Below are 72,089 nucleotides of genomic sequence, written 5' to 3' on the forward strand. Positions count from 1 at the left end.
AAGATAGGTTCACTATCTAGTCTAATCTAGCTGGATGGAGGCGGATGTGTAGGAGACACATCCTCTCCCTAGGCATGGTGAAGGTAAGAGTAAAAATGGAGAGGGTCTCCGAGAAGAAGGCGGAAGCAAGGGAGGAAGTCCCTAAGAGTATCAGTCTACATCAAAGGGATAGACTCAGCATGATAGAGTAAAGGTGACAAATTCCTAAGTCCCTATCTAGCCACTAGCTCGCTAGTAAAAAACCCCTCTGCAGGATGAGGCAGGAAACAGCGTAAAGTCCCTTTCTTCCAACAAGACTGATATTCTCTGAGCAATCCTTAGTGAAGTTACACTGCACTAGGCCCATTGATGTCCATGGATTTGTAAAGGTGTAACCCTGCACAGGATTGTACTGTAAGTATGTGAGAGCCATTATGGTATAGTGGTTAAGAATTATAGTCTACTGCTAGAGAAATCAAAGTTCAAATGCTCACGGTGGCATCACTGGGTGATCTCAGGGAAGGTGCCGTGGTTCAGTAGCAGAACATCTATTTAGCATGCAGAAGGTCCCAGGCTCAATCCCCTGGCAGCTCCAGTTGAAAGAAACAGGTGATAGATGACACAAAAGACCTTAGCTGGAGACTGCAGAGCTGCTACCACACTAAGTAGACAATGCTGATCTTGATGGAGAAATGGTTTGATTCAGCATAAAGCAGTATCCAATTCACGTGTCAGTCAATCTCTTCGCACTGGTCTTGTGGGGATTTTTGTTGTGAGGGTAAAATAGGGAGGAAATAACATGGTATCCTTGGAGGAAGGGTGCATTAAGTACAGAGCAGCATGGTCTGTCTCCTTGGAATATCCTGAGTAAGCAAATGCAATCCCGCTTGACTCTGATTTCAGAGGATCATCTGAAGATGCCAGCCACAGATGCAGGCAAAACATCAGGAGAAAATGCTACTAGAGCACGGCCATACAGCCTGGAAACCACACAACACCCCAGTGATTCCGGCTATGAAAGCCTTTGACTATAGTATCAATATTTGTGGTTGGATTCACAAAGACTGGACAAGAAACTGTGAATAAGGAACTAAGAACCAACTGTAGCCTAGGCTTAGATGATCTCTTGTAGGGTTGCCAACAGACTTAGATAAAAAGTCAGACTCCTTTCATAAAGGTTTGGTGCACAGACATGGGAAGCTGAAGGTTATCATGGCATGGAGGGAAATAACATCACCTGGTAAATAATGGGGCAAGACATTTTTTGCTCCAGATGATTGGCAGCCTCATTCTTTTAGCAGCTGATGGCATGAACTTCCTAGCCGGGGGTCCCCTTTTTTCCATCAAGGAGGTGGAAAGGCTATAGCCAGCATACTGATGCTGGTTTTTACCACACATTCTACTGCTTCTGAAGCAGTCAAAGAAGGGGAATAAAAACAGCTCCACTATCCATCACATGCAAACATACATCTTCAAAAACATCTTGGTTCCTTCTCAAAAACATATTCTCCATTTTGTCTGGATTCAGCTGATTGGTCCTCCTCCATTTGGTATCGTTCTTTAGACCCTTTAGACTGCTTCAGTACTTTAGACTGCTTCAGTACAAAGTTGACTTCTCTCAGTTATCAAAACACAGTTGCATGGCATAAGCATTCTATTGGCACAACTAAACAGAAACACTTCACTTCTCACTTTTTAATTTTTGCTGTCAAGTCACATCTGGCTTATGTTGACCTTGTAGGGTTATCAAGGCAAGATACATTGGGAAGTAGTTTGCTGTTGTCTACCTCTGTGTCACAACTCTGGCATTCCTTGGAGATCTCCCATCCAAATACTTGCCAAGATCAAGGCTGAAAATGTGACTGGCCCAAGGTCATTGAACAGGTTTTCATGGTGCAAGCAGGGATTTGAACCTAGTCCAGCATCTTAACCACTACACCATAATGGCTCTCCACATTTTGTAGGAGAACAAAAGAAAGCCTAAAACAATCTAGGGGAGAAAGTTATGTTTGACATATTTAGAATATTTTTTAAAGGTGTGTAAAATGTTTTCAAGTTCACTTTTTTAGTCTATTTTACACTGCTGTTAAAGACATGCAAAGTTCTCTGCCTGCGTGAGAATAAAATTCAGACTAGGCCGGAGAATATTGGCTCCCTCACATATAACATCTGAGGTTCCTGAAAGCCAAGCAGATGCAAGTTGGGTTTATTGATAGGAGTATAACACTATATCCTCATGGACTTTGTTGCTGAGATTACTAGGGCTTTTTAAAAACAAGGGCTTCACTTGCATAGACACTTAGGTAGTGTTGATAACTGCAAACACTGAAGCCGTACAGCCATCTGTGTAAATCAAGTGGTAGATTCAAATTCAGTAGCACCTTACAATCCAACTCAGGGTATCAGCTTCAAAAGTCAAAGCTCTCTTTCACTGCATCTCTTCTACTGCAGACCAAAATGGCTATCCTCTGAAATTCTGAAAATAATATTTTTGAAGGGAGAAACAGCACCTTGTAATGTGTTTTCCTGCTGCACAACAAGCAGAGCGCACTGGTGGCTAAACACAGCGTAAGCTTACCTGCGCACGTGGATGTGAGCTTGCAAGTGAGCTTTGGCACAAAAGAAAGTCGGAGTCGTTTGTCGTTTCTAATCTAATAAAAAGAGTGTTTATTAGTGAACTCCATTCTGGATGATGATAGATCGATAGATCGATCGATAGGTTCACTACTCTATCCTATTCTAGCTGGATGGAGACAGATTCCTAGAGGACCCATCCTCCTTCTAGGCATGGTGAAAGTAAAATGGAGAAGTGTGCGAGAAGAAGGCGGAAGGAAGTCCCTGAGAGTAGCAATCTAATATCAAAGGGATAGAGCCAGCATGATAAAGGTGCCAGTTCCTAGGTCCCTATCTAGCTACTGGCTATCTAGTAAAAACCCCTCTGTGGGTTGAGGCAGGAAACAATGTAAAGTCCTTTTTTTTAGTTGGCTTTTTTACCCCGTTCTTTTCTTGGCCTTAAGGAGTCTCAAAGCAGCTTAAAATCACAATCCCTTCCCCTCCCCACAATAGGCACCTTGTGAGGTAGGTGAGATTGAGAGAGTTCTGAGAGAATTGTGACTGGCCCAAGATCAACCTGCAGGCTTCATGTGGAGGAGTGGGGAATCAAACCTGGTTCTCCAAATTAAAGTCCACTACTCTTAACCACTACACCACTGCTGGTTCTCAGGTCAGAGCAAACATTTCAAATTTTGTTGAGAAAAATATTACTTTAACCTCCAGATTAAATCATTGTGAAGTTGATTGACATCCTAGTGCTGAATATTTTCTCAGAAGAAAGGAGCACTTTATCCCAACTAAATGTACACAGGAGTGCAATCAAGTTGCAAGTAGTAAAGGGTTCCACGTTTCACTTCAGTCATGCCGTCACTGATGACATTTTTGAAGGACTTCTTGTTGCTGTTGGTTGCCATGCAATCCTGAGCAGTTAGACTGACTTCAGTAGACTTAGAAACATGTAACTGTTGGTAACTTAATTCCTGACAAAAATTGTGTGTGTGTGTTTTTTTGTCGTTTTTTGTCGTTCATTAAACAAGAGACAAGAATGGACAAATTGACAACTTTCAGTTGCCTTTCAGTTTGCTTCTTTTTATGGCAAGGATTTTATGGCAGAAAGAGTTTGGGCGAGGAACAGGCATGTTCCCTTTCAGTCTCTCCCTCCTCGCTTCATTCCTTTATGTAGTAGCGGAAAGAGGAGCCATCAGCACAGCCTCAGAAAAGGAACCAAGTTCCATTCCCCGTAAGGTTGCGGGAGGATTGAGCTGGTCCCGCTACATAGTTTACAGAGTGCTTTAAATCGTCTCCTTTTTTGTGTGTGTGTTATTCTTCTGAACCATTCAAATTCCTCTAAACCGCCTGCTTCTCGAGCCCTTCTCTGCCTTCAAAATACGACCCGTCTTGCTTGCCGTAGTTAGTTGCTCAGAACGGCGGCTTGGATACTTCTGCGTCTTGTTTCCATAGTAACACTGGGGTGTTTCGAGTTTTGCGGCAACCTCGAGCCCGTTTTATCACGCCTCTGCCTTCCAGGTTTTCCTGTTTTGAGGAGGGAAGGAGAATTAGGTAGGAACAGCAGAACGTGCAGTTTTCCCCCCTGCCCCCTGCACAGCCCTAACCTGGCGACAGGCTTCTGTTCCACCCCCTAACTTGCCCCCTCTCAAAGCTCCTCTGACCTAAGAGGAAGACTGTGCCTGCCTTCTCATCCACTTCACCTTTCCCTTGCGTTGCCCAATGTTGATTGTGCATTGGTTGATATTTTATCCTGTTTTCCAGACCCAAACGAACAAGTGTTTTGTGGCGCCTTCAACACTAACGGATTTATTGTGGCATAATCTTTTGTGGGCTCACTTGTCTGGTGAGGACTTTGGAATGTCAAACCACATGCCACAGTTTTATATATGTCACAGTTTATATATTTTCCTGTTTGTTTGTTTGTTTGTTTGTTTTATTCAATTTATATACTGCCCTCCCCCTTGGGGCTCAGGGTTTATATATTTACCAGTATTTATGCTCAGCTCTTCACTCCAACAGAGGGAGTAGAAAATGATTTTGTTTTTTTCTCCTCCATTTTCTCCTCACAACCACCCTGTGAGGTAGGTTAGACTGAGGGTGATTGGTGCAATCAAGCTTTCATGCCAGGGTAGGAACTCAAGACTCACAAAGGAAGACAAGTGTCACAAACCCAGCCTATAAAATAAGCCAGGATCTAAAAGATTAAGAAAAACTGAGGGAATATTAAAACTTTAAGTATATTAAAATATTTGTATTACACTGCACTCACAAGAACTATATTAAAAACATTTACAACCATTTAAAATTGGGGAAATTCAATGGAAATATAAATCCAGGAGTTGCATCTCCAATAATACCCCCCCACACACAATAATAACACATAAACTATTACAAAGATTGATGAAATAGCACATAAGCTCTTGCCAAGATTGATTGACCTGACACATTTTGACCCAAAGGTCTTCTTCAGATATCAGAATTTATAAATATACACACAAGTATATGGTATGACATAATGTAATTTAAAAAATAAATATTAGTATTTATAGTAAATTAATTTCAAAACCCACTGTCCATACTGAATCAGTTTTCACAGTGTGTGCGTGTATGTCAGTGCTAAGTCAAATAAGGAATTAAAATAGTTATCTAAGTGCTGGGTTTTTAATGGAGTTTTACAAACTAGCAAAAGATACTAATGAAGGAAAAGGAGGAAGAGGAAAAAGGAGTATGAAAAACTGCTGACTCATACATTCCTTTCTGCATCAATTTGCAAAAAGGAAAGGAAAAAAAATATTTGACTACAATATGCCAAAGTCATTACCAATTTTAAATGGTGGTAAACTTTTAAAATATAATTCTTGTGAGTGCAATGTAATACAAATATTTTGTATATACTTAAGGTCACGTGTAATTTGGCTTTTACTTCCCTGGCCAGAATGACACTCCCTGTTATAATACAGATTCAGGCAACTGATTTACAGTGTATATACATATTAACTGCAATCTTATTTCTGTTTATCCTGAAAATCCAGAAATATCACACTTATTTGGGAGAAAGTTTCCTTTTATGCAGAGACAACTGCCTGGGGTTTTCTGGGTAAGCATTGTTAAGAAGATCATGCCAGATGTTCTAGGGAGTTTTATGCAGTTAGGGCATTCTGTCTTGAAATAAAAATCTTTCACAGTGTAGAAAGTGTCACAGAAAAAAACCCACCCCTCTTTTCAGCTTTGGGGAGTAATCAGCTCAATAATTTCAGTGTGACTGGATGTTAGAAGGCTGTCTTCTGCCACCAGCAACTGAGATTGTTTGTCATTTTCTAAACAGCTATCATGTTTTTGATTTTCCCAGGTGCAAAGATGCTTGCTCAAGTACACAGATGTACATCCAGCTCTGACCCCTTTCAGAGATTCTGTCATGGTGGTACCACTCAGGTGTGTAGTCTTTGTGGCTAAGATGGCAAAAGAGTTATCTTGCCCAATTTGAAGACATGAGTATTTTTCCACTGGCATTGTTCTGACCATTCTATCATGTTTCATTGTAACCCTGGTTTCTTTTGTTAATTCTTAGGAGCACTTAGATAACTTTTTATTCTGATGAACTAATGAGTATATATCTCAAATTTCCTTGTTCCTTCAAAAGGTAACAGTGCCCATACAAAGGCCTTTCATCTCTTCCCTGAGGAAAATGAAGGAGAGGAGTACTTTCTGGGGCATTGAAGTAGTTGAAGCTCTTTACTGGCATCGATGGTGTCTGGGAAAAGAATTCATCAAACATTTAACTCTGAAAAACGTTTGTCTGAAAACCCAGAAGTTGAGGTTCAGGTGGGTAGGCCATATGAAAGGCAACAGAGCCTGTGCTTTTTCCATTTTGCACCAGCTTCTTTCTACAAGAGCGCCAACACTAGTGCTCTTTTGAATCTCCCTAGCCAACCCAGTTTTAGTTTGCAAAACACTGTTAAAACAAGTTGATGTTCACTTGAAACTGTAGCTGTTTAAAATGTACACAAATGCATTCAAATAGAATAAGCTGTTGCTCAATCCACACGTTGCATAGCTGATCCTATGTGTGCTTTACCTACAAATGGTTTCAGTGGGACTTATTCTTGCAAGGTGCAGCAAGACGATTAGTTGCTGGAGTCATTTACAGAGAACATATCCTGCCAGTTTTGAAGTACTATTGTACTGGTTGCCAGTTTACTTCTGTATCCAATTCATCGTAGTGGTTGTTATTCATAAAACCCTAAATTGTTGCAAGCTAGGATGCAAGGCTACTGTTTCCTCCCCCTCCCCCCAATTCTGTGTTAATTTTTATTGCCTGTGTTGAGAATGATTTATGGTTTTCTTTGATCATTTATATTGTCTTGATCTATTTGTATAATATTATATCATGTTTGTTATATTGTTTTGGGGCATAATTTATTCAGGTTTGTTCACTGTTATTGCTGATAGGATTTTTTAAAAAGGAAAACAGGTGCTAATTTTAATGATGTTATCCTTTTAAACATTTGGTTTTGTTAGATGTTATTGCTACAAACTGTCTCTTATGCATTTTGCAGGGGAGTGGGAAATAATGTATTAACTAAAACATGTGTTAAAAATACTGAAGAATGTTGGCATACCATTGATTTAATGTAGCTGTAATAGTATAGTTTTCCAGTTTGCTTGAGTACTGTTAGCATCCATTGATTTTTGTGTATTGTGTTATTTTTCAGTTATGCAGAAACTTAAGGTTTCTTCATCATTTTAATATTCTTTACACAGGATTATTTTTAATATAAATAAACATAAATAATATAAGTATGTGGTGTAACCTTTGTTAATCTGTTTGTTTCATACATGAGTAGAACAGAACATCTTGAAATTTCATTCCTTTGTTTTTTGTTTTTACTTAGCACATCACTTAGCATATCCTCTTTACTTGATGCCTTTGTTTTTTCAGACCGCCGACTACACGTTTCTTTACCACCATCTTCCCACAGCCAATTATTCTGAGCCCTGGGATGTCCTTAACTCTGCCTATCATCTTCCGACCTTTGGAAAAGGTTTGCCAGATATGTAGTCTTTTCTTTTCTAACACCACCAGAACAACTGTGTATAGGAACAGCATTCCCTACAAAGCGGGGGTGGGGGTGGGGGGGAGACTTTTGAACTGGCTAGTATGTGTGTGTGGATGAAGGTGATATATTTATCCCTGCTGCAACTTATGACACTATATATTCTGCTGTTTGTTTAAAGTGTGGTTGTCACAGATGTACTAACTCAAGTTAGGACTTTCTTCCTAACTGGAAGAGAACTAATTTTAGAAAAGGGAGGGTATAACTTGTTGGGCACAGTCAAAATAGTAGTGGTGTCAATAGCCTGTAGGTGATAGTCACACAAATGTCTCTAGAAAAGATAAAGTAATGACCTTACCCATCTGATATTTAAAACATTGCAGTGAATGAACTGATGGAGAAACAGACCTTTCTGCTGGCATAGTTTCATGTGCAGTCAGTCCTTTCTTTTCTGCTGGGGGCCATGAATGTGTGAAGCTCCTGCTTTATGTATGTAGAAGTGCTCTGAATGTTCTTTGCATTTGCGATAGAGAAGTCATACCGCCTGACTGTTCACTTCGCTTCCTATGTAGAAAGAGTATGAAGACAGCATCCACTTTGAAAAATCAGAGGGAGAATTCACTGTTGCACTGTGTGCTAAGCTGCCGCACATCAGTTTGCTTTTCCCAGACAGCATTCACCTCCCTTCCTGTGCTGTCTATGACTCCACAGGGGCTTCATTTATCCTCTACAATGATGGGTGAGTGCTCTTGTCCTTTGCCTTCAAACATTTCTCAATTTGTTGTAAGACTCGTTTGCTGGCCAATTCCATTCAAGGTTGCTATTAAAGGTTCAGCATAGCAGTAAAGATACAGAACACTGCTAGTTGCTTAAAATTACATTTGATCTGGATGCTATAGGAAGCTGTGAATGGGGTTTTGAGAATTTTTACAATAAACTTAAGTTCAGTTGAATAGACCCTCTGAGCCCTTCGGGGATAGGGTGGTATACTAAATTTAATTAATAATAATAATAATAATAATAATAATAATAATAATAATAATAATAATAATAATAATAATAATAATAATAATAATAATAATAATGTGTAGCAGTTAAATAACATGTAAGTCCAGTGTGGTACTTTAGATTAATAAATTAGTGTGGGATAGATACATTTATCTTAAGTTTTTGGGAGTCAGAGCTGATGCATCTGATGCAGAAATGAGCCCTTACTCATGAAATCTTGAGCTGGAATACATTTTGTTGGTTTTTAAGGTGCCACTGGACTCCTGTTCAGAGTAAAATTGGGTCTTTAAGCTTTCATTTCAGTATCTCTTAACTTCCTAGTAAGAATCTAACTTGGAGAAAAAAATCAGAGAATGATAGTCCAATCCTGTTCAGAGTTATTTCAGTCTGAGCCAATTAATTTCACGGGGCTTTGAGTGACCCTGTGTTGAATTGCACTGTTAGAATAGCTTTGAACCAGAAGTCCCCTGTTCAGATCTTACCTATGCTATGAATTTACTAGGTGGCTTTAGACAAGCCACTGTCTCATACCATAAGAACCCCCTCCCACACACTTTATTATAGGAATAACAAAACAAATATTCCTTGCATGATTGTTGGTAAGTTTTATAGAGAAGTTGCAGTTAAAGGATTTCAACAAGTGATATACATATACTAAATATAAAATATCAGTGTATCATAATCGGGTTGAAAGAAATGGATGGATGTGACTAGCTAATAGGAAGGTGCTCCAGCCTAGATGTTTTTGTGTGTACTCATATCCATAGTAACATTCACATTTTGAAAAAGAGGACTGTGACAGTCCTAGTTCTAGGTAGTTCTAGTTCTAGATTTCTTAAAATAATTTCACTGTAGTGGTGAACAGTTGAACAGTCTAGTGCATATCATCAAAGAAAGTAGAAGTTTTCATTGCTGTAGTCTAGCCTCAGTGTCCCCATGGTGTGGATCAGAGTGGTCAGATCAGCCAAGTAAAGGTAGTGACGCCATCCTCTGGGCTAAACCAAGTTGGAAGAAAGAATTTTTTACAGCTGCATTAATTTGCTTCTTCAGTCATAATGCTGCATCAAGTGTAACCCCTTGGCACTTCACTGAGGGTCAGCTGAACCCCATCAAAGGTGGGAAGGACAGTGTCCTTCAAGATCTTTGCCTTTTCAACCAGCATTACCTCTGTCTTTTCAGGATTCAGTTTCAGTTTTTTCATTCTTGGCCACTCAAGTGCAGCTGGCAGGCAGCATATTGATGATGGCCAGCCCCCAAACTATGAATGATTTGGTCTAAGGGCTTTGCATAGCAGTTGAATAGAGGCAGGAGTGTGCCCTGTGGAACCCCACAGAATCGGTCTTGTACTTCTGATGACTGAATGAAGATGCAGTAATCACAAGGAAAAAATGGAAAGAGGGGACTGCAAAAGCAGGGAATAATGGGATTCTGAATAGTAGGAACAGTTGCTGCAGGAGTTTAAAGAACAGTAGAGAGTTAAAGGGAAACTACTGGGGGGCAGGAGTTACAAGTTATTGGAAATAAAGCCAAGTAACTGGAGAGCAGTGTAAACATAAATGACTGAGGAGCCAAACAAAATACAATACTTGCCGATTCAGGCCAACATCTCTATGATTAAGTTTAGTAGAATGTTGCAGGGATTACCTAGCTTTCTTGGATTGCTAGGCTAGGATGATCAGTTAAGTCTGCTTTGGGCTATGAGCAGATGTTCAGAGACATGACAGAAATCTTTGTATATATTGCATTATCATTTTTTAAGAAATTCCATGGCATGATGTACCATCTCCAGTACTTATATTTTCATATGTAACAGGATACATAATATCACATTTCCACATATTTTTCAGGTTTGTAATTCAGTTTCCATGTTGGAGAACTTCCTGCTTATAGCATAATTCTGCTTTTTTCTAGGGATGTATATACTAGTTTTAGCTGGGAAGTGCCAACCCCTTTCAACTTTATTCCTTCTCGTGGCATGTTGAATCCAGGTCAAGAGTGCACCATAAAGGTGACCTTTCACCCTCAGGCAGCTCTGGTGCATGATGTGTCAGCAACATGCAGCTTTGGAGAAACTCAGGAACAGAAGTCCATGAGACTGACAGCTATTGGTGAGGATGTGTAGACTCTGAAAGCAATAGTGCACAAGATGGTGCGAGAGAGACAGGAGAAAAGGATCTTGGTTTTGTAGGCAAAATAAAGGTTGTGAACCTAGAAGAAATGGCACAGCGCCAGCACCTCCAGGGATGGCAGGTATAGATTTTTTATGGGGTGCAGGTTTGGGAGAGTCGGGGCCACACCCCCACCCGCCCCTGGGGCATGGCCATGCTTTTCCAAGCCCCACCCCCGGCCTCAGTGCTTATAAAAGCAGCTCACCGAGGCCAGGGATGGAAGACTGCCCTGCCCTGCCCTGCCCTGCCCTGCCCTGCCCCCCACCAGCTGGGCTCCCAGCTGGCAGCCAGCAGCCCCTTCTGCCCTCCCCTCTGGGCAGAGGCGTAGCTAAGGAAAATGGAGCCTATTGAAAAATCTGAGTTTTGCGGGGGGTCCCCCACCAATGGGAGGCCTCTGTGATGCTGGAATCCACCCCCAAACAGAGTCACTTTCAATGGTGTTGAAACTAGAGAGCCCAAATTCTTCTTTTAAATCCACCTTAAAGGGAGAATCTGGGGTCCCCAGTTAAAACAACATTGAAAGTGATGCTGTTTTGGTGGTTTATTCTCCAGCATGGACCCTCAAAAGTGTAGCCCCCATCTTCTATTAGCTCCCATTGGAAACAATGGGGGATGGGGCACCCCCTTTGGGAGTCGATAACTTTGGACCCCCTGGAACAAACTTCACAAAGCCTAGGTGGTATCAGTAAGAGACACTACTTATGATACCACCCAGGTTTGGTGAAGTTTGGTTAAGGGGGTCCAAAGTTATGGACCCTCAAAGGTGTAGCCCCCATCTTCTATTAACTCCCATTGGAAACAATGGGAAATGGGGGTCACCCCTTTTGGGAGTTCATAGCTTTGGGGCCCCTGGACCAAACTTCACAAAGCCTGGTTGGTATCAGTAAGAGACTCTCCTGATGATACCTCCCAGGTTTGGTGAAGTTTGGTTCAGGGGGTCCAAAGTTATGGACCCTCAAAGGTGTAGCCCCATCTTCTATTAGCTCCCATTGGAAACTATGGAAAATGGGGGCACCCCTTTTGGGAGTCTATAACTTTGGACCCCCTGGACCAAACCTCACCAAATCTGGGTAGTATCATCAGAAGAGTCTCCTAAAAAATCCCTGAAATTTTGGTGCTGCTAGACCAAAAATGCGCCCCCTGCAGGCCAAAAACAAAAAACCCACTAAAAATACAAAAAACCCCACAAACAAGGGCTGGAGCTTCGGACATGTAATGATGAGATTTGAACCCGAGAACCCCCCCTTACCTATGTCCTTGGTATAACATCTAGAAAGTTACTTATATAGTTACCATGAAATACGGACTGGAGTTTGGACCCTTATAGGAATTCTTACCTAGTAGAATGGGAAGACATAAAAATGTAGTATCCCCAGAACATGAACAAGATTATACAAGAGGTAGAGAGAGGAATTTGGTCACCCCTGAAAGGCAGACAGCAGAGGCGTAGCTGGGCCAAACTGCGCCCAGTGCGCAGTGTGTTTTTTCTGCCCCCACATGGCCCCCCGTGGCGCCCCCCCTGCACGGCACCCCCCCCCCCCGCTCCCCTTCCCACACTTACCTTAGATTCTTTTCTTTTTCTAGTACTTTTTTAGGCAGAAAAAAGCAGCCTCTTCGCAGTTCAGGCTAAAAACTGCTTGAGGAACTATACTTCCCAAGAGACCTTGTGAGCCCCAAGGTCTCCCGGGAACTGTAGTTCCTCAGGAAGTTTCTAGCCTGAACTGTAAATAGGCCACTTTTTTCAGCCAGAAAAAGTACTAGAAAAAGAAAAGGAACTAAGGTAAATATGAGAAAGGGGCGGGGGGCTGCATGGGGGGGCTGCGTGGGAGAGGTGTGGGGGTGCAAGGGAAAGGGGAAGGGGCCGGGGGCGATTTTCCACCCCCAGGCATGCGCCCGGTGCACAACGCACCCCCCATTCCCTTGCAACTCCGCCACTGGCAGGCAGCACCACACAATAAGCAAAGAAAGGCATCATGCAGTGGGCAGTGACTAACATTTGGCACCATAAGGAAGACAGGCAAGAAGGCATAATAGGCAGAGGTTGACATTTAGCATTCCTGAAAAAGCAGGTGATGTTACAGAGAGGAAAAAAGGTAAATCTTAGACTTTTGGGAAAACAGATGAAGTTGCAGAATTACTATACAGTGCAATCCATGGTGGGGACTGAAAGACTCATGGATGTTGTATGAGGGTGTATTGATGTGAGTACCATGGGCAGATATGCCAGCAGTGGGGTGCCATGCTGCTCCATGGGGCCAAACAAAGAAACTGTCACAGCTGGCACTCTTCTAGTGCAGTATCCTGCCCCGACGCGGGTGAGGGCATTCCCAGGGGTGGAGCCAACCTTAGTTGGCTTCCACAGGACTTTCAGTCTGGGAATGTCCTTTACACCTGCTGGTGACTTATACCATAAAAACAGTAGTCATAAGCTATTGAAAATGAACAGAGTTGGGAAGGTTTGGGAATTTCAGCTTATTTTCCCTCAGCAGTGCCAGCCCTGGCCACCATGAAATTGTCCCCATCCCACTCCCCTGCCATGGATTGCACTGATAGAGACAGAGTTTTTGCCTCACAAAGATAGGCATAGTAGGCAGAGGCTGGCATTTGGCACTGCCTAAGAACACAGACACTGTTACCGAGGGGCATAAAGTGTGATGTTTTGCTTCCCAGTTCCATCCTCAGGTTGATGAGCAGTCAGGAAGAGAGGATGTGTTCATGCTAATCAGTCACATACACAGATAAACCCACTATTTGTGTATACTGGAATTATTAACACATTCAAAAGCCAAGCAATGAAATCTGGCCTGTCAGATCTTGGATGTTAAGCAGGGTTGGCCCTGGCTGGTACTTGGATGGGAGACCACCAAGAATGTTCAGCATTGGTAAACCAGCTGTGTTCATGTGTTGTCTGGACAACTACAGTGTCATTGTAAGTCAGCAGTGACTATGTGGCACTTTCCTCCACAAGTTGCCTGGAAGTGACTGGACCATGTCTGTGGTAAGCATTTTGCTTTGAATTGTCCTATCTGACTGTTCCAATTTAAGACTGTTCCCATTATACAGGATGTTTACCATCCTAGTTCCTGGTTGCCCACTCTTTGTTGCAACCTGAAGGTCCACATGCTTTCAAAGTAGGAAGCTTCAATAGTCCTGGTATTTTAAAACATTATTTATCATTGTTTTTTTACAGCCAAATATCCCAATCTGGTGGTAACTGTGCCAGGAGACTCACATGAAGATACTGGACGTAGACATATCTGGGATGTGCTGCACTTTGACTCTGTTGCTGTTGGTAGCACTGCAGAAAGATATGTGGAAATCTGCAATATGTCTGTGGTACAGGAATTTTATATCTGAGTTTGACCAAGAGATTATTCATATACGTGATCATGTGCTCAAGAATAAATACCCACATTACAGAGTTATTTACAGATTACTGATGAATACATGCCCAAGTAGTGCTTCATCTGTACATACTGGATGCTAATATTTTTTTAAAAAGAATCTTCCAATAATTTAATGGTACAGCCCATAAAATTTTAGCAGGCACTGAAAAATTAGATGTTGGGCATATGGCATTCATGTGGCTTGTATTCAGATTGCTTCACAGGTTCAACATCATTTGTACAAAAAAAAAATTTGTTCAGGAAAGCCTTCGACAATACATCATTTGTACAGTTCATGTGTAAATACATAACCAAGTCGAGCCCAATTAACAGTCATTTTGTAAGTTTATTTTTGAAGCCACATAGTTTTTAGTTTTTTTCTTTTTGGCATGGTCATTTTTTGCCAGTGCTTTGCTTATTCCAGACACCATCCCCATAAATCCCTTACTGACCAAAATTTCAGAGAGTGATGCATTGCTGGTGCCCAATTATTCATGCAAATTTTTCTTCATACTGTTGAGTCTCAAAACCTACCATAATTTGTTCAGGCATTTTTCCAGAGTAGCATGTTAGGGGGAGTAGCATGTTATAGCATGTATAGGATATTTTCAGTGTTGTGTTCTCTGTCTCTTTTTGTTAGTGAACTACCAGTGCTCTGTCCATATGTTTCAAATTTCACAACAAGGATGCATTCTCAGGATCTGTTCACAGATAAGACATAACAAATCTGTGTTAGGTGATCCTGAGTTTAGTCCAATATTCTTGGCAATATTTCAGCAATCAACAGGTGCTAAGTAGCTCACTAGAAATTGATTAGTGGTTACCTGATGGATCTGTGGTCTGTAAGGTACATGTTTATAATAGGTGTATTTGCCACATTGTGAAAGATAGCTCCTCCATGGTTTAAACTAATAATCAGTTTCAGGGGGAAGATTCCACTGCTAAGCCCTTTTTTAAGTCCAACAACTTCCCAAATGAAGATATGTGTGTAATATTTTCAAGTGTACATTTTTTTTTAAATTTGACTAATTTGATCCACAGGATGTGGTATAAGGTGTATGATGAAAATACACTATTGAAAAGTTCAGTGTTGTAAAGTGTTGTTATAAAATATTCCGTGCTATGGAGTTCTATATTCCGTAATGCTACTGGTTCTCTTGTGACTTGAGTTTGTGTCCAAATCACTTGTGTCCAAATCACTCACTTTTGCTAACTGCAAAATTTGTGTTCACTGTTTCCAACTTTTTTCATGCTTCTTGTATGGCAAAAACGAAGGTACCTGTGCAAAAGCAGCATAGAGGGTGCAGCACTCGTCAGCTGGACGCATTTGCATTCTCACTTGTAAAAAACAAAGGCATTTATAACACTGTATAATATGTTATAAATGATGCATTTTATATTGTTAAAGCAGTAAAATATATATGTAGGCTTAATAAGAAATAAAGTATTACATACTTTCTATTTCTCCTCAAAATTTCTGTTGTGTGTGTTTGTGTGCTTGTGAAAAGTGCTGTCATGTCTCAGCTGCCTTATGTTTAGGGGGCAGACATTTTACACAAGACCGCAAAAAACACTATTTAATCACTTTATTCATCCCACGTAGTAGCTCAGGAACTGAGTGCTGGTCTACTTGTCTCTTGGTGCATTTCCGCCAGTTAGTCAAAGGGGATATGAGTGGCTTGCATGGGAATCTTCCAAATGTTCCTTTCATCAGACTCTGCTGACCTATGCTACCAGATGCAGAGCAGGATTTTCTCTCCTCAAAGAGATGAATGTAACCCTGTTTGTTTCTTGGTAGGTTAATGCTCCATTCCGGATTGAAAGATCAAAGGAATCAACACCTCGCGATTCTGACTTCTTGTGTGACGTCTCCCCAGCCACTGTTTCAGCTGGTGGGAAGTTTCTCGTTCCCTTTTATTTCAGCCCACAGATTGTTGGTATGAACAGTGTGGACTATTTCACTGTTACCCCTGTTGGGAATGTGACACAGTCTGTGCTGAAGGTGACAGGCTCCTGCAAAGGTACAAGTCATAGAGAACTTTTAATTCTCCATGCTGTATTAAAGCATACATGCTTGTATTTCTCTTTGTTTCTACTGATCCCTGCAGAAGCCAGTTGTAGACTCTTTCTGAATATTAGACTGTAGCCAGGATACATTTGTGAAATTTCTCATGGAAAGTTCAACTGTGTGAATATGCTTCACGAATTCCACAGTTAGTGAATACTAGGTCTTTAATTCTCCATGGAATATAGTAAATTATAGTTCTAGGCTGTTTTGTTTGGATTCATGCTATCGTCTTTTCTCTGTCCCTTTTGCCTTTGCTCCCCCCCCCCTTTCCCTATTCCTCTTTCATTCCCCTTAGTTAGAAGTGACTTTATGCTGCCACTGGGAAATTTGGTGAGAACTGACTGTGAATTTTTATCAACAAATTTTGTTCTAAGCGGCCCTAAACCCATCATGGGAAAGGATGGGCAAATAATAAAATAAATAAATACTGTTTTCTAATTTTGTGATTTTCAACATTTTATTGCTACTGGCTTGCAGATTACTTCCTGTGACTTATGGCACTGTAGCCCAGTTATGGCATCCTCTTCCAGCAATGAACATAATGTGGACATCTTAGCAGAAGAAAGCTGACCCTTCCTCTCAGTATCCTGTGGAAGGGATGCTGTGTTTTTGCTACTGTATATGTGAGAATGTGTCTAGGAGAATAGGATTTATTATTACGGCCTTTTGGCCAGCCATATTTGGGAGTCCTGCTGCATAGCCAAGGAAACAGGTGATCAAGAGCATTCATTTTTACAGTTAAAGCATTTCTCAGCAACAAAACTCATTTCTCAACAACAAAACTCAGAGTAAGAAAAAGACAGGATCCAATAGCACACCAACCCATCCATTTCCCAGTGTCAGCAGCAACATGTGTTATTCAGTGTGAAAACTGCACAAGTGCCTTGTCTGTCATTGCAGGTCCTGGCATTTCTCTTCAGCATCCCTTTGTTTACTTCAGCTGTATTAATCTTGGGGAGAGCTTAACTCAGCCCTTCAATGTCACCAATATTTCTGATGTCCCAGCCTACTATCAGTTTGACATTGACTGCAGACAGAGTATCTTTTCTTTTGACCACCCGTGTGGAATCTTGGCGGGGATGTCCACTATTACACTGAAGGTGACCTTCCAGCCTGCCTATCCGATGATTTATTACCGAAGAGTGGTTTGCCTTGTACATCACCAGGTAAGAGGACTGAAGGCCATCTTCCACTGAAGTGTTCCTCTTGGTTGTGTATCCCTCTGCCAAAAATGTGGCATTGATAAGCGTGTCTCCAAGAGAAAAAAGATTATCTCTCTTGACTGGCTGCCATGCAATAATCTTGAATAGAGTATGAGCAAAGTTGGTTTTCCCCTCTGTGTTTCTGGTGCCTTTTAGGACCCATTGTTTCTCGATTTGTTTGGAACATGCCACTCAGTTGCAATGAAACCAGAAATTCTGAAATTAAAGGATCTAACCAGATATAGGACACACATGGCCCGAGGACTGACCTTTTACCCACCAGATGTCCTGGGTACCATGCTGAAGGAAAACAAACTGCTGCTGGATGAAAACGGAGCCCTCACACTCCCACCAGAGGTAAAGTGTGTCTTTTGGAAGGACCAAAATTACTCTGTTCTGTTTTTATGACTATCGATATTCAGTATGAGTACTGTCTTGGTGCTCCATGGATGTGCCCATAGTGAGGCCCAAGGGATGTTTCTGCAATTGCATGATAGCCCTGTGTTTACTGTGACCATTTTAACATTAAAGGATATCTACTATGAAGCTGCTAAACAATGTAAGGCTTGAAACATGCTGCTTATCCTTCAGTGTGAAATCAGGAAACTATTCAGGACTTGAATACTGTAGGGATCTGGGGTTTTCTGTGGATGGGCATCCTTCTGTAATTAATTTCTTACTTTCTGGTAAAGTTGCTAGAGAAACTTGCCAGGATTACATGAACTCCCATCCATTCTGACTGATCATCTATCTTCAGTATAATTTCTGTTTAGTCAGATCTCTCTCTTTTTCTAGATGCTGGAGAATAAACCACCTGAAGAATATCCTTCTCTTGAGCCCATGGTTGAATACTTCTATGACGGTGTAAACAGTGACTTTACTGTGTTCCCTCCTCACGTCATCCTGAGCAACAATGAGTTTGATTTTGGCTGCTGTACAGACCTTCATAATATACAGCCATTTCCTCTCTCCCTGACCAACTGCACAAAAGGAAAGATTACTGTCAGGTGGACAAACAAGCCAGAGAGTCCCTTCCAGGTGGCTCCAGAGTGTTGTGACATCCCACCTCTGAAATCTATGGCTTTCTGTGTCACTTTCCAGCCTTCTCAGCTCAACTCTTTGTATGCAGCAGAACTAGAAGCATTTGCCCTCTACAAGGTAGGGAGAAATCCGTGTCAATGGAATTGAAATTCTAATGGGGTCTTTCTAACTGATTATGAAGGGACTAAGAAAAAGATTGCTCACACCTTGGTCTAGGTCATAGGTGTTAAACTCGCAGCCCTCCAGATGTTATGGACTACAGTTCCCATCATCCCCTGCCATTATTGCATGATGGGAACTGTAGTCCATAACATCTGGAGGACCACGAGTTTGACACCTATGGTCTTGGGGATGGACTTGCAGGGACACTTTGTTCAAGAGATGCCTTGAGCAAGACCTGAATTATCCACATCCACTGAGAAGAGGACAAGTTTAAAAATGAACTTTGGGATTTCTGCTAAAGGGCAGTTATCTTCCCTTTCTGTTGAAAGCCTGTGGCTGAGGAGAGGCAGATATATTTTCAGAAACAAATATAAAATAAAATTCTGACTGCATACCTAATAGATGAAGCCCTGCTGTGGTATCCTTCTAATCCAACTTAATTCGATCTTGCCTTACCCCATCTGTTTCCACTGGTAGGTGTTGCGGCACTATAGCAATATCGAAGAGCGTACCACCATGTGCCCATCCTGGAGCTCCACCATCCGCTTGCGTGGACATACTTTTGAACCCAGGCAACAGCACTTCATCCCACAGTATACTTTGGACTGTCACAAGGTAAGCAATGTGGCTTTCTTCCCCTGGGGTGAGTTATTTGTAGTCCACCTCTGCCTGACTGCAGAGTGGCATTCATCTCTGATTTCCATTTCTTTCTTGGAAAATCACTTTACAGGCTTTTCATCAGATACTGTCCTGTTAAATTAATTTCTGTTTCCAGTTAATGCAAAAGAAAATTATTCTGTAAAATCATTCTGTATTCAAGGATACCTGGTGCACAGTTATGAACAGAGTTACACTGAATCATAGTCAATCTCTTTATCTGTTTGACCATACTGGTTTTCTTTCTACTTCTTCAGACTTACAAATGTATCCAGAGACTTGCATTGGGTAGTTCCATATTGAAAGGGGAATGGATGTGTTTTTGCTTTTTTACTCTTTCCTCACTTGTTTCTGAGAAATCTAGCCTGAGGTTCTTAGACAGTATTTCTTGTCTGGTTCCTTATCCAGCTGGTTGACAGCAGAGGTCAGTAGAGGCTCACGTATAATTTCATGCGGCTAACACTTGCCATTTCTATAGTATTGTCATTGTGTGTGATTTTGTGCAATCCCTGTTTTGTTAGTTCTTGGAATAATATCCTCCGTATGTTTCCAAATAGGCATTTTCTGTAATATATTTCACACATGGCTGCCTTTGAAGAGTGCTCATAAATTACAGCAGCTCCAAAATACAGTTGTTGGTTGGAGCAAGTCAACAGAAGCATATTTCTCCTATTTTGTTTAACCTGCCCTACAGTTGGCATACCATCAGAAAATGGCACCCAGGGCAAGTGCTGAAATTGTGCTGGCCCCTAAATTGTGCCCTCCCTCCAAAACTGTGCCCCTGGTACCCTCAACCCTTTGCCAATCTCTCTAGCAAGCAGTGAGCGGGTTGGCTGGATAAGTGGCGGGCCAGTCAGGTGAGCAGCAGGCAGGCAGGCCAGGCCAGGCAAGCAGGCAGGCAGCGAGTGGACTGGGGGAGCAGACAGGTGGTAAGCAGGTCAGACAAGTGATGAACTGGGCAAGTTCAGGGGGCAGACTGGGCAAGCCATGGTAAATGAACTGTAGGTTTGATCAGTTTTGGAGTCTCACGTGCAGTATCCTTAATCTTTGCTTGTCAGGATCAACACACCTCTCATGCTAGGCCACCAGACCCGGACACATGACTTTCTGAACCTCTCAGCAGTGAGTCACTGTTGACCAATGTTTTCCTTTTCCTCCTGCTGCCCTTTCTTTGTTTCCCCATGCCTCCTCATTCTGTGTTTCTTGTCATTGTAGTTCTTTCTCCGTCATTAGCCATTTATTCATAGACTACTTACCTCGTGACTGTTTGCTTCGCAGTGGGGTTTTCCTTCAGGCTTTTGTTTGGACAGGGATTCTTTCTCAGCAGAGGTAATTTAACGCAACGGTAGAACTCGTGGCAAGGAGAGAGTGGTGTAGTCTTCCAGCACACAACAGGAACTTTCTTCACTCATGGAAATAAACACTCTTCAAACATGTTCTTCTTTCCATAGGAAGGCCTTTACTTAATAAATTGCAAGAATGTACAAGACTACTAATATAAACTAATCTAACTATACAGAACACTTCAAATCTATACACAGCACACAGCTTTCTTTAAGCACACAGCTTACTTTTCAGACAGCTCATTACAGAAGAACAAATATGCAGAGTAGGAGGTAACATATAAAGGTTCCCAACTCCAGTTTAGGCTCATACTCATACATTGGATACATTATCCTGCCTCAGCAACAAGCCCCTGATTGGTCCATAACTTTCCACCCATCCCTTCAAAGGTCTACTCTTGTTACTTTTTTACTGAAGCCTTGAACTTTTCATAACTTATAACTTTATGATGCTTTCTGTTAATCTAGAAAGCTGAACATATCTCAGCTATCTTGTTTGTCAGCCATTTTACAAATCCTGACATTCTTCTCCTGCAAAGTGTCCCCAGCCGAGCCAAGTCTCTGTTTTGTCCATGTGCCACTTTCTTGTTGTTTCCATGCAGCTTCCATTTGGGGAGGTTGGCTGCCACTTTTCTTTTTCCTGCCACCTTTGGTTTACCATTAGTTTGCTAGACCATGTCAATTTCCTGTCAATTTCACTTGGTCTGCCACTCCAGCCATAGACCTTCAGTATGAAAATAAAAAAGAAAGCCATTCTGACCCTTCTGAAATGGTGGTTAGGAGGAACTGCTGTGGTACATGTGTGTGTGGGGGGGGGCGGCGGCAGGGAATCAAACAAACCTGAAGAAAGCTAAACACATACTTTCTCATTTGCTTTCCCTGCAAAGGGAGAAGAAAAGTCATACTTTCAGAGCTTTAGGAATATGTGGGGATTCGCTGATCTAAAGATGGGGTGATTACCAAAGAGTGGGAAACATATGTGAATAGAGAATCAAACCCAAAGGAAATGTAAGCTCAATGCAAACAAGACCACAAGTGAGTAAATGACCAGTGGTTCCAGATCTGTCTCCACTGCAAGGGACTGGAATTGATTACTGAGTTCCAAAGGTACTGAGATCTCAAATTTGGGCTCTTGTATCTCTCATTAGGGAAGTCAACCACTCTGTTTTTCCTTTGAACAATCTCCTCATCCTTATGCAGGGCCTCATGGCTTCTGTTAATGAAATCCTCCCTTGATGTCATGAAGGGTAGCAATCCTCTCCTCCAGGCTCCCAACCGTTTCTTCTAAGAGCCCTATCCTCATGGGGGAAAACAAACAGTTCTGGGTGCTGATGATGAACTTTAAAGCCCTAAATTGTCTGGGAACAGTACATGGTAAGAGTAATTTTCCCCCTTGCAGGGCTACCCAGAATTGGATGTTCTTTTTAATGTACCTTTTCTGTGTTCCTCTGTCATGGGGTATATGATGAGTGGCCAGAACAGAGAGGGCCTTATTGGTAGCAGTGCTATAATTATGGAATGTGCTCTAGAATAAAGGATCATATGGTTTCTTTTCTGTGAAATGTTCAATGGCTGTTGAAACAACTCTTTTTAAGGGACACTTGGAATTATAGGGATTTGAATTGTTTTTCTAATTATGAACTGTTATTCTTCCAGAGTGAAAGAACTGAATGGTTGAATGGCTAATTTTACTTTGCAAATGCTGAAATTGATTTTATGGCGGCTTTTTCTGCTGAGTATAAAAAGGGGAGGGGGGGACACCAATGCAGAGTCGAAGCAGAGAAAAATAAGCCACTTATTACTGAGGGAACATCCTGAGAGATGGCTGCTTTACAGATCCTCCAATGAAGCAGCATTGAAAATATTTAGGGAGAGCTAAGTGAAATGTAATAACTTTCCCCCCCTTTTTCTTCTTCTCCGATTTGCTTTTTCTGCTGATAGCTGCTGTGTGGTTAATGGTGATAACAGTGTCAGCTGTGGTTTTTGTGCTGTTTTGTTGTAGGCTGCCTACATGGGATGCAAGGGTAAAATTAAATATTTTTAATAAAAGAAATCTTTTGCCCCGAAATCACTCACTTCCCACAATTACCTCTCATGTGGGTGTAGACTGTAAAAGATTTAAGGAGATAACAAACGAGCATCAGTGCATGCTTGGTCTTCTCATTTTCAGTCTGCCCTCCCTCCCCATCTACAGAACAGAGCCAGTATAGGATAGTGGTTAGATTAGGAGGCTTGAGTTAATACCCCCCACTCTGCTGTGAGTTCACTAGGTAATTCTAAGACAGTCACAGTTGTGCTCTCTCTGTCAGCCTGACCTGCTTCATAGGGTTGTTCTGATGATAAAATGGGGAAGGGAGAGCTATACATAGTATCCTGGACTTCTTGAGGAAAGGATAGGGTAAATATATAGTGGATAAATTAAGATTATTCAGTTAACAGAGCTCACTGTATGTAAGCCTTATGTTATTCACGTTATGTTCCCAGTTGTTTTGTTTGTGTCTTAGAAGGAGTTACGTCTCTCATCAGTCATATCTTCAGGGCTAATGCAGATGGCTACTCTTTCAGTCCAAGCCCTTTTCTGTGTTCTAGGTCTTTCCTCCAGTACGCCCGAACACCACCACATATTGTAGCATGCTACTCTGCAACACAGGCACCGCTGCCATAAGCTTCAACATGAGCCTGGAGAAGTGCCCCTCCCTTCTGGTCAAGCCTCACTCGGGGTTCATTGCACCTGGAGACCACCAGATCTTCATCCTCTCAACCTGCCCACAGGAAACATCTGTACTGCACCATAGTTTGTCCTTGCACCTCAACTTTTCTGCATCATTCACAAAGGTGGGGGCAAATTTGTTCACTGGATTACCAGCACATCATTTTCTTCCTTGATAGTTGACAGCAAAACTGGAAAAGCTTTGCAAAGATGCCAGGCAGAACATGAAGGATCAAGTGGGGGTGGGTGGGTGGGGGGAATAGATGTATTTCTAACTGGCTGTTCTATGTGAATTTATCATTTTTGTCATGTGATCTCTCAGCTAGCTGTTTCGATCATCAGATGTAATTGATGGAAACGAGCACAAAATCAAACAAAGTGTATTAAATATAAGGACATTGCTGTAGAAACATAGCCCAAGTTTCTGGTGCTTGTAAGCAAAGGCGTAGTGTTAATAGTGCATGGTTGTTCTGTGCCATGTGCTTACTCTTCCGTGTTCACAGTGTGTAGCTACAATCATAGCTGGTTACTTTCACCTACCACATTGTGCCATTTTTTCCTCCTGACACCCAGGTTGATCAGGCCAAGATAGAAGAATAGATTTGTCAAATCAAACTAGAATCCAAGGGGTGTGTGTTACTTTAATATTTCTCTCTACGCTTGTTCTCATACTCTGTGTCCAAACCCCATCCTGAACCTCAAAGCCATTTCTCATTGGTGGTAGCCAAATCTGTGGATGTGGACATTGGTACCTTCTCCTAAGGAACTGCACATAATCTCCATTTTATTTTATTTTTTGAGCCACAATGCAGGAGAAAGTCTTCTCATGCATCTTCATTTTGAGAAGTAGTCCTGCATCCCATATTTTAAAACAAACAAGACTACATGGAAATGGTACAATAGGGAAAGGTGAGTTGGTTGAAAAAGCTGGTTGGAGCCACCCTATTATGAATTTATTGTGGTACTTTTGCCCTTATAAACATTCTTATGTTGGTCCACTCCTAGCTCTTTTCAAGCCTGTCTGTGCCAGGCTAGGGTTCAGCTCAATTTTACTTTGTGGAAGCACCATAGTTGGAATCACACTGGCTAAAGATGACTGGTTTTTTTTAACAATTTTTTGTGTGTTTAACACTAAGGAATATAATAGCATGAAGAAAACAAATCATCACATAGTTCCAATTCTGGACACAAAGAGAGCTAATGTAATTTTGTCAAATGGGGCTCTATAAAACCATCAAATGGTGTAAGATTTTTTTTACTGCACACAAATTCTGATATCAAGTTGTAAACATCTCATTTAATATAATTATTCTTTCAACTTTTATCCCTTTTTGGCACCAACAATGTCATATCAAATTATTGATTTATTTCTAACATTTCAACCATGTGTATCTCATTTCATAAATATTTTTACATTTGAAAGTAGTACACAAAATATATTTTCCATTTATCGTACCATTCTTGGTCAGGTCTCTCGATTACAGATTTTGTTAATTTTGCCATCTGTGCAGATTCTCTTGTCTTCCTTTCCCAGTGTTCTAAGCTAGGGTATTCCGCTGGAGATGACTGTTGATGCTTTCTTTCTCAGGAAATCATCCTCCAGAGCAATGCTGAGCCCCTTGTCCTGCTTTTAGAAGGTGACGGCAGCTTCTATTTCAAGCCCACCTGTGTGGGTCTCGCTTCCTCACGCACCTTCACTATAAAGAACTCCACTCGGCTCCCCATGTTCTTCAGGTGGAAGATCTGGCAATCTGACAAAAAGTTCCTATCTGTCCTGCCCGATGGAGGGACTATTCTACCCAATGAAGCTTTGGTGAGTAGGCACACTGTTTCCACTGAGTAAACTTGAAGCAGTTGCCTAGAACAGTAGCAAAGTCCACTTTCAGCCAACAATGAATGCTGCTTTCCCTGAAAAAAACTAGATAAGCGTACTTGCATACGTACACTTCTGGGCAGAGCTGAGAAGTACAATAAGTGCATCCATGGCAGCTCCTTAGAGTTTCCCTGTCCCTTTAACTGACTTCATTATCTGGATTCTGCACTCAAAACTGAATACTCTGACCGTTTTCTGCTTTTGCATGTGATTTCAGGCTCAGACATGGATCTTCAGTCCCAGTGCGGAGATAAAATACCTTCTGCGGGCTTGGGTGACTGTGTGGAGAGATCAGGAGATACTGGATGACAAGGGCCCAGACAGTGTTCGTTATCCGCTGAGGATTATTGGAGAGGGAGCACTGGGCACCATAACAGTAAGCTGCAACATTTGGGGGAGTAAAGGGTATTGGCAGACAGTGGGAGCAGTATTACAGTGCTGTCTTTTAAAGCAAACCCAGATGGCACCCGAGCACCCATAGAAGCTCCGACTATAATGTACGTACCCCTCTCAATTCACAGTGACTTAGGGTTTGCGTTTGATTTTCCTGAACCAAAAAAAGGCCACAAAATACCTTTCAGCATTTTCCAACTTGTTTTTAAGCTGAAAAGGGGTCTTTTTAAGTAAAAGCCAAATAAAACTGAATCTGGGAAAGCCAAAAATGTTGCCCTTTTAAAAAAAAGCTTTTTGAGATTCCCTGTAGCCTCCATTGGAGTCTATGGGGAATATTTGTGGGGCTCTGGGGGGGCTGCTTTTTTAACTAGAGAAACCAGATTTGCAGCCTAGCTGCTGGAAGAAACTCTAAGTTTGGTACAGATTGGGTCAAGGAGTCAACGTTTATTGGGCCCCATTTCTCCCTCCATTTGGAGGCCAGTAATCTTTACCAAACTCTGACCTAATCTTTACCAAACTTGGGGGCTCATCTGGTGACTGCAAGCCATGGTTAGTCGAATATCAACCTGAATGAGACCACTGACCCTGTACAACACCAGGCAGTCTCTCCCATCCCTCCCTGCATTGAACTGAGTAGCAGGGTATATTTAGAAGAAATTCCTGTAATCTGATTTTGCTTGATGGATATGGTCCTTCTGTATTTGGGGTGCAGGCACCAGAAGAACAGGTGGACGTTGGCAATATCTTGGTTGGCAAAACACAGTCGTGTGAACTTGTGTTATTAAACAATGGGGTTTGTTCCCTAAAATACGTACTCAGTGTGGAGCAGAAAATCACCGGACCATGTGACCCTGAAGAAGTTGCCAGTGACCCACTAGGTATTTATTAAAAGTGCAAATATTTCTAGCTGCCTCTGCTCTGATGTTCTGTGCTCCATGGTCATACCATTTCCCCCTTTCCCACCCAGCAATAGAACTTGACCACTACAGAGGAACAATTCCTGCTCGGGGAAAGATCTTGTTGCAAGCAACTCTTAGCCCAACCCGTTGGTTGCATTACAACTGGACTGTCTTTTATGCCCTCTACACTGTAAAAGGTGAGCAGCTAGAGGGATTAGAAAGTACTAGTATCCATAACAAGCAGATTCTGTATTTGTGTGAGCAAGGAGGGGGCAGTGGGGATTCCGCACCAGCTAAAAAGACTGTCCTTACTTCACAACATATTTAACCTGCAAAAACCTTGTGTGGTTTCAAGCAGAGTGATGAGCTAATGGAAGGTCTGGCCTAGGCCATGGACTTCTGCAGTGAAGGGGGCTCACCCATTGTTTCCTATATTCTGTCACAGCAGACCATCTTTTGCCATTTGAACTAAGCTTGGGTGAATTTCTAGCACTAAGGTCAGGATCTCCCCTGTTAATCGAAGAGTGTTTCTTCACACTTGTTTTTCATCCCTTGTGGAATATCCCTGCTAACTCCAGTGAAGTGGTAGCAATGTGATATCCCACCCCTATGCAACATATTGGAAAGAGGAGGAAATATCTTTGCTGTTGCTCCTCAAAGATATCAACTGGTCTGTATGCTCTTGAATGGGAGAGGGGAAGTATGCCGGCTCCAAGGAATCTGGGCAGTGGGAACTATTGGCCAAGCTTGGAGGCCCCCCCCTTTGATATGGAAAATAGTGCCTTAATTAGAATTAACAGTTCAGTCTTATGGTTTTGCTTGACAAACTTACTAAGTGACTAGGAACATAACAAATGGGCATCAGTGATCTTTAATGACCCGAAATCTCTCTTCAGCCTTGAAACAAATTTTTTGAAGAGTGATTTATAAATGTTTCAATGAGTATCTATAACAGTGATGGCGAACCTATGGCACGGGTGCCAGAGGTGGCACTCGGAGCCCTCTCTGTGGGCACTCGCTCACAGAGTTCATCATGTGGGAGGGGGCGGAAAATCACCCCCCCACACACACACACATCTAGGCTGGCCTGGGCCACTGAGCATGACGTGCGCGCATGCAGTGAGTAGGAAGGACTCGGCTGGCAGGCCTGGTGCCTGTCTCTGGGTGGCTGCTGCCTGAGGGGGGAGGGTGCAGAGGAGGCAGAGATGCTAGAGAGGCACAGAGCAATGCATGTGGGGCTTTGCTGGAGACTAGAGCAGGCTGGCCCCTGCTCGAGTGGGTGGGCCGGAGGAAGAGGGAGCCAACCGTTTTTTTCTAAACTAAAACCTCAGCATTCAGGTTAAGTTGTGAGTGAGTGAGTGAGTGAGTGAGTGAGTGAGTGAGTGAGTGAGTGAGTGAGTGAGTGAGTGAGTGAGTGAGTGAGTGAGTGAGTGAGTGAGTGAGTGAAATGCCATCAAATCGCTTCCAACTTAAGGTGATCCTATGAATTAGTGTCCTCCAAAATGTCCTGTCATTAATAACCCAAGTCTTGCTGGAGTCTTGAAAACTGAGGGGCTATGGCTTCTTTTATAAGAGCCAGTCAGTATAATAATCAGTGTAATCAGGCTTGTAAAACCTGATATTTACTTTCAAGAAAGCATCTTTAGAATTGCAGGTTTATTTGATCCATATCCTGTGAACTAATGCTTTAAATTGAGTCATGAATCACTGTTGGCTTAAATGGACAATTTTTAACCAGCAGTTTTAAAATGAGAGAGCCCAAGCTGAAGTTTGTTCAGTTAATTTTTTTGATTCTGGAGTCTTTAACCAGAGCAAGAAATGAAAAAAACCCCAATATTTAGGATGGACCTTTTTTAATATTCCAACAATGAGCGGTGGACTTCTGTTTCTTAAATTATAAATTATTTGACATTTTTTTCACAATCTGAAAAAGGTAGCTATATTTCGAGGGTTTCTGGTAAGATGAATTTTTTAAAATGTAATTGAATAATTTAAACAATGGGTACTTTGTCACTTAAAATTATTTAATTAGTTGACAGCTCAAATAAGCACAAAATATGCTTTTAGTTGCCTCCAGGCTGCAAATGATCCTCCATATTGCAGACCCCAACCAAATGTGTTTTTCTTCACCATAGCGAAAAGCTGTCTTCTTCAATTCTATCTTTATGGTTTTATTTTATGTTATCTCCTCAATCGAAGTAAGAGACAAGGCAGGCAGAGGGATTTCTCCCTAACTGATCCCTCTCTGGGACAATCATTTGGCCCTTCTTGGACCTGGCTGAACTGCACATCCTGGAAGACTTTGCTTTGGTACTGGGATGTCTGAGAGAAGGAAAAATGGATCACTGAGGTGGAATGAACCCAGGATTCAATATTCTTCCCTACTTTGCTAGGTAGAAACAGTTGCAATTCCATGCAGAAATGACCACAGTCTATTAATTTCCAGTGGGTGTAGAATGGGTCATTGTGCGTGGGACTGCATGTTTGAAATTAGAAATTAAAATCTATGAACATGTCTGAATGTTGCCATAGAATCTTTAAAAAAATTGAAATCACATTATCCCTGTACTTACCTAAGGGGGAATCTGCGGTCCCTCCCTACAATAACCTCCTAGTGGTCCCTGACCTTAAGGATATCCACAGTTGGCTTTAACCAGAGCCAGGACTTTTTAGATCCCTACCAAGCTCCAACCTGGGGAACTCTCTGTCCAGCTGATACCAGGGCCCTACGGGACCTTAATCAGTTCTGTAGGGCCTTCAAGACTGAGATGTTCCCTCTAGGCCAGTGGTGGCAAACCCTATGCACAGTAAGTGCCAGAGGTGGCACTCAGAGCCCTCTCTGTGGGCATGCACAAAACTGAGTGCCCCATCCTCCAATAACATCTAGGGATGGCCTGGGCCGCTGGGCTCAATTATTAGCATTAAACCCTTAAGACCTTAGTTTTGGGGAAACAGTGTAGGTAATCCTGTTAAGCACTGTTAAACCCCACTGATTTTCATGCAAAGAACTAAAACGCGATCCTTTACCTGGAAGTAAGCTCGGTTTATGGCAATGGTTGCTTGCTTCTGAGTAAACCCTCCTAGGGTCGTGATTCACCTGTTGGAAGAGTTGCATGGTTGCTTCAAAGCAAAGCCACCGACTACCACCAAGCTTACTCCCAAGTAACGCACGCCTCGGAGCCAACCATTTTTTTCTAAACTAAAACCTCAGTATTCAGGTTAAACTGCCATGTTGGCACTTTTCAATAAATAAGTGGGTTTTGGGTTGCAATTTGGGCACTCGGTCTTGAAAAGGTTCACCATCACTGATCTATAATACCTGAGAGGTGGATGGAGAGACAGCTAGAATGTTGAGGTTTGAATTCAAAGACTGAATGGAAAGATTTTTGTTAGTATTCCCTCGGCTGGAAACAGCAATAGGTCCTTTCAGGGACTGTGTAGAATCTGTATAGAATTAGCAATTGTGCTTTCTGTTTTCACCAACAGTTTGCACACAAAATGCTCAGCTTGTGTAAACAGCAGATATTACAGTCACCGCTAATCCAAAGGAATTACATTGGGAGCACTTACCAATGTAAACAAGAAATCAGTGGTTTATGGGAAAGGCCCTTTTGAGAACTCCCGCTTAGTTCAACTTCTCTTTTTCCATAGCTGTGAAGCCAAATGAAACTGACAAGATACATTTCCAGAGGCAGCTCTGCTGAAATAGATTCTTTTGTCTGCTTTATTTCTTTCATTACATATTTGTTACATATTGACATTCTTTTTCATATTTTAAGGGGAGTGATGAGTTTTCCCTTGCTGCTTCTTCAGACTTTCAGCAAGATTCTGTGTATCAAGTTTCAAAACAAAGATTCTTTCCATTGCACAAAGCTTCTCTCCATAAGCTTTTTTCCTCATATAAGGCAACAGTCATTATGATCAGTGCTTAATTCTGTAGGCCTTCTCATCTCTTTTAGTTATTCATGGCAGAAGCAACAGTAAATGAAACCCTGTGATATTTGCAGAACCATATTCATCAACAATCTTAAGAGCAATGAATAAACTGCATTTTCCCAGAAACAGTATATTTGCTAGTGTCGGAGAAATGAAGTATGCTTGCAGTGGGAAAAGAAAAAAACATGGTTGTATAATACAAACGAGGGAGGGGTTCCGGAGGTGCGTTTTTTGAGTAATAAAATTGTAATGATACTGTATTCCTTGATATCTCAACTAGACTAACTTTTCTGTCTCACCTCTGCTGTCCCCACAAGCCACTGAACCTTTTACAGAAAAGAAGCCAGTCTGCAGTGTGACAGCCACAGGCATCTATCCATCCATCTGCATCACGGATGTCTGTGGGATTGGCAGCGCCCGTGGCATCAGCAAGCTGCACCTTTGGCAGCTTTTTTCTCTGGAAACCTTGAATAAATATCTGGAGCGAGATCCAACTCCACAGGAGCTCACCTTCAGAGTGCCTACTAGGCACAGGTAAGCTTTTTTGCCCCTCTGTTCATTTTCACACTACCTTGCCTGTTCTGTTCACATGCAGGAATGCTCCTAATTTCTTCAGTCTAAAAGGCACTTCCTTTTCTTTCATAGGCCGTTTCTGCACGGAGGCAGAAGCGGCCGGGTCGGCGTACTTGACGCCGACCCGACGACGCTGGGACCGTTCGCATGAACAGTCCCAGAAAGAGCTGGGACGATGGCGCCACAGAGCGCCGTCACCCGACCGACCCGACATGTCCCCGGGCCTCCGGCACGTCGCGGAGGCCTGAGGACACGCCCCCCGGCCCTGCGCGCCTGCTCCAGCGTCACAGGGCAGGGGGGCGTTTCCCCAGGCCTCGGCGACGCGCCGGAGGCCCAGGGACAAGGTAAGTGCAGGGAGGGAGTGGGGGGGGGGAAGCGCTGGGAAGCCGTTGCGTTAAAAGCATGGCAGCGGCGCGCAGCCCGGCGTTTCAAGAAAGAGTCGCTTCCCGGCGCACTCTGGAAGCTTAGCTTGGCTCGGCACCGCGCGGGCGGCGTGATGGTGGCGCGGCTGCGAAGCAGCTGCATGCCCTATCGCGAATGGCGACCTGGGGACGGTGTTTTTGCCGTCCTTTGTGTCGCCCATATTCCGCCCGTGCGGAAACGGCCATAGAAAGAAAGATAGAGGTCAAAATGTAATGGTGTATCTGAGACTTTGCAGTCCACTGCGGAATACTTCTTCAGGACTTTTTTTCCCCCCACATCCATTCTTTTTTAAACCTGCAGCACGCTACGAATCTAACTCCCCCAGTTTATACTCCTGTCATGGTGGATTTCTCAACTTTGGTGCTGCTCCTGTCAGACGTGTGCCCTCTGTAGTGATGCTGATGCTGCAAAATAATGGGGTGATGCCTGTGAACTGGTGAGTAATCATTCTCTCGATCTTAGTCAGGGAATAGTTCTAAAGCGACTCCTTTAACAACGCATGTTGTTCCTTGACAGGAGGTGTTTAGAGTCAAACAGAGTCTTCATGGCTCAACTACATCAGGGAAGTCAGGGAATGGAATATGCTTGGGGTTTTCATATCCCCCAGGCATCTGGCTCTGGCTAGAGCCTGAAACAGAATGATGGAATGCTGTCAGTGCTCACCAGAGTTAGCGAGGGAGGCTGCAGCATTAAGGACCAGTAGAGCTGCATACATATGGATGTAGAGAAAAGGTTTTGTTGCTGCCAGAGTTGGGCAAGAGAGGATGAGGAAGAGAGGCAGTCTAGGTAATAAACTCACACACCCTCTGTTGAGTAAAATTCTGGCCATCGTTTGATTATTAATTACAACGATATGTTAGGAGACAAGGGGCAGCTTGGGGATAGATCTGAGTGGCACGCCTGCTGACCCAACACTCCTGCTTGAGGGAGACCCATTAGGATGGCAAGTGAATGGGGGCATCATGTGGGTGTTGGCCTCTACCTGTGGCTCCCCTTGCCACTGGGGGTGTGGGCCAGCCACTTGCCCACCCCTGAGCCTGAAGCTTAGCGGCCTGCCACAACCCCCAGGCTCCTTATAGGGGGCTCCATTGACTGGGGAGGTAGGCACACAGGCACTGCCTCCCTCTAAAGGATCTATCCCCATGCCCTACTGGCCAAAGAGCAGGGGGAGGGATGCCCTCTCACTCCTGCCAGTGCTCCTAAGCCTGCAGCCATTTGGCAAGCTCATGCCATACGCCATGGAGTTAGACATCTGACTCCCGCTCTGATAGGTGCATGCCATCAGTGCAGTACAGGCCCGTTTGGTGAAAGGAAATGCCAGGGTTAGGGTTCACCTGTCCATCTGTGGACCAAACAAACTGAGTGACTGCCTTACAGAGAACCACTGGTTGCTGACTGGGTGGAGCGGAGGAGGGTGAGGCAGACACTAAGCTACCTGTGTTATGCCCTTTGGCAGAACCTTTGGAGTAGGCTGGCTCAGCATGCAGCAGCCACATCAGCCACTGGTGATTTGGGCCAGGGGTCAGTGTGGGCATAAGAAGCCAACACGTGCAGCCCCTAGGCCTTCTTCTCCTCGTAATGGCAAGAGCGTGGGTATGAGTCACAGTTGTACATATGCCACAGTTATTAAAGGAGCACAGAAAAGCACACAATGTGGTGTTGAAGATGTGATATGAGAATCTTAGTTCTCATTCTAAGGGGAAAGTTCCTGACCTATATGACTTTGAAGGTTTATTTATTAAAATTATCCTCTCCTATTTGTCTAAATCAAAGGTGGACAGGATGTGTAGGCAATGCCTACTTAATTTGGAGAAGCCAGAAGATGCCAGAAAAAAGATTTTGAGTGACTGTGGAGGGACTTCACAAATTGTTTGACTCCTTGCCTTTCTAGTGAAACCAGAACTAATGTACCAAGATAGTAAAAATACAGAATAAATTATGTCATATTCAGGAAGTCTTGTATGTTTGCTCAATATTCATATTATTTATATAGGTACAGAATACTTTTGGGTACAGAATTTAGATTGCTAATATGAATAAATTTGTCTTTAAAAAGCCAAGCACATTCAAGCATGGTCTGGTTTGAGGAGCTTTGCTGTGTGTCCATTAGGCAAGCAGCATAGAATTTGCCTGTTACTTTCCTGGATATCAGATCTTAGTAATCTTTGCCTTTTAATAGTATGCTGTATCTGTTTCTCCCTCCTCTTGGCTGATGGGTGCTTCCCAGGGCCTTTCTGTTTCCTTTCGACCAGAAGATAGACATGGAATACTGGGCAGAAAGTGCTGAGTTTGATCCCAGTGAGCTGCACCAGATGCGGGTTCAGGATAACCAACTTTTCAGCATTTGTCCCAAGGAAGGAAATCTTCTTCCAGGAGAAGAGCAAACTATACATCTATCCCACAGGTATCCACGAACCTTGGTTTCTTTCTTTCTCGAATGGGAGCTGATCTCAAACCCAAACGCTGAGGCCAGATGCTGTACTGATCAGAGTTCACTAATACAGCTCCTGTGCACGTGAGATCTGATGTGGAAGGGCAGTCATGTTAATCCAGAACAAGATGCTTCCATGCAAATGCATACTGACATGTCAAGGATTCCGCAAAATGAAAGAAAAAAATTGGACTGATTATGCTTTCTGTACAGCCTGATGTCCTGAGCTTATTCAGTGGGCTCAGAAACCACTGCAATTCTAGGTGGTCTTTCTAATCTTCCTCCCCATCCAGACATGGTCGCTCTTCTGCCTGAGAAGATCTTTATACCGTATTCAGCTCTTTGTCAGTGAAATGAGTTTATTATTTGAGACACATTTTTCTACCTTAAACTTTGGAATTTGTTTCATTTACCGTATATGCAATTCTAATACTTGTGCTTATTCTTGCCAGACATGATTTCATTGGCACTGACCGACTCCCAGTGTTGTTGAAGGTCTCCCACGGTCGAGAAATTCTGGTATGTTGCTATTTCCACTTCCTGTATGGCAGTGGGGGCATTATTTTGTTAGAAATGCTTTTATTCATGTGGTGGCATAGATTTTTTAAAATTCCCACTCTTCGTAATGTATTCAAGAGCTATAGTGCCTCATCCACATGTTACACGAAATTGTGGGAGTCTATTCCTTTTAGAGTAGGGAAATACCAAAAGCAGACTCTTGGTTTAACAAAAGATCAGGCAAGCTTGGACTCTTGGTTGTCTGTGTTGATGGAAATCAGCTTTTGCAAGAAATTCCACAGGAGAGCAAATACAGTTCAACAGTTTTATTAAGGGATAATGGGGTACACATGCACATAATAATCAAAGCAGAAGAACACACATCCTAAGATATAAGTAGTGTTGAGTGAATAGATGAGGGAATTAGGGAGTAAGGGTTATAGTCACTTGATCTTGGAGCAGAATGGTCCAATGAACAGAGCTGAGTGGCCTGTGCTTAGCTCTGGTAGAAGAACAATGTGTTGTGGAACAATATTACTGACAGAGAGGTGTCCAGAGATATTGAGCAAGGGTTACTGGGAGAGGGGGTTTCTTCTTTTTTTTATATATCATATCATATATTTATTTATACTGTCCAAGACCAGAGTATAGAAGTGACATCATACATAAAACTAAAATAATGCTAAAAACAATACAAAACTTTGTACCAGCATTTACAAGTTTAAGAATACATATATGCTTCTGAAATTACAAACAGCTAACACAAATTTTCCTAATTTCACTTTGCATGGCAGATGTGGGCGAAGGCATGTCCGGACAAGTACACTCAGCCTGTGCAGAGAATGGGCTCCCCATTTTGGCACTGCACTGCTAGGTACCCCCAGGGTTAGCAGAATGGGTAGAGGCATCACTGTCTTAAAACAGAGTCTCTGCTCTCCACCTACCATGGTTTGGTCTGGTAACACACAAGCTTATTTGCTGTCTGCTTGTTACACTGTGTGACTACAGTTGTGCAGTAATTTTGTCTTCAAGAAACTGTCCTCTTATTGCAAGTCTTCTTAAGTCTGTCTTCACCAAATAGAGATTCCGAGGCATTTTGGGGGAACAGATTAGATCACCAGCTATCTCTGCTGGGCAACAATAGGAACCACAGCCCTTGACTGGTTTTCATCATTTCTGCTTTTTTCTCCAGTATTTCCATTATCAGGTTGGGCTCGAACACTGATCTCAGCTTGCTTCCCCTCTCTCTCTCCCAACATGCCAGGTTGAATCAGTTATCCTGTGATCTAATGGGCACCGCTCTTATGCTCCACTGAGCCTCCACTAGATGCCCATCATTCTCCCAAGATTACCAGCGAGAACAATATGTTCCCATCACGCTTTTCTTTTCTTTTTTCCCCTCCAGAGACTATTGTCAGCTGAAATTTCAGCTTGTTGAGCAAGCTGTGAAAACACAGGCTTAACTGTGCTTTCGTGCAAAGCCTATGGATGCGCTCCCTTGGCTCAGCCCACTTGGCACAAGTTTTGGCGGCTGCCCAGGGCAGAAGCTGATTTTGGAGTGCAGACCTCTTATCTAGGGAGGTGGCCAGAAGCACTTACTCTGTTAACGACAGTTTTTTGTGTATGGGAATGAGTAAGGAGACCCTCTGGCAGAGCCATGGGACCAATGGTGGGATCCAAAAATTTTAGTAACAGGTTCCCATGGTGGTGGGATTCAAACAGTGGCGTAGTGTCAATGGGGCTGGGCGGGGCACGGGGGCGTGGCCGGGCATTCCGGGGGCAGGGCATTGCTGGGCGGGGCTGTGGCAAGGACGCAGCCGCTGCGCCGGTCCTTGAGCGGGAAACGAATGCACGCAGGTGCAGGCTGCCACGCACGCTGGTGCACCTCCTGCTAGACTTCTTCAAGTTCTGCGCGCTACTGCTGGGAGCGGAGGAGGGGGCATAACTAAGGCAAAAATCACATGGCAAAATCACCAATTAGTAACCCCCTCTTGGCACACAAATAATTAGTAACCTACTCTCGGGAACCTGTGAGAACCTGCTGGATCCCACCTCTGCATGGGACCCTCTGGCAGAGCCATGGGACTGTCATGCTGATGTTGTTGTTGTTTGAAGCATGGAATTGGAAGATTCCTCATTTCATAATACTATCCTTTCTGTATTTCCTGTTGGAAAAAAAGTTTGCGAAGTATTAAGCACTTGTGATGATATAGACTTAATCATCTGACTTTTCTCTCCATTTTTTGAAAAAAAAATTGCAGCTGAATTTTATTGGTGTGACAGTGGACCTGGAGTCCTACTACATTCACTTCACTTCAACCAAGCATGTGTTCACACCCATTGCTATTGGCAGCAGTAATCCTCCTAAACAGGTGAGACATCAGAGGAAAAAAAAAAACCTCCTGTCTTTTTCTAGTTCCCCAGCCTCATTTCCATAGAATGTTAAAAAGCAGTGTGAAGAAAGGGGATTTCAGTGGCCAGACTTGCATTTATAAGGCAATAGAAGGATCAACCAGTGACTGGGAACAACAGATTAGGAGGCATGCGTGCCTTGGACTTCCAAAGCAGAGGATATTTGTAGGGGAGAAATTCTGGATGCCGGGGGTGTGCTTATTGTCCCCTATCTTAGTATGGGACATTTTAAACACATTTTTTCTCCCATCTATCTGGGAGACTAGGAATTCTGGAAATGTACTCAGTTAAAGAAAGCAGTTGTAGGGGGAGCATTCACATGGGACAGACAGCAAGAACAGGCAGAATTAAGCACTCCTCCTTATAGCCACTGACTTTTCCATAAATATAATTCCATCCTTGCATTTTCAGTAACTTGACAAATGTTTACTTGGGAATCCTGTTTTGCTGAGGCAACATGCCATTCTTCTTGGAAGTACCCTATAGGCTTAGACAGTACTCAGTTGTCCATCTTTGGGGAAAGTGTGACACTATGTGATTATCACACACTGTACAGTCTCTCTTGAGTATCCAGCCTGTTGAAAATTCATTATTGGAGAATCTGCCTTGTCCCTTTGAGTGTTATTTGCATGTGGTAGAGGGTGAGTAAAGGATGCAGCTTGGTAATTCTGCTCGGGAATTACCTCAGAGTATTCTATCTGTAGCTTCAAAGAGGATCTATGCCAGACAGAGTTGTGGTGAATGGAAAAATGGGTGCTCCACGTGAGTATCCTGACAGGCACTGAAGATTCGTCTTCCAGCAGTAAACTTGCCTTTTTTTTCTTGTAGATCTATGAACTGTACAATGGAGGTGCTACAAAAGTAGCTTATGAAATCCAGGTGGATGCTCTGATGGAGGTTCAAGAAGAAAATCAGCAGCATGCAGTGTTTGTGTGTTTAAATCCAAAAGGAGAGATTGGACCAGGCTTGACTGCCCATACTGAATGGATCTTCTCCCCTCTGGAAGCCAAAATGTACTCTGTAAGGCTTTCCTCCCTTTAAGAACTGGGCAGATATTCCACAACATTCCCAATGCTATCCACTTATCCAAATAGGACTTATATTTCTTCACCTGCTCTTATTCGACTGATACATTCACATCTGTCTCACTGCCCATAACTGCTGATGGTTTAACTTGTTCTGAGACCTGCTAATTGGGTCTCTCCAGCCCCCCATGTTGGGACTGAACATTGCAGGGGAAAGTTGAATAATGGTAAAAAGTTGAATCAGCACCCCTTTATTTGGGATTGTAAGCAGTCATTCAGAGTGTGCTCAAGTTGTATTTCAATCTTTGCAGGATATTCCTCCAAATGGATTTTCATCAATAACACCTGTTTTATATATTATGAATGATGGTGGACACAGACCCTTGTTTCCTCTTTAAAAAATAAACCTAGCTAGATGTGTGCTCTTGCATAGAAGAAAGGGAGAGCACAACTTAGGGTATTACAATAATATTAAAACAACATTTCACTAGAGTGAGTCCAATAGGGTAGCTTTAGAAGAAGACGAGCTGGTTTTTATAACACACTTTTCTCTACCTTAATGTCAAAACCCCAGCCTTGCCAATAACAGGAACCAATACTTTAGAAGTAGAATTCTTGTTTTATTGATAGCAAGCATAGGATGATAACTTTATTGTCTGAACTGGCCAGCTCTTCACAAGACACAGATTATATGATTCTTCTCCTCCCTACCTCAAGCGAGATATTCTCAAGAAAGAAAGGGCCAGGGAAGGTGGGAGAAGTACAGAGCAGTTTCACCCAGACACACACATTCCAAAAGGCAGATAACCTTCTTGACTTTATAACTCCCCTTCTCAGGCCGAAAGTGTGAGAAGGACCTCTTAATAAAAAACATGGCAGGACCCGAGCTAACTTTGGTGAGGGTCATGACACTTAAGGCGTCTCAGCGTGGCTTTCAGTCACATTCCCTTCAGCTCTCTTCAGCTCAATGAATCTGTTCCAAACATTATTCATTTTCAGCGTGTACTACAGTGGGTAGTGCAAGTGGTCTTCGGTTTAATTAGATTTCTAGAAAAGTGGTCATTTTAAGGTGGTAGTTCTTTTTGGATCCAACCCTTATCTCCTTAAAATTGGTAGCTGTGGGGTTTATCTGAACTTCCAGGATGGCTGCTATGTACCAAACAATGCCGTTTTTACCATTGACAACATCCAGAGCAAAACAGGGCTCTTCCTGCTACAGCTCTTTCTCTATTCCTCTTCTGCCTAGGTGAATGTGCCCATTCATATCCTTGACGGAGACTCTGCTCTGATCACCTTCCAAGGAGTAGGCTATGATCCACATGTTATGAGAGAGGCAGCACAGTTTGATAAAGTGGTGTCTCCTGTCATAGCACCAGGATCTGCAAAATTAACAACGCCTGGTTTGGTAAGTATCAGAAGTTTCTGAGTGACCAGTAATGCTTGCAGAGGCGTAGCTCCAAGGGGATGGGGGTGTGCGCGATGCACCAGGCATGAACCCCTGTGGGGGTGTGGGGGGCGTGGCGGGGGCAGGACGGGACGCGGGCATGGCAGGGGTGGAGGATGCACCAGTGCGCTGGGCACTTTTCCCCTCGCTCTGTCCCTGAATGCTTGAGAGAGGGTTGAACAGGATGTTCAAATTGCCATATAAAAAATAAAAGTATATATCAAAGAAAAGTCTTATAACTCAGTGCTAAAGCACTGTTGCATGTAAACTCTCAGGTCACAGAGTTGGGAAAGATTTCTTCTTGAAACTTTAGAGAACCAATATGGAGCTAGATGGACTAGTGCTCTAAATCAGTATTTAGGAAGTTCATGTAAAAATCAGTCAGTTTCTGATTTGTATCTGCAGTCTGACTGATTTAATGTTTAATGTATTTGGTGCTGCCTCAGTGATTACTATTAATTACCTATGCTAGGTATCTCTGTAGGTCATTTCCCTTCTATTCACATGGAGGAAAAGGAAAAGAACTTCATTCTTTTTAGGCTCAGGGGTCACTTGTCCCTTTCTTTCCAGGCAGTATATTTATCTCAGCCCCAGATTTGTTTTGGCAACATCCCAGTTTATAGCAAATGCAGTCGCCTCTTCTTTCTGAACAACACTTCTGAGAAGGAGGCGATAGTGTTCGCTTGGTACATTACGACTTCAGATGCCACAGTGGTGAGCTTTGTCCGTTTGATTGCTTCTCTTCCTCTTGGCACTCAACTTGCTATTCTGTTTCATTTCAGCTTTCTGTAGAATTTAGCTTGGCTGTATCAGATTAGTTGAACATCTTACCATAACATTGTTAGATTTGACATTTGAATTGAGGTTACATATGCATATTAAAGACAGACATGTGACACTCATTGCAATGTTTTATTTTGCTACTTCGAAGCAGCATAAATTGTGCATATGCTTCTGGATCATGTTTCCCACTCTGATGTTGCAGTGCTTTGATTCTTAACTGCATGCCTTCCTTTTGCATGTTGTGAGGGATGGTATCTGCTTTCAGCATAGGAGGTAACAGCTTTTACAGTGTTTGGTGGGGATGCATTGTCATATGGAATCACCTCTTGCTTTGTTTTTAGGTGCTGAACGTCATTCCAGAGACGGGAATTGTTCCGGCTGGAGAGAGCACCTATTGTGTTGTCATACTACATGCAAGTGAAACCGCTTGCTTCTACGATATTGATCTGGTCTGTGAGGTGAGGCTAAGTAGGTCCTTTCTCTTAATGTCCAAACCCAGTGGCATTGGTAGCTTACAGTCACTGAAAAGGATTTCAGTGCCTACCATACAGGCTAAAGATCAAAGGGATGGGCCATCTACATGGCTTAAAAATGAGTGAGCTTTCTACATTTGGGGAGTTGTTATTGCTTGATTCATTTACATGCTAATGACAGTGGAGAATGTAGCATTGGTAGTGAAAAGCACCATCAAGTTACAGCCGACTTAGACTGGCCCCATAGGGTTTTCAGGGCAAGAGACATTTGGAGGTGATCTGCCATTGCCTATTCTGTATTGAGACCGTGAATGTGCTTGGTGGTCTACTATGCAAATATTTAGTGCCTGAGATGTGATGAGATTGGTCTAGCCTGTGCCATCCAGATATGGGCAATAGTATAATTAGAGTTAAGCAACAGAGACACTTGCAAAGGACACAACTGCATAAAGGGTACAAGTATTATGGAAGAGACATTCTGTCTATCAAAAAAGACAAAATGTTGTCTCAGTACACACCCTATGAGATGCTGTTGTATATGTATGGCTCCAATTTTCTCCCCCTTCTTTCTATAATTTCGTGGGGTGATATCATTGGGGCTTGTCGATAAAAATCGCTCTCCTTGCTGCTGTTGATAAACTTCTTCTTCAAACCATAAGGTTTTATTTCCCAGCATTTGTTGAGACATTAATATGGAGAGTTTTGTCAGATTTCCGACTCAGGTGGCACCTCATGTTTGCAGATGGGCAGAAACCCATCGTTGAAGCAGAAATGCAGTAGGCATGCCAAACTGGAACATGATGAGCTAACTGTAGATTTTTGCTACGTAGGTTTTCACACAGCAACCGCTGGATCAATATGAAAAAGAGCTGAAAGAATGGGAGACTGAGAAGGCCCGGCAAGCTGTGGAGTTCACCATCACAGAGAAGGATCTGAACAGGAAGAAGAATGTAAAAGAACATGCGCAGGTAAGGCCAAACCTGCTAGGGAGTGAGACAGCAGGAACAGGAAAGTTTTACTGGACGAAGTTTTGATTTCAGGGTTGCTCTCATCGTTACTGTCTTTGTCTGGGATTTCCAAACATCTGTAGGAAAGTAAAGAAGGTCCCAGGCTAAATCTCTAGTGCCTCCAGTTAAAAAGACTGGGCAATAAGTGACGTGAAAGACCTCCATCTGAGACCGTGGAGGAGCCACTGGCAGTCAAAGCAGACAATACTGACACTGATGACTTGATGGTTTGATTCAGTAAAAGGTGGCTTCATGTGCATGACAGATTTGGCTCAGGTTTGTGTGCCTTCTGCCCTTCACACCTTACACAATCTGCTGCCAGAAGTTTCCATCTCACCATGTTCATGATAGGGCTACCGCTGGTTTGTAGGAATGTATTAAGAAGGGTTGGGGAGAGGACAAAGGAAGTTAATTGTAGCATATGAATGACCTCTGTATTGGTATAAAAACTCTTTTCCTTGTTGGCATTCATGTTAACTACTGAAAATTTCTTCCTCGGATATTAGATGTTGAATACCAGTGCTGCATTCTTGACAAATGCTCTTCCCTTTGTACATATCAAATTGTAGTCTTATACATTGGATGTCTGCATCTTGGAAATTGAGCCGGCATGCTTAAGCAGAACAAAGTCGGAGGTGTTTTTAAAAAAAATAACCATGTCTGTGTTTCTTCTCCAGAATGTTAGGTGGCTTCCATCTGTAGTCACAGATGCTGAAAGTCAGTTCGCAAGTTATGTTAAGATAAACCTAGTAGTTGCCGTCAGTCATGATTCCCTGATTAGGTACTTATGGGATGCATGTTTGCAAATGTATGTTTATTGCACTTACTCTTTACATTCTTATAGAAACATAGAAAAATAGAGTCCAAGGTCATCTAGTCCAACCCCCTGCACAATGCAGGAAAATCACACCCCACTTCCCCAGTGATCCCTGCTCCATGCCCAGAGGAAGGGGAAAAAAATGAAGCCTGAAGGGAAATGGTCTGCAGGAAAATTCCTTTCTGACCCAAAGTGGTGGTCCACATTACCCTGGGCATGTAAGCAAGAGCCACAAGAGCTGAGCATTGACTCATCCTTTCCTGCCCTCCATCATCTCATGAGCTGTCTGAGTACACAGAATCAACATTGTTGTCAGATGCTCATCTAGCCTCTGCTTAAAAAATTCCAAAGAAGGAGAGACTACCCCCTCCTGCAGAAGGTTATCTCACAGAGGAGCCGTTCTGCCAGAAAGTTCTTCCTAATGTTCAGAAGAAAACTCTTTGATTTCATTTCAACCTGTTGGTTCTGATCTAACTTTCTGCGTCAACAGAAAACAATTGCACACCATCCTCTATACCAGCGTTTCCCAAACTTTTTCCCCCCTTGCTTCAGTTATTTTCATACCTTTCCTCTGTGACCCACTAAAATTTTTATGGCCTATTTATTAGTAAAATAAAACAAATTTGAATGTCACCCCGCCACGCGTCTACCCATGCTGGCTTGACAGGGGAAAGCCCAGGTCCTTGCTGGGCTTCATCTGCATGTAGCAGCATCAGGGAGGCTCCCCGGGGTGCTGCTTCTTCCCCCACCTCCCTCGTGGCACCAACGTCTGCTGCGAGATGCAGCTCCAGCCCTGGCCCCTTTCTGGGTGGTCGGCTGGCCGGGGAGGAGCCCCGAAGCTGCTATATTGTCCCAGCTGGTCCGGCTCCAGATGGGTTGTGCCCTCCAAGCAAGGACTGGGGTGGGGTGGTCGGCCCCAGCCCCAGACATTAGGTGACCCACCACCGGGTCACAACTCACCATTTGGGAAACACTGCTCTATATGACAGCCACTACCGTATCTATTGGGGAACCAGGGGGGATCACATGGGGGTACATATGGGCTCCCCTCCCCACCTCGCTTTCTGACCCCTCTCCCCCACCCAGCCCCCAGCTGAACTCCCCGTCCCCGCTTTAATTCCCCCAGGCCCCCCATTGCTGCTCTGCCACCCCTGCAACTGCAAACCCCTCCCCCCCAAACAAACTTTTTCCTCCTCCAAGTGGCACCGGCCAGCAACACACTGGAGGTGGGAAGGTAGTGGGGGCTGGGCTCAGTGCCCGAGGCTTGCTCCAGGCATTACTTTGTGGCAGTATGCCACTGATGACAGCCCTTTAGATACTTGAAGGTGGCTGCCATATCACCTCTCAGTTATCTCTTCTCCAGGCTAAAAATACCCACCTCCTTCAATATTTTTTCATAAGACTGTCTCCTTTAAGGTATACAGTTAATATATTTCAGTATACCTAGAATGTAATGTATGGAGGGTTTCTATAGAACAAAGAGTGAGCTACTGCCACTAGTCAAGATAGCAGCTACAATCCTCCTTGAGCGATGTTTCCACTGTCTTCAGTGCCCTCTTTTCAGTAAGTAAAGCAATGTAGAGATTCAGAAGAACATCAGTTAAGTTAGTTTAATTTGATTTACTGATACCTTCATTTGCAGTTAGTGTTTTTGTAACTTGGATATGAAGATGTCCTTGCATTTTTCTTGACAGCATTCCTTGGGGGGAGTGGTGGGTGGGACTGTTGTCTTTCTTTTATACAGTGTGCACAAATACAAATAATGAAGCTCCAACTCTTTTGTACTATCATCAAGACTTTGATGTCTGTAGATTTGAGTAGCGGAACAGCACAGAGAAAGGGTAAACCTGAAACCTTTCCCTGCAAGGCTACTTTTCTCTTTAAGATGCTCTTTCCTGTGCAGTTCTGCATTGGAATTTCACTGGGGGAACAGCAATAGGGAAGGAGGGGACCCTGAACAGAAAAACCGATGACAGGGAAAGGGTACATCTCCCTTTTCCTGCAATTGCTGCTTTGAATGCTGTGCTGCACTGACACAGAACTTCAAAACTTGGTTGCATGTAATTTATCCAGCACTTTAGCATTGTTTCTGTTCTTCCGTGTCCTTTGTTGCTGTGAATCGAGTCATGTGAGGGAGCAGAAGAAGCAACCAGGTTCTCTTTCACTGTGCCTGACTCCAGCTGTTTTGCGATTGCCTCCATCAGAGGTAGAGCAGGAAGCTGTCAAGTCCCCCAGCATCATGAAAATCCCTTTGCCACAAAATATTTGTGTTGAGTTTTAATGTTAGTTGTATTTTTTTTCATTGCGGACAGCCACCCTGAGAGCAGAACACAGACTAAAACATTTATTTGTGAACTTCTGTTTAGAGTTCTTCAAAATCCTCGGAGTCAGCAAAGTCTTCTGTGTCAGTTACGGAGATCCGGAAATACAAGGTAATATTGTCGTATCTCCCAAGTGAAATATACTCTGATGGAACAGGATGGTTGATAGGGCTCAGAACATGTATATTGGCATGTTTGTGATAAAATGGAAGTGCCATGCTGATGGAATAAATAGCGTGTGGAAGCATTTGTTGGTTGTATTTGGACTGTATTGCCTTTCTGTAGTTTTAAATCCTTTGCTACTGGAACAAGGAGATAAAATGGATAGCAATATCCAAGTTGGCTTAACCTTTCCCTAGGGAGGCATGAAGGATACATTTTGGTACAGACGTAACAACAGGAGTTCTCAGAGGAGCTCAGCTTCCCCTCATATTCATATTATAACGAACCATCTGGTGCACAAACTTGGAACAGGTGTTGGACTTGAAACTTGGAGACCTTTTCCCCACAAATTCCACACTTCTGTGAAGCTCAGTGGGGACCTTGGGCCAGTAGCCCACTCCCACCCTCATCTACGTTAAAGGCTTGTTGTGAGGATAAAATGGGAAGGAAGAAACCATGCATGTTGCTGAGCTTTTCAGAGAAGGGTCGGATAAACAGAACTAGTAGGCAGATTGATGGACAGACATCCTTACCTCTATTTTGAATGCTTTAGTCGCTGAGCTTTCCCCTTAGCACCTGCTTTGATTTGGCTGGCCATCTTTGAACATTTGTGTAATTCTTTAAAAGTTCATTATACGTAGTTTTATTTTTTTGAAAACTCAATTTTTTAAAGTTGCAAAACTGCTCTAGGATTAATGAGAGGAGACAGTGTGACACCTGCTGGGCTTCTGTTTCCAAATGGCCATTTCTCCCTAAGCTTGGCTCTGGAGAAGGGGAATCAGGTCTAACTACTTCTGGAGCTCAGTGACTCCTGTTGTCAGAGATGTTTGAAAGCATTTGTTAGTCATATTCTCAATGTGTCTGTTATGAATCCTGCTGATAAATATGGGAGAAGCTTGGTCTAGCCCAGGGGTCTTCAAACGATGGCCTTCCAGATATTCAAGGACTACAATTCCCATCAGCCCCTGCTAGCATGGCCAAGTCCATGAACATCATAGTTTGAAGACCCCTGGTCTAGCCAAATACTTATGTGTCCTAGAGAATTCTGTGTATTGAACCCTGGGAATTGTATGCTTTATTTTCTGTATTATTTAATCTTTCAAGGTTCAGAATGGATTGAATGGTAAGGGTGGAGGATAGTAAACCTTAACTAAAAACATTAACACCCTAATTCATGAGGAAATCAAGGGAAATACAGAATACTGTATAAAATGAAAAGAAACTCAGTTCCTTCCTTTGCATATTTTTCTGTTTTTCTCATTTCTCAAAACTGTTGCATTCAGGTTTGTCCTATTGGTTGGTTTCAGAGGAACCAATCAGTAAAGAATGCCTTCAATTCCTTCCGAACAGACTCTTCCTCCCATTAAAACGAGCAGTGTGCCCAACCCCCCTGCCAGCCGTAGCCAGAGGATACAATCGAGACACAAAGAGGCTAAAAAGTTGTGGACCAAGCCAGAGCCTCCCCTGCCCTCCCTCTTGCATGTGAGGGTCACAGCCAGGTCTCACTCAGTTGATGATCTCCTGAATGACTTCTCTGGTGAATTGCCCCAGCACTTCCTGTACCGGTAAGACAAACTCCTTTCCTCTTCTTCTGTGGCAAACTCCACACAAAGGATTTGGGGTCTCTGTCCAGTTATATAGATGGGATGCTGTTTGTTGCTAGTGTCTTACAGCACCACAGTGCATTTTGAAGGACTACGGAAATCATAAATGCTGGGCAAATCATACTCATGAGATTCTTCTGAGGGCTGTTTTTCATGTTATTTTTTTTCTTAACAAAGGTATGCTGTGATTGGGGAAAAGCAGTATGTGAGAATGTCCTGAGAGTCAAATGACATGTTGCATGGATGAATCCCCATGCTGCATAGGCTCAGACCAGCAAGACCTTCCATTTCACTTCTGCAATATGGGGAAATGTAGCATCCTAAGCCACAGGACAGTATCTGAGCCCGTTGTGTTCAGAGTGCAGTGCTTTCATGCAGTGCAGTGCTTTAATGCTCCTCACGGCCCTCTTTCCAGCCAACTTAAGACAAAAGCAGCAAGAAATAACGCTCCAGATGAAACACCTCTCAGCGATAGCAGGAGCAAGCAACGAACTGCACTGGCTCCATCCTGGCAGGAACTAGCAAACTGTTCAAAAGAAGAGGCACGGCTGGTGACAGATGTGCTGTCTACAGTGATCAAGTGAGCAGCTTCTCCCCTCTGTTTCCCCTCCTTTGTCCCTTTTCTAACATGCACTGAAATAGCTTCAGGGGTATATTAGCATATCTGGGCTCCCTGGGTTTGGAAGCAAAGGTCAGTGACATAACAAAAGTGGCCCATTCCTGTGTCTCATTGTCGTGTCACCTTCCCTCCTGATATTGCAGAGGTTTGCTGGAAGAGACCCAGTTTCATTCGGCCGTGATGAGAAGTATTGCAGAGCCCATACCTTACTTCTGCCAGTTTTGGAGTGAGGAGTCTGCAAAGCTACTTGATAAGAAACAGAGTCCTGGTACCTCCCCTACCCCTCCTTCCTCAGAGGTCAATGCTAAGGACAGGCAAGGAGAGGAAGCCGCTAGGAGAGAGGAGGTGTCTCCTTCAGGGACTTCAGATGCCGCAGAGACCCCGAGTGTCATCATTCGCAAGGAACAGTTCCGGGAGGAGAGAGAAGCCATACTCAGGTAACCAAAAGATATGACTCTGGGGCCACCTTTGAGGAGGAGTTGCCAGTCAACTAGCCATTCTCTGGGGCTAATATTCCTGCAGTACAAAACAGAATAGACACATGTCTACAAAACCACATGAGAAGCAGGAAAGACAATTGCCCCTTGCTGTTTTCCAGTCTCCATCCTGTGGCTTGTAGAAGCAGAGAATAGCTATACACGGACCATACTGAATTCAGTCCATGTACCTTTCCCCCTTTTACTTTTCCCTACAGAAGGGAAAGGGGGCTACTTACTCTTAAGGAACAAACAAAGGAGTTGCAATCAGTAAATAGTTGCTGACAAAAACTGTTCCCCTTTTTTCCACAGGGGAGTCAGATTATGAATTTTGCCCCCATCTTGATTTTATCTCTGGTGACAGCTCCTTTGCTTTACTTTTTGTTATATAAGTGAGTACTTCCCACCAATGCTACAGTCCATCATGGTGGCAGTTACTGCTCCTTTGATACTTTAAGTGGTCCCAGGAGAGCGTGAAAAGTCAAAGGGTCTCTGTGTGCCTATCCTCTCCCTCATGAGTTCATGTAGATCAATCTTCATGGGATTCTGTGCAGCCCTGCATTGGGACTGCGCTTGCGCAGGCCTGCCACATAAATTTTTTTCAAGCTTGCTTTCTGCTCTGTAGCTCTAAAGAGCTCACACGCCCCTCCCCCTCCCCTTGGGAAGGAAAGGTGTCCCCCCAGTGGTCACGTGATGGGAGGGGGAAGAGTGCTCTTCCCTCAGTTCTTCTTTTGCCCCCATAAAGGAAAGAAATTCTTGCTTCAGCTCTGCTGCTTCTTCACCTTCAACAAAATTGTGAATTTTTTTCTTCCGCTATGGAAGCTAAGAAGGGCTCTGCCCTTTTTCAAGAAGTGTGTGACTTGAGTTTTGATCCTTGTTGGTCCTAAGGAGTGCCTCTGATGCCTGAGTGAGGCCCATTTTTCAGCTTCCCGCAAAACCTGTGTGTCTCCCTCACTGAAGGCCGGGCAGGATAGGGCTTCTTGCCTGAAGGTGGCCCTGGCCTCTTTGGGTGCTTCAAAGCAAGAAGAGAAGAAGGGTCACTTCCCACGGGACCTTTGAGGCTGTCTTTGACCTGGGCTGCTTTGGAGCCCCCCTCAAAAGAAGGGTCACAAGGGGAAGAATGGTGTTTACTATGAGTTTACTAAGTCAGCAATGTATACACGTATGGGACTGTACCTCAGTAATGCCCCAGTACACCTTCAAGTATTTCTCTCATACAGAAATAAGTACATACATAAGTACTAGTCAACACTACTGCAGTTGCTTCCCTAATCTCCACAGGGATAGCTACTTAATATTGAAAACCCAGCATGAGTGACCAGCTTCCAGATATGTCCTTTTTAATGTTTTTGCAGCAAGAGAAAACTTTGCAGAGACAAATGAAATCCGATTTGATTTTTGTAAGAACAATCTTAAATGTGACTTATCAACCAACACTAAAAATACCACACACTCACGAGCTTCTGAAGATTTTGGAAGCCAGAATATGTCCAGAAGCTGGGAAGAGGGAGGGAGGGAGTACTGCAGAGCAGAAAGAAAACTTGAAAACCTTTCCACGGCAGGCCTGTGCAAGCGCAGTCCCAATGTGTGTCTGCCCAGAAACCCATTCAATGAACTGCAGTTATACAGGCAACGCTGTATTTACACACATAGACTGATCCATCCTTCTTCTTACTCATTAATGCCCTCCAGACCAGTGTGTTCCTGACTGGTTAGATCTGGGCCTTCTCTTGACCACAGTGGTAGCCATGTATCTTGTAAAGGAAATAAATGTACCCCAATAGCACCCCGTGGTGCTATTGAGATAATCTAGTTTTGCTAGGCAGGAGAACTGAAGTGTTCTTTCTTCCAAGGATGCCGGCATATGCAAATCTGACAGAAAAGATACTGGACAATGCCATCCAGAATATTCTGGTGGAGGCCAGTCGTGGTGAGGTGGTGCTCACTGCCAGACCCAGAATTATTGCGCTCCCTCCTCTTCTCTGCCAGACGTAAGTAGACGGGATATGGGCTCTGGAAGTCAAAGCTACACTTAACAAATTAATGTTAGATTTGAGTATGAGCTTAGGACAAAGGAAAGGGGGAATTGGGTAACGCCCAATTCAGCAACTGTGAAAGCTGTTTATGTGTGGCAGAAATGTTCTTCCATCTTATCTGTTGCTGCCTGACTGGTTCTTTCTTTTTTTTGACTGGCCAGATTTTCCCTGCAGTATGCTGGGTACATGGGGAAAGGGGGCTCAAGGGGAGAGGATGAGTGTGGGCAGCCGGAGGAGAATGATCAGAGGTCTGGGTAGCAAAAGCAGTCAAACATCAACTATTGTACTAAGTGTGGAGAATACTCTGCCGTTACAGCTCCTCCATAAGAGACCAGGATACATCAGCCAGAATACAAGATTTTCACGGCAGAAAGTAAGTCAAAACAGGACACGAGGAATGCAGGTATTTTTTTCTGTATTGTCGACTCTGCATTGCATTGCCTCACTGGGGTCTGTGCATTGCAGTGCCTTACTGGGGTCTGTTTTATAGAAGCAGAGTACATTTAGTAACATGGTGGGGATGAAATAGGTAGAAATTCAAAGGGAACTTTTTCTTTCAGAGATTTCAGTTCTGTTGAGTCCTGCGAAATACTATCCCAGACTTTTGTAGAACCTATGAGTTCTCTCTCTGAGGAAATGAAGGAGTCTTATGGACAGCGGCACATCACCTTGCCTTCATAGGAGCCTGGTGAACTCTGATACCATCCAAGGCCAGTATTTGCAGCAGTCTGATCTGTGTGTGAGCCTGAGCCCTCCCAAAAAACCCACCTCCTCAGTCAAAGAAGAAATGACTACCAACAGAACTATAATGTGGGCCCTGCCTTTTCATACTAATAGCAGAAGTGCAAGAGAGTGTATCCTGCTGTCTTCGAAATCTGATTCAATTTTGCAGCAAGGCAAGATGGTTCCAGTTGTGGCAGATTATGAGATTTTGTCAAATGAAGATAACTGCTCTCAACTCTGCAAGTCTTCTGTGTTAGTGTTCAAGTTTTCTTCCAGCAAGGGGCAGTAGAGGCATCTTCTAGTCTGGCAGTGATGTAAATTCAACAAAGGATAGTGCAAGGTATTTTATATGTCAGCCAAATATGCAAGCGACAGAACCATATAGAATACTAGGTACCAAAAATCTGCGTCATACAGTCTTGCAGATAACCCAGCTGCAGAATCTACCACATGCTCACATGTTTTGCCTCGAATCCAGTTTATTTAAGGGGGTGGTGGTGGGGTGGGAATGACATGAATTCAATGCCCAGAGTTAAATTTACATTTGCTTTCGGGCACTGATCCTTCCTAGCGTTAGACACAAAGATATTTGGAAGCTTGTGGCTTAGTGTTATCAGAAAAAGTAGGGTGGCCAGTTTCCTGAAAGAAGTGTTCTGTCTCTTTAATAGAGTGTTAATGAGCTATGAATTACTAGGTGTTGTTAATTACACCTCTTCCATGCTATGATAAGCCTCAGCTGCCCATTTCTGCACATTAAACCTCTATGAAAGGGGCAGGACATTTTCCCCCAGGCCTGTTGGCAACCATTTCAAAAACATGTAGCTCCTCTTCATAGCCAGTAAGAAAGTCACCTTTTTGCATCTTCTATGGGGGCAGGCCTGAATATTGCAGTTCTGCACCAGGTCCTGCAATATTTTAGTTTGTAGGTGATAATGTACAATCTGGAAGCCACCCCTCCCCCTCCCCATAAAAGCTCAGTGAACATTTTAACCATGTTAGAATTTTGTTGGGAAAGTCCATACATATTCGTCATTTTCTATTTTTCATAATCATGATTTTGGTGCCTCAAGACCACCCATGCTTCTGAAAAAAGACAACATTACTTTAACCCAATGAGATGATCAGGAGCTCTGTTAGGTCTGATCAGGTCTATCTTTCATCTGCTTTCTTTTGCTTTCCTAAAATTATAGGAAAACTTCAGTTCAGTTTAACTCTTCTTCATGTCCCCTAATCTTTTGAAGAACTTAAAAATTCTTCACGCACATATATGGCTCTTCAAAGAGCTAGTAGCCCTTTTTATCCATTGTTGGCCTTGTTTGAAGTGTACGTGCAGACACGCAGGACTTTTTGGCAAATCGTCACACAAAATTGTGGGGCACAGTCATCCTTCTTCCAGGTGTAGACTTCGTGGCTGGAAAAACTGGTTGTACCAGCTATGAACTATGCTGGCAAAACCTAATTTTCTGCCCCCGCACCCCCCCCCCCATTCCACTCTGCTGGCGGTATTTTATCAAAATATAGTGTGTGAATGTCATGGATAAGACCAGAAGGACAGCCAACAGGATTTGAGAAAACATCTGGTCCCTTTAATAAAGGATTAAGGCATGGGAGTAATGCTGGGGGTAAAATGTAGGCAATTGTGACAGGCAAATGAAAACCACCATATAAACATCTGTCTCGTAAATGTTGTGATGCGACGTCATTCAGTAATGACCCAGCACTTGCACACCTTTACCTCTAATGTGTGGAAATGGAAAGGTGAATCCTTTCATAGAATTGAGGTAAATAGAATGCCATTAAGCATCTGTTAGAGGAATGAGGTCTTTCCCCCAGCCCCCTAACCTATTTGTCACCATAAGAGCCAGTAACATGACTTTTGACAATTGAGCAGCTCACACATACCATACCCATAATTAATGCTGGATTGTTTAATTTTTATCTCTTAATACATGGGTGTTTTTCTGCATAAGTATACAGAAAGCCCTGAACAACCCTCCCCACTGTACACGACAGGCCCCCAAAATCAAACATCTCCAATCAATAAAATCACTGAAAATGTATCAACCACCTTTCCCACTGTACTGTTCACTCCCCAAGCAACTCCTTTTCTTTCACAGAACTGGAACAAACATCTCCCCTATAACTTAAAAAAAATGGAACAGAGTATATTCCTTGTAGCGGTAAGTTTTATTAATATACTGTTGTAAGTTGATCACTTCAAGATTAAAGTTAATGGTCAACTGCACTTCAAAAAGATCGTATGCGAGCAAAATCTCACCATAAACAAATAATCCTTCTTGGCAAACTTAGTAATACCCCATTCAGTAAGGTCTAAGGTCATTATTTCAGATTAAATATGTGAATATATATCTGAATTATAATAGGCGCTTTCCCTACACACACATACACAAATGTTTGCCTCAAACTAACTCTTCACATCTGCATCCATGTCTCAGAGAGAAGGTCCAATATCGATATTCTGTATACTTCATATAATTAGTTTATGGAAATCCAAGATGGCGACTCTCAGTTTCAAATGGCAATATCAATAAGGGACACAGGCACTATCATCTTTTGCTGATGAATTTCAGAATGCTGATATTTTGGATTCCTCCTCAACAATTTATTCAGTAAATCATTTAGAAGTAGAACAAGGCCCCAATGGCAGGTTGGATTGGAGGCTTTTAAATATTTTTAAGGTGAGTTGGAACAACCAGATACAATAACATGAGTAGTTTCTTATAAGAATTCTACCAATTCCTATTTTTAACTCGATTGATCATTTCTCTTCAAAGTCAGCTTAATTCCTTTGTAACATACTTAATGTTGCCTTGATTAGGAATCCCTTTCTCAAAAGACACCATTATGAGAAAAACTCTGGAGTGCATCAGTTTCTTGAAATTTTTGCTGAATGAAAAGGTGGAGGTGGCTGCAGGGCAGCACCATTTTGAGCCACTGTAATAACAAAAACAAATGGGACTGGGTGGAAGCACTGTTTCAGACAAGCAAAGTCAGACGTCATGGCAGTGCAATGGAGCCCCCTTCTCTAAATGTCATCAGATTTAGTGTCACTTTACTATCAACAAATGTCCCTTCTGCTAGCTGCTGCACTCCATTGGCAATAGGATAACATCAGTAAGAGGCGGTTGGGTTCATGATTTCAAACAGAGATAGACTGGCTCTTTAACTGATCAGGAAAATTCCCAGTTGGCTATTGTCCTGAAGAGTGGCTGGCTGCCAGAAGCTAAGATGGGCTGAGCCCCAGAGATGCTAGCAGCCCCATAAAGCCTGATCAGTTCAGCTTACTCCTGAGTGGTTTTAATGTTTAACTTTTCCATTGATTCTAATGGAAATAAGCACCACTTAAATATTTTGATGTAATAGTTCTAATCCAGACTTGCACATTTTATCATGTAAGTAGTGTTTTCCTGTCAGTTTCTCTTTCAGCAACTCCCAGTACTGAGTCCACAAACTATTTCCCGCATTTTTTAAATTTAAAAAGTTGTTCTAGGGCAGTGATGGCGAACCTTTTTGAGACCGAGTGCCCAAACTGCAACCCAAAACCCAGAGGTGGGATCCAGCAGGTTCTCACAGGTTCCCGAGAGTAGGTTACTAATTATTGGTGTGTGCCGAGAGGGGGTTACTAATTGCCACGTGATTTTTGCCTTAGTTACGCCCCTCCTCTCAGCAGTAGCACGCAGAACTTGAAGCAGTCTAGCAGGAGGTGCACCGGCGTGCGTGGCAGCCTGCGCCTGCGTGCATTCGTTTCCTGCCCAAGGACCGGCGCAGCGGCTGCATCCTTACCACAACCCCACCCAGGGATGCCCCACCCCGGAATGCCCCGCCCAAACCCATTGGCGCTACGCCACAGTTTGAATCCCACCACCATGGGTACCTGTTACTTAAATTTTTGGATCCCACCACTGCCAAAACCCACTTATTTATCACAAAGTGTCAACACAGCAGTTTAACCTGAATACTGAGGTTTTAGTTTAGAAAAAATGGTTGGCTCTGAGCCGTGCGTTACTCGGGAGTAAGCTTGGTGGTAGTTGTTGGCTTTGCTTTGAAGCAACCATGCAACTCTTCAAACGGGTGAATGACGGCCCTAGGAGGGTTTACTCAGAAGCAAGTCACATTGCCAGCAACCGAGCTTACTCACAGGTAAAGGATCGTGCTTTAGTTCTTTGCATGAAAATCAGTGGGGTTTAACAGTGCTTAACAGGGTGACCTATACTGCTTCCCCAAAACTAGGTGTTAGGTTTAATGCTAATAATCAAGCCCAGCAGCACAGGCCAGCCTAGATGTGTGTGTGTGTGTGGGGGGGCAATTTCCCCCCACATGATGAACTCTGTTTGTGCGTGCCCACAGAGAGGGCTCTGAGTGCCACCTCTGGCACCTGTGCCATAGGTTCGCCATCACTGTTCTAGGGTCCTGTGCAACCTTTGGGTGGATGATGGCAAAATTGCCTGAAAAACCCTCTCCGGCAAGTAGTATTGTTAATGAAAATGTCCTCTAATTGGATTCTGGATAATATACTCAAGATTTGGGTACAGAATTAAATCAAATGAACCATATCATTTATCATTTTGTTTTTCTGTGGTACCAGTACAGTAACAATATCATTCATTATAATCCCTGTGTTGTGATATAACCTGATATCTGTGTTGGGTTTTCCTGTGCTTCGGAAGGAAGCCTGTTCTTATCTGGGGGTGGGGGGTGGGGAGAAAATTTCACCATGGGCCACTCTCTTGGCATGATTCCATCTCACTGCTACCAGGAGAGACTTGCATTTAGTCTGTTTTCTACCCCACAGCAATAAAACGTATGAGGTAGGGCCGGGGTGCACATTGTCTGGGCCAGGTGTGATCTATAAACCTGTTAAACATTTAATGCTTGCTGATTCTCTCCATTGTCTGGATTTCCTTTAAAAGAGAACAAAAGCAGCAAATGCTAAGAGGCTGCTGTGTATAGCCCTACTGTGATACCCTTCCAAGGGCAATTGGCACATCAAGATCCTACTTTGGCTACTGGGCTTTCTGGTTCTGGAAGAGACTCTAGAAGGAGCAATACTAGCAGAACAAGGAACACTGGAACATTTCTGAACTTTTTAACAGACAGTTTTGAATACTGCATGTTTAGATACAGGGCCACAGTAGATAACTGAGACAAAACATGTTATATAACTGGAATAAATGGCTTGCCATTTGGATATTCTATTATTCATGGTGGTGCCAACCAAAACCAATACCAAGGAGATTTTCTTGTTCTGTGTACAAGCTGGAGTTTTGTGAAATGCAAAGTCCTGTATTGTATGGTTCAGTTTATATTTTGCAAAATATATTTGCCATCAAAACGAAGCAGCCCTCTGAGTTCCCATTAATGAAAACTACTATAATACTGCTGCCATCACCAGACAAGCTAAATTATGGTAACACATTAAATGAATGTGATCCCAACTATCACTTCAAAGAGAATAAAATATTGTGCTAATGCACTGGAAATACAAAGCCATTGCTTTTATGATCTCATCCTCAGTTTCTGTGTCTATAAAATGGGGAAAATAGTGAGAGACCGCATAGACATAATGAACTAAAATAGATTGTAGAGTGCTATGGAAATGTGTTGTGCAAATCAGAAGACAAAGGGGCATCATGCAAGATCTTGCAAGTTTCTCCTATTCCAAAGCCAGACCATCCTGCAACAAAGGCATGACAGAGCCAAAGCTAACTCTGCTCATTCCTTTTTATTTCCATGGGAGACATTGAAAGTGCAGTCCTAAGCAGAATTACACTATTAAGCATGTGACTCTCTCTGCCCAAATTTATTTTTTTTCTCCTACAGGAATTTCTGAAAAGGTGTACCTTCATCCTTTTGGGTTGGGTGTCACACACTACAGTGATCATGAGACCTATGGCATAGATAGTAATCTTCTGTTTTCTGAGATCCCCTATTTGGAGTGTTTGAGTGTGGAAATTCCTATTTCAGTTATGACAGGTCACAGGAGACAGTGTTCAAGCCATCATTACTAGTATAGTCAAAGGAGTGGAACTGAATGTTACACAGGAGTGCCTTTGAAAAAACAGCACTCCCATGTCCGGTCCTCTCCCCTCCCCCCGCATCTAACTTCTCAGTGTTTCCCCAAACATGCAATAACATGGGGAAACATACATGGCACCACATTCATTAATTTTATTACATGTTATGGCAAGAGGAGAAAAGGGACTCAACATGGGACAAAACTTTTTGGTGACAACTGTTACAGAATAATCAATGCACACACAAAGTGGTCACCGCTTTCCCATCAGCCTCTGCTCCTGGCACTCCGTGTGCTCTTCCTGCTTCCAGCCTGTGGAACTGATACAAACTTTGGCTTCATCTTTGGCTTTTTTCCACTCTTTTGCTCCATGTTACAGCATTGCAAAAACATTGTGCTCCTTCTGTATCCTTTATGATTCATGCTCCAGTGATTTCTCTTCTTGACCAGTGCAACCTTTTTTCTGTTCTTCCACTGCCTCAATTCAGTCCCTTCATTTCTGTCCCATACTCTGCATCCAAAACCATTCACTTCTCTTGCTGATCCATGCGATGCCCCTCATCCCTATCTTGGCTGCTTTCTGTCCTCTTCCAGATTTCAGCACAAACTCCCAAGTCCTTACCTTCAAATATCTCTTTGGCCAAATTCTCATCCTTAACTCTCTCATAGTCTGGATACATCCCTGCCTGTGACCTTGTTCCTGCAGCTCAACCCTCCTCCTCCTCCTCCTCCTCCTCCTCCTCCTCGAAGTCTCCCGTTTCCTCAAGTTTACTCTTTCTGTCACTGGTATCTGGCTGTTCCCCCCACCCCCAGCACTACCTGATATCCCCAGAATCCATCTTCAGCATGAAACCTTGGGCATAGATCCTTAGTCCCCCTACCCTCCTCCAACCCAGCCTGATCACGTTGCTGGAATGAAAACACATTCGTCCTTGGTTTATCCCTGCCTGTCCTACTTTTATTGGCTGCTTTACTCCAGAACTTAGACTGTAAACTCCTTGCGGCAGGGACTGTCTACTTGCATATGATTGGTACTATGTAAATATTAATAAAATAATCACATCACCCTTTTGTTGACATTGGAACTGAGTCCTCACTCCTTAATCTTGCTGGCTTAGTCCATACTAACCTGTAGAATATTGTGTTGAACCATCCGCTCCTAGAGATCATCTAATACTGCTTCAGTTTGACAGATTGCTCAGGGTTACAGAATTGCAAAGGCAGGGGAGATGACTGGTGGAGGAGATGATGTTTTAAGAGGCAAAGTATGTCAACAGCAGTATTAAAATGTTGTCTGACTAACGTATTTTAAGTCTTGAACAAGTTAGCAAACTTAGCCTCTCACAATGAATTTGTCATCTGCTTGGCAGGCAAAAGGGACTGTTTTCCATTTGACTGGGGAGCTTCCCGTTTTCTATACATGGTGGAGATTTAAGCGCACTTGAGAGATCAGCTTGCCCTCTGTCAACCGGCTGGATTAGTTTGCCCAAATGGGTAGGTGCCCCTCCATCTGGGTTTCTCCTGTCAATTAAGAGGAGGTGCTTTTAAAATGTGAAGATGACCAACCTTGACTTGGGTCCTTTCTCATCTTTACTGATAAAGTCAATTAAGAAAAACTCCTGTTAATGACTGAAGCCGAAGGAGAGTCATGGACCGCCTCAAAATTGCAACCATGCAGTACTTGCTTTAAAACACACACACATGGAATTTAGATTCACCTGCCATGTTGCTAACCTTCCTTGGGGGTGGGGGAGAATGGAGTCCATTAAGCAAACAATCCCTTTTCCAACACAGATCCACCTTCAGAGTAGGTGCCCTTTCACATTATGTGAATGAGGGAAAGTAAAAATTGGTAACTTTTGATTCAGCACTCAGAATCTCCCTGTGCTGTCAAATTTAAGGTGCCTTATGGCAACCCTGTGGAATATTCAAGGAAATTTGCCATTGCCTGCCTCTGCATCACAACCCGGGCGAACTTCTTTGAGTGTGAATCCCCTTTCGCCAAATACTGAGTCAGGCCTGAATTAACGCCACTTAGCCTCCTGAGGAGACCCATTTGATGAGATCAGGGCCCCAGCCTAAATATTCCACATGTCACCAATGAGTAGTTAGTTAGTGCTGGGAATCATACTAACACATAAGAACAGCTGGTGATGTCACAAAAGGGCACAGTGAGAACCACCACCACCCCCCCACCACCATTTTGACTGTTCTTTGGCTTGAGTACTGACCCAGCTAAATCCAACAACCTATCAGAGTACATCTTTTGTGATTGCATAGGGGATTCTGGGAGTGTTTGGTTCAGGCAAAGCCCAGACACATAGAAGGCAGAGCACTGTCTGACATAGACTGGTTCTGCACAAAGTACTTTCAGCAGCAGAACTTCTTAGCCCTCTCATGCCCTTTGCCTCGCTTTGGTTCTCCACTTTCCCTTTGCCAGACCCTTAAGATGAGCTCTAAGGAGCATTCCCAAAACGACAGGGGGAAAAAGGAAAATGGAAAACCGGATTAAAGATGCTGATGCTTTTCCCCTATCATCAAATTTTTTCATTCAGCGGGTTGCTAAATCACATGAAACAATACTTACATTTTGTTCTGCCTTCTCTTCCACCTACTATGCCAAGAATTCCTAAAGGGTTGTTTACAGAGTCAAGAGTTGTGATTTCCCCCCTCCTCACAGAGGTTACCTCCTCTTTGTCTATATCTCGCTTTGAAATGTGGAATTCAAAACTTCTAAGGCTCACTGACTAGAGTTGGAAGGAGGCCAGATACAGTCCCACCCCCACCCCAGATCTCCATGCGTCTGTCAGGCTGAGAAAACTGAGTCTCAGCCTCAGTTCTTCACCTGTAAAATGGCTACAAATAGCGACTACTTCCCAGTAGTGGTGGGAGGACTACCAAGACGAACTTTATACGTTTTTTAAAGGGCCAGGCAAACAATGAATGAATGGCCTGGATCCGGTTTTCCAGCCAAGGCCCGAGTCAATGGAGGCAGCCATTTCCTGAGAGCTCCTGTAATTCTGCTCATCTTTCCTCCAATGACCGCAGAGCTCCGCGGTCCTCCCTAAATCTGAGTCACTTTGTACCTTTCCTCTCACCCCCGAGGCGTTTTTCCCAGTGAGGCGGAGAGAGCCAAGAGGCTGTTCCCTACCCAGGAGCGATCAGGGCTGACTAGCCAGCCTCTTCCTGGCACTGACGGGCCGGCCAATCCCACGAGCCGCTCCTTTGCCCGGGCTGGGCTCGCAAAGGAGAGGCCGCCCTTGTCGCTTCTCTCGCAGCCTGCTCATGCAAGCCTGGCCCTTCTGAGCACTCGCCAGTCCTCGCACACCCTCACCAGGATGTGCAAGCGGCACACCTCCTCCTCCTCCTGCAGCCATGCCCAGGCCCATCCCCTCCCCGCCTCGCCTTTCCTTTCCACATACACCTGCCCCGGCCTCCGCTCTCCCTCCACTCTGCGCGCCCTGGGGCAGCCAAGTGAGAGAGGCAGGTGGGCGGAAAGCGACAGCTGGTGTTGTTCCAGGGAAGCTTTAATGAGCATCTCCTGCCCGCCCCCCACTTTATGGAGCGACTCGCTCTAATCAACCCCATTAGCAAAAGGCTCTGGTGCTAATCGGTGAGGGGGGGGGGACTTCTGGTACCCCCTCCCCCCCCGTGTGGCCGCCTTGCCTCCTGCCTGCCCTGCTGTGTCAATATTTGCCCTGAGTAAATGCAGAGCCCATGACAGGTGTGCAGGGGAGATGGCACTCTTGGTGACAACCAAGCCCTCCGGCTCGTCCGTGCAGCCCCCAACGCCCCGGCCCCCCTCGCCGCCTGCCAAGCCAGAGCTATTTTTATCAGGCCTATAAAAGCTACAGCAGGGCCAGCATCACCCTCATTTTCCACTCGCTGGGACTGGAAGGTGAGTCGCTCACCTGGAGCTGCCAACGTGTCACTGGAGCCAGGTGAGACGTTCCCAGGGGGCGGCTTAGCTGTTCTTGCGAGGGGGATGGGAGCTAGGAGGAGCTGTGGGGGCAGCTGCCACAACGAGGGTGATGGGGTGGAGGGGCTAGGCACCCAAAAGTTGGGGGGTTCTGTCGTGACCTGAGATTGAAGGGGTGGAGGGAGGGAGAGAGGACAGGAGCTGCTAGGCTGAGTGGACTCAGCTCAGCACTTTAGTGCCTTCAGTTGTTTTGCCTCACAGATCTAACTGAATGCCACTTCTCCCACCCAAATTATGAGGTGGTCAGGAAAGCTACAAGTGCCAATATTGTCCCATAAATTTTCATTACTACTAGCAACTTTGTAGTTTCTAAAGTCTAACCTATAAGATTCATTGTTTGAGAAGGAGATTAAACTTGGACTTCTAAAGTAGGATATTAAACTTGGACTTCTACAGTTCAAAACATTCCGCCCTACACTACACCATTCTAAAATGGTATTCTCACAGCACTGAATATTCAAGGCACAAAAGCACTGTCTGGTATGAATCTGTAAATTTCTGCTATCTGTTTGCCTGCCAGTCCTAGCATGGGTAGGGAAACCTCTCCTTTTCTGCTCTTTTCTCGTTCATTTCCCCCCTTTCCCACTTGTTCTGTTTGCCTTTTTTTCTTCCACAGATGCCAAGGAGTTCCCTTCCAGGTGATACTGACTAGAGCTCCATGTGGCAACAGGGGGAGCATCTCTCAAGTTCTGGGTGGCTGAAGGATTTAGCAGGAATGGGCCCTTTCACACAGCCCTCGTGGCTTGTCCCTGTTGATTGCTGTGCTTGCCTCGCGTCGAGCCCCACGCACAAGACCTGACGTGAATGTTTTGTTCGTTCGGCTCGCGTTAGGCAGGTCCAGCCGGTCTGCGAACATATGGTGTGCATGAGCAACATGTGTTTGGGAAGTATGTGCTGTGGAAATGGGTGACAGCCATATGGCATTTTCACCCATGTGTATTGTGCATGGAGAGGATTTTATGGGCACATACCACACACCTACATATGCTACATCAAGTTACTTACCCAGCATAGAGTAAGCTTGGCAGTGTAGCTCTTCCAGGAATACAAATAAAAATGGCACAATGATGGGATTGACCACTGCATGCCTACCTTTTCTCAGGTGTGGCTACAGTGAGATTCTTTGAAGCCAGAGGCCGGCAACTCTTGGCTTCCATTATATGGGATCCTCACTTGGGACCAGGTTTGCCAACATCTTCAGGAGTCATATATTTGAAAGGAGGCATAGGATACAAAGGATATATGTGACACTGCAATTCCTCTAGTCCTTCACCTGCTGTGTCAAATTGCTTAATGTTACCACTCCTGTTACAGTCTCTTGTGGCTTTTGGTTCCAGCCCATACAGGTACTATTTGCCTCATTTCACAGAAGGAAACAGAAGCTAAAGAATTTGTTTGAAATCCTAAAAAGGTCTTCATGGCAAAGCATGGATTTAAACTGTGCTTCTTGGATAATAATGACTTCCTTCCCTCTCCATGCCTTCTGCCTCTTTCAATTGTTCCTACTTCTGAAGATTAGCCTTTTGAATTAAACCCTCCCTGACTACTTCAGTTGCTGAGTCACCCAGACTTCTTGTTCTGTAGTCCAATGGTAGAATGTCATTCCTTATAAAGAGGGGGGAGGGGGGATAGAGTATCCTTTTGAGGTTCAGTGCAGCATCACCAGTCCCTGTTATATATGTATGTGAAATTAGATTAGTAGAGGCTGGAGCTGCTAAAAGAATACTGTGTCTTTCAAGAGGGATCCCTAGCAACAGCATCTATTGGAAAGCCAGGTTGCAAGAACCCCCAGTTCCTATTTTTTCCTGTTTGCCTGAGGTTTGAGGAAACGTAGGTTGGTCCTCAACCACATTATCTTCTCAATCCCTGCTGGCAGGAAGTGGAGAGGAGGTTTGCATCTGGAAAAGGAGAGGATGCAGCCAACTTCAGTTTGAGTAAAAAATTTCTTGGAACTAGAAAGAACCAAAGTGTAACCAAATAATTGTTTAGCTTACCACTCACGTGGGAGAGAAAACAACCAAAGAAAGCGATTGTTCAACTGCATGATAAAAAAAGCAGGATAAGTGATGATGTGGCCCATGATAAAAATTAGAGACGGATGCCCGTAAGGCAGGGAGACAGCTGAATAAATAAGACTGTGGGGAAACTGCCCTCCTCTGATTGCAAAGTCCTTGGCTACCCAAAATCTATAAGGAAGACAGCAATCCAAGTACACTTACCTGGGAGTAAGTCCCATTGAATTCAGTGGGACTTAACCTCTGAAGAAAGACCAGGAAGTGAACACTGTTCTTTCCAGGTAACTTGCTTTTTAATTGTGCTATATTTTCAGCTATCTGGATATTTGAGGTGTCTTCCTTGAACTCCCACTGATTAAATAAAGTAGCCTAGAATTTATTCGTTTGTGTGAGTGTTTTAACTTTTTGGCAACTAGGAACAGACAAATAGTTGATTTGCATGAGTTTCACTTTTGGACACTAAGAAGACCCATGTCTTTAGGACAAAATCAAGGCAAGGAGCACCTTACAACAATAACACCATGGTATGAGCTTTTGTGAGTCAAAACTTACCTTGTCAGGTATCTTCTTTGGCCAACAAAGGTATATACTCTGGAATATTTTGTTGTACTTTTAGACGCTATTGGACATACATTTTGCTCTGCAGAGAAACATCTAAAAGTGCCGCCAGTGTATTTTGTTTTAGGTAGAACTCATCTCCAAGCCCACTATACTATGTATATATTTAATGGACAGGCTTGCTTTTTCAAAAGGCTCACATTTAAAACACATATTATAACAATTTCCATTAAGGAAAGGGTGTGTGTACATATACACATATTCACTCACATAGGTCAGTAATGGCAAGACTTCAATGTGATTTTAAAAAAACCCTTTGGACTCAGAATATGGTCTAAAGGCACACAATAAAGCTACCTTGCTGGATGTCAAGAAGCTCTGGGTTTGATAGTGCCTGAATGGGAGACCTTCTAGGAACCCTAGCATGCCACATGGAGTCCTATAGTGCTCGAAGGTAACTATAATAAATACATATCAGAACTTCTAAGTAGTTTTTTCCCCATATGCCTCCTGTAGAGTGAAATGAAGTTTTTTCCAGAATGGAGGAATATAAAGAAGTCAAGTCAAGTAAGCCTTTATTGGCATCAGAAAAAGAAAGAAAAGGGTTACATATTAGAAGTCAAAAATAGTAACAAGAAGAATATAAAGAAGCTTCTTTTACCCATTGGGGTGGCAGGGCAGTGTGTGTGTGTGTGGGGGGGATGATTCTACTTCGGAATAATTGGGATCTTTCTACATGTACACACCACAAAAAGACTCTCCAAACTGATGTCCACTGCAGCTCTGCCTTCAGGCACAGTCCAGTATGCAGACATTGGCCCAACAAGGGTGATTCAGCCAATTCAGCAATCAGAGATATTATTCTCTCTAGTTCAGCCCACCTGGTATTTTCTAGGAGGCTTCCCTCCCAGTGAATCACAAATGTTTCTGATTGTTGTTTTTTTCATTTTGTTTCTGTTTTCCCATTATTGGGATGTCCAAGTTATAAAGCATGTGCAACTACAACAATCCCATGCACACAGACCCAATATACCTTCTCAGCGTGGTCATTAGCAGTGGATTCCAATTTGGAGAATTGAGTTTGTTTCCCTGCTCACACACATACAGCCAGGATTGCCAAATGCTGGTAGGAAATATGTCCATTTAATAGATGCATAGTGGGATGTTATTACCAGATGATATTTACCTCCATGCCATGCCCACACATGAAGCCTCTATTTTCTTCAGGCCTGATGGTCAATCTACAAATCTGGAACAAGGCCTAGCCTATTGTGTGGATTGTCCTTAAGGTTCTCCTCTGTTCCACTGAAAGTATCCTGCAAGCATTTAACTCGGTTACTTGCTGACTAGAAGAACAGTGGTGTTACTACCCTAAGGTCTATAATCAAGCTGTAACCCCTCTTCCTTTGAAAGTTCATTTAAAAACACATTGGCAATGCTGACCCCCAAATATTAGAGGAAATATTACAGGAAAAAGTGTTCACCGTTTTTTTTAAAAAAAGTAATGTATGTACTACTATTGAAGATGAATGTGGGGATTCCAAATAATTCTAAAACATTCAAAACCATTTGTTCACAAAAGGTCCCACTGGTGGCACTGTGCCTAATTGTTGATGCTCATCACAATATCATCTATAATTACTGTTAGATAGCCTTGACATTTCTGCAACTATCTTTCACATGACAGACACAATATAGCAGAGATTTTGCTATTTGGGGATATTGCATTTCCCACTGTACAAAATAGTCTGCCTTGAATGCATTGAAAATGAGATAGCCTTAGAATTAACAAACTAACTGGAAGGAAAACATGATGACTGCTGCACAAAAATGGGAATCCAAAGCACATGTAGCACAGAAATTCTGGTAGTCTTTATGAAGTCACTGGATCCTGTTTTATTTTGTATCTACAGACTACCATGGTTTACTCATCTGGAATGTACACAAACGATTGTCCAGAGATATCTTGATTTAAAGAGTTGTTTCCATTCTAGAATATTATTGACCTGTTGAACATAATGTGTGGTCACTATTTCAGGCCATTGCGGCTCCATTTCATTTCATTTCACTGACCTGCACCCCACCTTTGAAGTATTTGTAGGATTTTTGATCTGTCTATTTCTGCTTCTCCTTTGGTGCTGCGATAAAAACAAAGAGTTTTGAATCAGATAACAAAATCACAAGCATGGGAGCGATAAGTAAGGCTGCAGTGATAGCCACCTCTTACTCTAAACTGAATATCAGAGTAGTGCTATAAACATTAATTGATGTTCTGTATTTATTTTATATTTCATGGGGTTTTTTTGTAACATAATAATATCCATTGTTGAACCAGTGTGGTGTCATGGTTATGAGCAGTTGATTCTAATCTGGAAAACCAGGTTTGTTTCTCAACTCATCCACATGAAACCTGCTGGGTGACCTTGGGCTAGTCACAGTTCTCTCAGAACTGTCTCAGCCCCACCTACCTCACAAAGTGGCTGTTATGGAGAGAGGAAGGGAATATGATTGCAAACCACTTTGAAACTCCTTAAGGCAGAAAATATGGGGGTGTAGGTGGTTCAGATGTCACAACCCCAGTGTCTGAGTTTTTGACATGACATAAGTCTAGGGTCGATTCCCCACCGGAAAAATGAATGTAGATACAAACTGGTTTGGGAAAAACCGGGACCTTTTGAGCACGGTTTCAGCGTCCCCACTGCAGCTTCTGCCCCACAAACAATCCTTGCCCCAGAAACGCAGCAGCAATGAAGGATTCCCCACTGAGGCGGATTGAACTCGCAATCCACTCGGGCTACCCTGATTGGCTGCTGCGTTGTGTTGGGGCGGGATTTTTTTAAAAAATTTAACCTTGTGGATCCACATCTGCATGTGCATGCGCAGAATGACTCTATGTGGAGACGAAGAAACAGGCAATTAAATCAAAGTCCTGTTTCCACGCACTTCCATGTAGTCGGAGTCACATGGATATGATGTGTAGCACTGCTTTGTATTGCCTTCTTCTCAGTCCATCAGTCAAAACTGGCCCCATGTTGCTTCGTATCTACATGGATCTCCGGTCCGTGAATTAAAAAAGAAAGGGTTGCGCGTGCATCGTGCACAGCCCACTGTGTTCTCATTGGATGGGAGGCTCCATGTCACTACCAGCGGCTGGAAAAACAAATCTGGATTCACTCCCACACCTTCCCAACCGCTCCAGATTGCCCACACGGGATTTTTTGAAAAGTTCTACTTTCTTCCAGGTTCAAAAATAACACGTGCGGGGGGAGCACCAGAAATGGGATGAAAGTGTTTTCGGCGCTGGTGCAGTGGGGAGTTCTGCTGCAAACCTGGATATTTTGTGTGACGAGCACGCATCTAATCCTCAGTGGGGAATTGACCTAGTATAGAGTTGTGAAATATTCTTTATTACAAATAATTGTCTACGAATTGTTAGTGTGTATAGAGCATAGTGAATGTCTCTTATTTCTGCTTCTACTTGTACCAGTTGCTGAAGGGTCTCCAGCCCCTGGAGGCTTCTGTGCCTGTGAGAGTTGCACGCAAGGGAAAAATTGGGCCAGTGTGGCTTCTCTGCTCCTGTACAACATTATTGGGAGAAGTACACCTTGGCCGAATTCAATCTTCTATACCAGGAATGTACAGTCTTCAGAATCTATCTTTATCCCCAGTGTCCAATTCCTTCCAGGAATGGCTGTCCTATAGAGAGCAGTGCCTTTTATAATTACCAGATGCAGTACGTGAGACAGATATTGGGTATCTGCCTATTCAAATAAAAATTCATATGTAAGTTACCTGTTGTCCAACAAGAACTACAACATCAAGCCTCAAAATGCTGTTTGAAAACAGATAATCAATTTACAAAACCATTTTACAGGTCAGGGACACTGATGCTGAGCAGCAATCTCTGATTTGCAATTTGTCTCGGCATTCTTAGGTAGGACTTTGCTCAAGAGGAGTGGGGGGCGGGGGGGCCAAGTAAACTTGACTGTTGTAAAATAGGGGATACAGGTTATTCTTGCTGCAATGGGAACTTTTTGGACAGCAGAATGAGAAGACAAAATACATTCTATATTTAATCCAAGGCAATGAAGACTCCTTGTGGCTTCTACCTGAGGTGCTTTTACAGATCCACCATCACCCAGCCTGAGTTTACCTTCTGGCCACCTCTATGCAATAGAATTTTTGAAAGATACAGGAAGCTGTCTCAGAGTTTGAATCTGACAACCCGACTCTACACTTGTTCTAGTATTTGACCTGGCAACTTACGGCAGGGTAAAAGACTGCCCCACCATCAGGGAATGATCAGATCCCGGTTGGCAGGGTGGGGCACCAGGATGTGGTAACTGCAGTTATTCCCAGTCTGCTTGGCATCTATCTATTACCCTGAGCAAATAGGGTGTGGGGATGCAAATAGAGCTTCTTGGAGTATTCAGATGCAATGGGAAATTGGGTGCCTGTGCCTTTAGAAGTGGTACAGAAGACACTTGGCCACAAGCAACTCTCTGTGCTGGGGTGCTGATGACATTTTCTCTAGCCAACCGAAGTGTTTCCACTTTCATCTCTAGTAGTCTGTAGTTGACTGTCACACAAGGTGCACAAATGCACATACCAACATTTGATATAGGAAAATACAAATGTGAATTTTATGCTAAACTGAAAAAGTGCCATTTCCATTGTGTCAAGGAAATGACTCATATTTAAGTCTGCCTTTCTTTTTTTCTTTACCAAGCTTTCTGTGCCTTTAACAGCTGCATATCAGCCAATTATTGAAGTATTGTGGTACTAGGAGAAAAAAAGCATAAACCCATTTAAATTTTTGACAGCCATGCAGCTGTTAAAGACACCCTATAAATGCCAAAGAATTTTAAAGCATTTGCTCCAAAATATACATTTTAATATAACCACAAAATGCACATTTTTACCTTTAAATATGACATTTTAGGGTTGTGGGAAGTGCCTGCATAATTCTTTAAAATCTAGAAATTCTCTCCCACAATTGGCCTTAACAATTCTAGATGGACGAGGGACCACACTGACATGGATTTTCCTGTCCAGCTAGGAAAACTGAACAAAAACATCTAGCATAAGATAGTGATGAGGAAAACTGAACCTGTTGGATTTCTGTATATCATATATCAAGTACAAGAACACAATCTCTACTAGTGGATTGGAACTTCCAGAATGAATCAAAGTAGATCTCTTTCTCTTCCACCACCAAAATCTAGTACACAGAAGGGGAAACTTTATCTAATGAATGATTAGGAAAGTGTGGTGTAGTGGTTAAGAAAAGTGCTCTATCTGCAGATCCGGGTTTGATTCCCCACTCCTCCACATGAAGCCTGCTGGATGATCTTGGGCTAGTCACAGTTACCTCAGAACTTTCTACCTCACAGGGTGTCTGTTGTGGGGAGGGAAAGGGAAGGAGTTGTAAGCCACTTTGAGATTCCCTACAGTTGAGAAAAGCAGGGTAGAAATCCAAACTCTACTTCTTCTCAAGTGCTAATTTAAATTAGGGTCAGTTTATATGTGCACTTTTATCTAGTAGGAAAAGTACTTCGTTTCTGTACTTTTACGCTGCTACGACTCAGTCGGTGATAACTGTGCTTGGCTGAGCAGACATTAGTGAACTTTATTCCAACTGGCTGGAAAAATAAAAGTTGGCCTGATGTTCCTTTTAATAGTGGTTTGATTTCAGAAATCAATAAATGAAGATATTTCATTACATGGAGCTGACAGTGATTACCAGTTAATTGCTGCAAGGTGGCTTGCTAAAGAGTTAGCAACCAGAGCCACTACAGTGTATTACCAGCAGAGCATGATTTCTATGTCAGACTGGACTGTTTAGATAACTTTGCATCAAAGGCAGAACCCTGTTCTGTCCTGCCTTGTTAGTGTTGGGACATTTATTTTGATATTACCTAGTTAACCCCCACCTCCCCCGAATGTTAATTTTTTTGGCAATAAAGTTATTGTAAGTAATCAAAATCAACATAATTAATATTTAGAACTCTTAGAGTTTGGCTGTTATTCTGATGCCTTGCTGTTTAGCTTGTAGTTTATGGGGAGAGTCAGAGGAAGGAGACTCAGCAGATAACTGACAAGGACATTACCCAGTCAGCACAGCTGCAGTGTCATAGCTCTGTCTTTCCAGAATGTTGTTGATGCCAATTACATTGCTGGTTCATCTATTCTGGAATGGTTTAGATTTGATTCTACAGAACTGGGCTATTCTGCTCTGTCTGGTGTGGTGCCTGTCAGGGATGGGGATAAACGATTTGCTCATACACACAGCGGGAAGTGCTACAGACTAGGGGGAAACAGAAGCAAATACTATCCACCCCTGATACTCCAGGTAGCCCTTGTTATCTGTTTGTTTGAGCTTGCACATGTTGCAGTAACATAGAGAAAGACAGGCACACTTGAGACCAAACCAGCCAAGACATGAATCAGTGATAGGGAACCGAGTATTTTTGACATCATTAATTTCCCTGAAAAACAAATGCAGAGGAGGAATTGGGTGGATTAACCTGCCACTCAAGTTTCACAAGCAGGATTGCCAGTTGGCTTGCAGAAAAAAAAATCCTTTACTAGAGGTTTAATGGGACATTATTTATCAGACAATGATGTTTACTTCTGTGCTATGAAAAGTTTCAGTTGCACGTTTCCACACATTAAACCTCTAGCGAAGGTCAGGTAATCTTTCTCCAGGGTTGTTGGCAATACTGGTGTTGGACAAGATGTATTTTTTTTTTAAACCAAACAACTCTCCAGTATTGGAGTCAGACTGGGGGGAAACACTTCCAGCTTCAGAACTCAGCAAGGGAAGATTCAGGAGGATGTAGAGAGTTGCCCCCCGCCCCCTTGTTCATGCACTCCATTTAAAAAAATAGACCGTCAATCCCTCGCTTTCCTTTCCTAGGATGGGTGGACTCCTGTAAATACATGAAGATTTTCCTATTATGTATTATTGGTGCCCATTGTTTGCTTCCTGGGGTTGCCAGTTGCTTCCCCATGCCTGTTCTGCAGGTGAGAATTTTAATTATCTATCCAATGTGGAAGATTCTCCCATCTATCTGAAATCTGGCAAGCAGGATCCCTTGGGAGAAGGGTGTACTCCTTGAGAATATTATTGCAGTTGGAGAGGGAAAATGTTACAAAAGGAAACATGGTACCCGTTAAGTAACAGAAGAACTGAATTAGCTAACAAAAATGAATAGTGTTACTAAATAACAGAATAGAATCTTGTAAAAAAGCAAATGAACATGAAAATAGGCAAGTATAGCCTTTAGTTTAATGCTGCCTTTCTGGCCAGAAGCAGTCAAAGGCTGTTCTGGTACAGGACTGTGTTGTTGTGAGAGCCTGAGAAAGTCTAGCTCTTTCTTACAACAACAAAAAAGTTACTGGACCATACTTGTAGGAAGTCTGACTGAGAAGCTTCCTAAAGGGGATAAACAGCTCTTCTGTTCTTAGCAGGTCATCTTAACCTTAGCTTGCCAAAGACTAGGACTGCCACTCCTGGTTCCAAAAGCTGCAATATCCTGACTCCAGAGACATCATTGCCAGCAGAGACTAAGGCAGGGAGAAAGAGAAAGACAAAAACTGGCTGGAGAGACAGGGAGTGGTTGCAGTCATGAACCATTTTGGGGTCAACCTAAGTATTATTGAATGAGTCGGTTGCTTTTATGCACCTCAGACAATGGAACTGGTCTCATATTAACAGATTTTAATGGAGGTAAAGGAGAGACCTGAGATCTCAACAATAAAGTTCCTGCCTGGGATGGAGTCACAATGAGAAATAAAACAGCACTGGCAGTTACTGCCTCCTATCACTCCCCCCCACACACACACATACAGCCCATAAATACATGGATTCTCTCTTCATTGCATCTCAAGACAAGTGAATAAAAAAGGTCACACCTGGGACTGGCCCATAGTTAGGGTGAGGGTGAGCTTATGATTGCCAACTGACCAGAAAACATTTGGTTTGGCCTTTTAATAATGGTCTGATCTGTAGAAATCAGCAAGCCTTTCATAGCAGGGAGTTAAACATGATTGCAAGGTAATTTTTGCAGTTCCAACAACTATTAAAGGAACAGCTTTGGGAGCTAGTGGGTATCCATAATGAGCAGTCAGATGTAGTTCAGGCAGCAATTTTAAAGTATTTATAGGGTATAAAGGTACCAATCATCTAGTTTATTGTTATAATATTTTTACCCTAATGGGACTGTGAATTTTTTTTGTCTACAGTATGAGAAGCAGGAAAATCATGCTCTGTGGGCATAAATATGTAATCTGGATCCAAGCTATAGGACTGTACAACAATCACAAAGTCTTAAATATATGGGCAGGGCTTTTTGCCCTACTGATTTATAGGTATATAAAATGCATTCTGGTATGATGTCTAACCTTCCTCTATCTCCTCCCCATAGCCCCAAACCCTCCCTGCAATTCTAGGAGATAAATCTTCCTGAATCCCAGAATTTTGGGAGTGTTTGCAGTCATTTCAGATTCCCCTGAGCTGCCCCAAAACTGCAAATTTCAGGTGTATTCTCAGCTTTGGAATATCTGAATACACATCTTACACAAAGATGACATCTGAAGGGGCGTTCCTTCAGATCACAGCTTGAAAAGTTTGAGAAACAAGAAACAAGGTCTGAGAAACTAGAGTTTGGAATTCCCGACTGGCTTTGTTAAAGATCTTGGGAATGAAAGATAAAGCAAAGGGAGGTCATGCTACCACCGTAGAAGGAAAAGGAGTCAGGCGTGCAGGAGTCTGTGTACTGCTGGTTATGTTAGGGCAAAGAATATGCAGACAGAACAATAGGAAGTCATGCCTGTGTCAGGGAGGTGGTAACTGTGAAGGGTGGAAACCATATCGTTCAGAGGAGCATTAATGTGCCACACTATCAGAAGTGAGGGCTTTACAACTTAGGTTTGTCGTGGCTATGGTGGTGAGCTGACTGGGTCATCTAACTTCAATAAAAGGTTACTCAGGGCTATCTTTTGGCCCCATTTTTGTTCATGCTATGCATGAGTGATCTTTTGGTCTTCTTTAATGAACTCTATCATTTGCCCGATTGGCTAAATGCAATTTTCCAGTTTTGCTTTACACTGATGATGCTTCTTTGTTCTCTCAGAAGAGAATTGGTCTGCAGAGATCATTTAAAATTTTCCCTGAATGTTGCCTTAAGACAGGCCTGAAAATAAACTACCATAAATCTAAAGTAGTTGTCTT

The 72,089-nt window shown here is 43.2% G+C and overlaps 1 protein-coding gene across 1 annotated transcript; it reads left to right on the top strand.

Moving 5' to 3' along the window:
• Window positions 1–4,012: 4,012 nt before the first annotated feature.
• Window positions 4,013–50,670, top strand: CFAP65 (cilia and flagella associated protein 65). The gene is given in 35 exon segments (XM_048485445.1): window positions 4,013–4,092; window positions 5,891–5,973; window positions 6,182–6,363; window positions 7,481–7,583; window positions 8,168–8,334; window positions 10,515–10,711; window positions 13,962–14,107; window positions 15,956–16,178; window positions 17,126–17,391; window positions 17,584–17,784; window positions 18,223–18,585; window positions 19,108–19,245; window positions 23,220–23,465; window positions 24,929–25,153; window positions 25,431–25,589; window positions 26,319–26,484; window positions 26,574–26,702; window positions 30,759–30,975; window positions 31,743–31,788; window positions 31,791–31,873; window positions 33,665–33,841; window positions 34,321–34,387; window positions 36,628–36,738; window positions 37,607–37,798; window positions 39,050–39,208; window positions 39,818–39,961; window positions 40,372–40,488; window positions 41,334–41,493; window positions 44,719–44,759; window positions 46,161–46,375; window positions 46,830–46,994; window positions 47,177–47,470; window positions 49,363–49,500; window positions 49,862–49,918; window positions 50,106–50,670. Coding segments are annotated over 34 exon segments (5,490 nt in total). The 5' UTR covers window positions 4,013–4,092; window positions 5,891–5,898; the 3' UTR covers window positions 50,227–50,670.
• Window positions 50,671–72,089: the final 21,419 nt, after the last annotated feature.

Source organism: Sphaerodactylus townsendi, linkage group LG02 (genome assembly GCF_021028975.2).
Source record: "Sphaerodactylus townsendi isolate TG3544 linkage group LG02, MPM_Stown_v2.3, whole genome shotgun sequence".
In the NCBI taxonomy this organism is placed as follows: domain Eukaryota; kingdom Metazoa; phylum Chordata; class Lepidosauria; order Squamata; family Sphaerodactylidae; genus Sphaerodactylus; species Sphaerodactylus townsendi.